At 38.2% G+C, this 72,089-nt stretch overlaps 1 protein-coding gene across 1 annotated transcript; it reads right to left on the reverse strand.

Moving 5' to 3' along the window:
• Positions 1–13,412: 13,412 nt before the first annotated feature.
• Positions 13,413–36,063, reverse strand: PANK3 (pantothenate kinase 3). Its single transcript, XM_036752949.1, has 7 exons — positions 35,621–36,063; positions 28,668–29,020; positions 25,209–25,462; positions 22,807–22,983; positions 22,152–22,275; positions 20,292–20,417; positions 13,413–19,810 (listed from the first exon to the last, which is right to left on the reverse strand). Exons 1-7 carry the CDS (start codon positions 35,646–35,648, stop codon positions 19,760–19,762), a joined length of 1,113 nt encoding a protein of 370 aa, XP_036608844.1. The 5' UTR covers positions 35,649–36,063; the 3' UTR covers positions 13,413–19,759.
• Positions 36,064–72,089: the final 36,026 nt, after the last annotated feature.

The following is a 72,089-nucleotide window of genomic DNA, read 5'->3' on the forward strand; positions in this document are numbered from 1 at the left end:
TCAAGTATCTGAGAATTTCGAATTTCTCATCACTAATGAAAAAATGCTATCAGCCTCTAGAGAGAGAGAACTGATGAACTCTGGGTGCAGATTGAAGCATGCGTTTTTTGACTTACTTGAATTTTCTTGCTTTTTTTTTTTGCAACATGGCTAATATGGAAATATGTTTTAGGTGACTTTGCATGTATAACTGATATATTGCTTGCCTTCTCAATGGGTGGGATAAGGGACTGGAGAGAGGGAGGGAATTTGGAACTCAAAATTTTAAAAAATGAAATAAAAGGGAATCTTTGTTCCCAATCTGCAAAGATGTATGGCATTGTAATTTAATTAGAGACTAGATTTGTAACGGAAATGTAAGCTCTCTACTGTAACTTTCCGAATTGTGGTTTGAATGTACCTACAAGTGCTGAGATATTTCAGTAAACTTTGGGGCACCACTCTGTAGAATTTGTTTTAAGGAAAAATAAAAATAAAACTCTGAAAGTTACATGGAAACAGTGTTTAGAGACCTTTTATCACTCTTTCCTTGAAGAGCGACAGATTATTTAATGATTTTAAAAACAATAATACAACAACAAAGAATTTCTCATCAGCAATTTAGAGGAGTTTCTGTGCATTTCAGCTCATGGAATTCTTCACTCCTTTACAGCATCTCTTGAATATGCCCCCTTCTCTCCTCTGACACTGACAGTACTCTGGTACAGGCCCTCCTCGTCTCAGGCCTGGACATTGCAATAGCCTGATGGTTGGTCCTTCTACCACAAGCCTCTCCCCACTCCAATCCATCCTCGAGTTAGCTATTAGGGTGAGCTTCCTAAAATGCAGATCTGATCATATCACCCCTACCAAATAACAAACTGCATTTTCAATGGTTTTCCCCCAGTACCTGGGAGGGAAAACCCTTTGCATTTATATAGCACCTACTAAGTTCCAGGTTCTGTGCCAAGAGTCTTATACATATTTCGTTTGATCCTCACACCAAGCCTGGAAGGTTATATATTATTATCCCCATTTTAGCACCTACCTCCCAGGGTTGGTATGAGGATCAATATTCATAAAACGCTTAGTACAGTGCCTGGCACATTAATAGGCACTTAATAAATGTTTGTTTCCTTTCTTCCTCTGAGATCACCTCCAATTTATCCAATGTATAAATCTAGTATTTATATAGTTGTTAGCAAGTTGTGGCCCCATTAGATTGTAAGTTCCTTGAGGGCAGGGTCTGTTTTTGCCTTTAACAGAACAGTTCCTGTTGCTGAATAAAATGCTTATGAATTTGCTTAAGGTGTTATATACTCTAGTACTTTTATAAAAATTAACTAGGGCTTCTGCTATGTTTCAGGCACTGTGCCAGGTGCTGGGAATACAAAGACAAAACATGAAATAATCCCTGTTCTCAAAGTTTAATTTGAATCTAAATTATTGAAACACACACACACACATACACTGAAGATAGCAGAAAGAAGTTCAGAAGGGCATACATACAAGATGTCAATATTACTATGCTAACTGGATGCAATTAAAAGAAAGCTGTACATGGCAGATTCCATGGTTTTATAAAGACAATCTTTTTTTTCTCTCCTCTGTATATGAAAGTGTTCATTTTTGTTGATTATCAAGTCTCTCTCTCACAAACACACACACGTAAGTGTATTATAGGTTTGATATGGGGAGAGATACAATAATTTTTACATTATTAGTTTAACTGTTTGAGGAATTATTTAAGGTACACTTTAATCAAGACTGTATAAAGAGAGGGAGGTATTACATTTAATAAAATAGCATTTGTGTCTCCATTTTGCCTATATCCACCATTTTGTGAAGCTAAACTTTAACTGTTTGTAAGCCACCGGATTTTGGAGAAGTCACAAGATTACTAGCCTTACTAAAGGTCACCTCACTTAGGGAACATCAGAACTATCCCTGTCCTTGCCTCAATGTCTCCCTATCCCCTCCACCAATCAGAAACCTGTGTCTCAATTCCTATTATCTTGTTTTTCCCTTGCTCCAAATTGTATATTAGCTGTATAGAAACCTAGGGCTGTTGGCTATGAGAACCTTGGTCCCAGTTTGTTTCTGCACCCCCATGCATTGCTTAATAAATCGTCTGGATGTGACTACAGTACTCAGTTTCTTTACCCCACCTAAACCGTTAGGGTGATCACAAAGGGACTGAGACTGTGAGTATCTCCCTGTGATGACTGACTTTCACCTAAGGAACACTCTAGGGTGCTATTTCTACCAATGGACTTCCTATCCAGATGGACCTCCTTAAAGGTGAGTGTTCTCTGATGAGGGTGCCATGGGGACTGGCTCCAGTAAGCCAATGGACAGCCTCTTAGGGAATTTCTTATTGACCTGGGAACAGGGAAAACTCCCCATTCAGAAGTGGATGACTAAAAATAGAACCCTCAAATTGTGGTGTGGTTTGGGGTTTTGTTTTTTTTTTTATTTTTTTTTCCGTTGATAGTATTTTTTTTTTCTAATTACACGTAAAGGTAGTTTTCAGTATTCATTTTTGTAAGATTTTGAGTTCCAAATTTTTCTTCCTTCTTCCCTTCCCTCCTCTCTCCCCAAGAAAGTAAACAAGCTGATATAGGTTATACATGTACAATCATGTTATACATATTTCCACATTGGTCATGTTGTGAAAGAAATATCAGAACAAAAGGGGAAAACCATGAGAAAGAAAAAGTGATAATAATATGCTTCAATCTGCTTTCAGAATCCATACTTCTTTCTTTGCATGTGGATAACATTTTCCATCAGGAGTCTTTTGGAATTGTCTTGGATTGTTGTATTGCTGAAAAAAACTAAGTCTATCATAGTTGATCATCATACAATATTTCTAGAACTCTAAAATTGTGTAAAGATTGGTCTAAAATATATAAAAATCCAGATGGGTCCCTGATCTAGTCTGAAGAAGGGACTTTCAATTACTGCAAATTAAAAGGCTTTAGGATTGCTTTTAGGAAATTGTACAGTGACTTTTTGATTAAGCTTTCAATGGGAGATAAGACGGAAAAACTTTGATGGCAAGCACATCTACACGTCTAGTCTATCTTATCATATTGTCTGTGTTTTGTGTCTTGGTAAATTAAACTAACTTCTTCCGGTGTTCTAATCAGACAAAGGAAAGAAATGTATTTTTCTGAGGAACTTTCAGAGTCTTCAGAAAGATAGTGTCTTTCTGTCTCTCTATCTCTCCACTTCTAATTCTGGCCAAGTCAAGGGGCAGACAGGAGACATAAGGAGAAAGGGAATCTTTGTTCTCAATCTGCAAAAATGTATGGCATTGTAATTTATTTAGAGACTAAATTTGTAACGGAAATGTAAGCTCTCTATTGTAAATTTCCAAATTGTGGTTTCAGTGTACCTAAAAGTGTACTGAAACATTTTAGTAAATTTGGGGTACCTCTCTGTAGAATTTGTTTGAAGGACAAATAACAGTAAAACTCTGAAAGTTACATGGCAACAGTGTTTAGAGACCTTTTATCACTCTTTCCCTGAAGAGCAACAGATTTATTGTTTTAGTCCAAGGTTGGAAGGTGATTTTATTGATTAGCGAAAAGAAAAAAATTGGATTTGCAGTTTAAATTTAACATCTGTCCATTAACTCTTTTTGATCATGAAAAGAGAGAAGCTTGTTTAAATCAAGGAGCAACTTAAAACTAAGTAAAATTTAATCTGAAGACTGTTTTGTGTCACCACTGTATTTCTTCTGTGAGTGACATAACAGAATTTGCTTAGGCAAACTAGAAGCAAAGTCACCAAAATGTATTAGAATAGGCCACATATTTGTAAGTTTTTAAGAACTTCAAAGGCAACAGTATTGTAATTAATTGGTTTTATATAATGAAAACATGCTAAATTGTAAAGAAAAAATTCAGAGGAGTGAACATTAGTTCTATAGATAGTCTGGAATATGATTGGGAAATGAAGACTAGAGGAATTAAGCAAGTAGAAGAAAGTAAGAGAAGTGTCAAACCAGAATATGGAAAGAAAAAAGAAAGATGCAGTTTTGAAAGGTTTTAATCAAAGTCCAGTGGAGGGATATTGAAGGAGAAGGAGAAGGAGAAGGAGAAGGAGAAGGAGAAGGAGAAGGAGAAGGAGAAGGAGAAGGAGGAGGAGGAGGAGGAGAAGGAGGAGAAGGAGAAGGAGGAGAAGAAGAAGGAAGAGAAAGAGGAGGAGAAAGTTTAAGCAAACAGAGACTAGAGAAGAATGAGTAGAAAGTTAAGAGAAAGTCGGAGTCTGTTTGCACTGACAGTGTGTATGGAGGGGTTGAAAATAAAGGTTTTTGGAATTTTGGAAAGAGATTTAAGAGAGGTTTTGATCCCACTGAGATAAGAAGGATTGGAGAAACTTTTAGAGAAATGCCTGTTAGAAAGTTCAGACAGACAGTATTCTATCAAGTTATAGTGTTTACCAAATGGAAACTCTTAGAATTAAAATTTTGCAGCATAAAATTATCCTTGAAAGGGCAAATCCCAACTCTTAGAGCCTCCCAGAAACCAAAGCTAGGGGATGAGAATATGAGGTTGAGGGTTGCTCCTGGATTAAAACTGCAGAGAATAATAGAAGCCTCAGGAAAAGATAAGATCTGCACTTTATCTACCCTCTTTAAGTATTGGGTAGGGCTAGATTAAGAAAACAAAAGGAATTAATTCAGTTCTTTGGGTGATTTTAAAGAAAGAAAAAAATACCGCCATGATTTTTTTTTAAACATGGAGCTACCTGAAAAACAGTGGACTCCGAAATCTGAAATGCCAACCAGTAGATGGCCTTTGGGAAAATCAAGGTTCTAAATATTACCATTTGAGATAAAACCAAACTTGATTTGCTTGAATTTTGTCCTGAAACTAAATTATGTGGTCTCATTTACACTGAGATATGTCCTCCTATTAAGGAAAGTATAGTAAACCATAACTTAATACAAAATACATTTGCTATTTAGTACTATGCTGAAAAAAATGCATGGGTCAACTATGCCTGAGGTAAAATTCAGTTGGTTTCCAAATGTTTCTAATGGTATATACAAGCCTTGGGCATGTTTCAGTAAATTCTCAAGATTAGATTAAGGATTTTACAAATAAAATTGCATTAATAGTTGTAAAGAAAGTGAAATTATTTTCCTATTTTTGAAGTCTCTGATAATTATAAGAGACAGAGGGGCTCATTTTCCAAATCAGGCCCTCATGGATTCTTTTTAAGATACTTCCTTCAGCCTGTTGATGGAATTATTCACATCAGATATAGAGCTTTGGCGAAGATAGAAAAAAACTAGTGGTACGTAAAAACTCAAATTTTCCGAAGTTTCAGATGAATTATGGATGCCTAATTTGATGTTCTTCATACAGTATTGTATTGGTAATTAGGGTGGGACTTTTTTTTTTAAACTGTTTTCTCTTTTAGAATGCTAAAGTAATCAAGTGCCTTCGATTCTGTTTTACTAGGTGCAAAGCCCCAGGCCCACACCCTTTTGCTGATTAGATGTGAAGGCTTTGGGCCGCAAGAAGGGTATATAAACTCAGAGGTTAGCATTTTGTTTGGGGTTCACTCATTGGAAGAGTGTTGGTGTGGAGACTCGGCGTAGCTGTTAAGGAGCTCCCCCCCACCTTTGGAAAAATCCCAGATGCTGGTGCTTCTCTGGTAACTATGTATATTGTGATTTGGTTAGACAGAAATGTTGATCTGTTTATATTGTCTCTGGTTGTAATTTGTAATTTCTGTTTGCTCTAAAGTTTAGGGTGCTGGCTTTTCCCCCTGAACTAAGTGAATGATATATGTATGTTTGATTAAAGTGAGATTATAAACCCCTCAAAGTTGCTTTCCTTAGAAAAGCAGATCAAAGAACCTGTGCTAGCAGCTCTTGTTGGGTCTTACACCTCTACAGTAGCAGCTGCTAGCAGCATTGTTGCTACAGCTATGTTGTGAATAGGATCAGAATCATAAGGCTCGAGTTGGTTTTCACCACATGAACTAGTTATTAGAAAACCAAATTTAGGAGGTTGTACTAAATTGTATTAAGTCTTACTACTGTCAGATTTTAGCAGAATTACCTAGGAATCTCTGCAAGTGACTCAAAAACAAAGAAATGGATCTTCTGGGACAGGGGTGGGGAACCTTTGACCTTAAGGCCACATGTGGCCTTCAAGGTCCTTTTACGACATGTGGCCTCAAGGCTGAAGTTTCCCCACTCCTGTTCTAGGAGAAGCCCCCATTCAGAGCTGCCCTGAGAATGAAATCCATTCCAGGATGTCCAAATGTTTCCAGGGACCAGACGACTACACAGGAAATTTGGACTGAAGATGAAATGCGCTGATTAAATGGACATTGGTAACCAGGAAACAAATAGACTTAATGTTGTTTACTATTGATGCTTGTTATTGTATGGCTCTGGTGTTTTTGCTTCATGACATTTTTGTTTGCTAATTTTTTTCTGACATGTAAATCTCTCCTCTCAAATTAGTCCATGGTGAGCCCTCTCAGTAGTTTGATCTGTGGCCTGGCTTAGTTTATATATAGAGTCTATTTAATAACGTTTGTCTCCTTAGGGGATACACAAAATTGTGACTGTACTTTTGGTACCTCTCACCCTACCCCTTTGATGCCCCTTAAGGGAGACAATCAATCCATCTAGAAATCCTTAATAGATAAAGTGTTTTAAATAAGTGATATGGGGGGTTGAGAACCCCAGGATTAAAGTAGAGAATGTTACATTAAAAATAGCATTAGTGACTCCATTTTGCCTACATCCACCATTTTGTGAAGCTAAGTTTTCGGCTGCTTGTTAAGTTACCTGACTTTGGAGAGATCACAAGATTACTTCTGCTCCCAAAGGTTACCTGACTTAAGAGAACTACCCCTCTCCCCCTTGCCTCAGTGCCTCCCTGTCCCCTCCACTAATCAGAAACCAGTGTCTCAATTCCTATTAATTCTGTTTTTTTCTCCTTCCAAATTGTGTATTAACCATAGAAAGTTGTTGGCTATGAGAGTCCCAGCTGGTTTCTGCACCTCTCCCCCACCCTCCATGTATTGCTAAATAAGTTGTTGTCTGGATGTAAATCCGTTTCTTTATTCCACTCTAACATTAATATAACAATTTAAGGTTTACATAATGCTTCTCCTCATAGTCCTATGAAGTAGGTTGTGAACTATAATGCTCATTTTATAGATAAGGAAAACTGAGTCTCAGAGAGGTTAAATAGCTTGCTAAGATTACAAAGTGTCGATGCCAGGATTCAAACCCAGATCTTTTGACTCCAAGACCAGAACTCCTTCTACCTCACCACTTGGATTCCCATAAAAAGGGAGTGGAGCGATCAACAGGCAATAAATGAGATCAAAGTTTTTAAGGAGCAGGGACTCAAAAGATACCATCATACATACCTAGAACCTTTGAATATGGGGAAAAGTTCATTTCCCAGCCTGTTACAGAACCTTTGAATATGGGGGAAAGTTCATTTCCAAACATGTTACAGTAATAATCTGTTTCTCATAAAAGTCATAGTTATATGGTGGTATCCTATAGTTACCATTCGTTAAGGTGTTTCTAAGAGTGGCTTTCCCTTTCCCTTAGCCCTCTTTCTAGGTAAAGTTGCTGCCACCAGAACCACCTGGAGAAGGAAGAGCAGGGAGTTTGGGGGGCAGTCACAGCTCCCCCCTCTTCAAACCTGAGCTGTCTTAAGTCTTTATTCCCTCTGGTCTACTCTAAACATTATTTCAAGTTATTGGTTTGTTTTTGGACTTGGGTCTTGATTTCATTGGTATTAGGAATTTCCAGCAAGGAAGCTCCTTCAGGTCTGCACTTACTCTGAATCTTAAGAGTGGGAGGGGGTGGGGAGAGGGGCTAGAGTAGTACAGGTAAAGTGATTTGCCCAAGTCCACACAGCTAGTATGTGTCAGAGGTTTAGGCTTGGACTTGGGTCTTCCTCATTCACAGGCCAGCTCCCTGACCTATGTACAGGCTGCTTCACTTCAAGTCTTTAGAATATCACTATTGTGTCAATCCTGTGTTCAAAACCTTACTTGGCTCATCACCATACATGGGATCAAGAGTTCCCTTCTAGAACTATAAAAAAAAGACCCAAAACAACTCTATGATTAGGCCCTTCCCTGCCCATGCAGCCTCACCTACTTCTCTGAGGACAAACCTTCTCTGGCAACTAGAGTAGTCTAGTTATTGCTCCCTGGAGCTACCATGCCCGTTCTTCCTTGCTTATCTTTGCTCACACTGTTCTAGCCTCTCCAGATTATCTGTCCCTGGGGGTTCTGGGGAACTGAGCCAACTGTGACAGAGCAGGCAGAAACACTAATTTGACCGCGGTCTGCATTAATTGAAGCATAATGTCCAGAAAAAGGGAGTTTCAGTCCCACAGTAATCTGCGCTGATTGGGCAACATTTTAAGTATTACGTTCAGTTGTAAAAGTCACTTTTTAGGGAAGAGCTTCAAGACGGTACAACACATACAGAGGTGGGTAAATCAGGATAGTGATTAGATTCAGAAACACGAGAAAAGAAAAAAAAAAGAACTGTACATGATAACTTTGTTATATATTTAAAAGGAATAGCAAGTAACATATAATAGATTTGCAGTTTCACATGCAATCATCTTTTTAATTATATTATGTCATAGAAATGCTTGTTTTATTCCATAAATTAAAAATAAAATTTAAAAAGAAATGGAGATGAATAGACTAGAGAAGAAAGAGCTTGAGGGGGAGACAAGTACATACAAAAGTACATAAAATAAATACGACATGAACGTAAGGTAGTTAGATATAAAATAAGGAGGGTGTCAGCACTTCAGGAAAGGATTTGTGTAGAAGCTGGTGCTTGAGCCTGTTTGAAGTGAGGGATTCAGAGGCATTGAAAGGCGTGTATCTCAAGCATGAAGGTCAGCCATTGTAGAAGCATGGGGATGGGAGATGGAATTTCCTAAATGAGGGTCAGGGAGGCTATTTTGGATGGACAGTAGAGTGCAAGAAGAGGAGTAATATATAATGAAGCTGGGAAGATAGGAGAGGAGTTGTGAACTTTAAAGGTGAGAGCTTATATCTGGTTCCAAAGCAGTTAAGACCCCTGGAGTTGTTAAGCATCTGCACTGGTGAAAAATCCCTTTGGCAGCTATGCGGTGGATGGATTGGAGTTGAGAGGCTTGAGGCAGGAAGATGAATTAGGGGAACATTACTAGAATGATGATGGTCTGGAACTAAAGTAGTAGCTGCGGGAGCAGAAAAGGGGCCGGATGTGAGATGTCCTGGGGGAAGAAATGGCAAGATTTGGCAAGTGATAGTGTGAAGGGTGCTGGTAAGAACTGCAGTGTGTATGTGTGTGTTTGGATCAGTGATTTCATCAGTGTAGGGAAGTCTACACTGATGCACCAGAAAGCAAACTCCCTCAATTGATGCTCATTGGTAACTTGTTTACAATCTTAGGAAGCTGCTTGGGTTGGAAAGCAGTGTTTGACATGCCCAAAGTTAAAGGTAGCGTGCGTCAAAGGAAGAACCCAAGTCTTCCTGATCTCAAGGCCAACTCTCACTCCACACAAGGCTGCCTGTCACATGATTTAAAACATTCACTTTTTTTGACAAGGCAATTGGGTTAAGTGACTTGCCCAGGGTCACACAGCTCATGTGTCAAATGTCTGAAGCCATATTTGGACTCAGGTCCTCCTGACACCAGGGCTGGTGCTCTATCTACATGCCACCTAGCCACCCCCAATTAATCACTCTTAGGAAACATGTTTATGGTATAATTTATAATCTATTTTGGCTGCCCCTGAGAGACAGTGATATAAAGTACTATCCCTTTGATATTTGAACAATTTGGTTGTTGAAAGGGAAAGAAAGCAAATTTGTTTACTAGGAAATGATAATCAACTTGTGAACAAACATATTCACTTGGACCTAAAATTAAGGAAACACAAAAGATTATCCTGAAGAGCAGATAGAGAACTGCTCCTCAGATGAATATAGGGAAAATATCTGCTTAAAGACAAAGCAATGACTAGATGGCTGCATGGCACTGCGGTTCATCAACTTTTTTTTTTTTAAGAAAGTGTTGCTCTTCCAAAAAAAGGCAGATGAATTTTATTTCAAAAGGGAAAGATGAGTCACTGACTGGGGACAGAAGACATAGGCTTCTTAGCTCAAATATTTAACACTTCCAGCTATATTGATGAAAACCTGATGATTGGAAGAGAGGTATTGCTTTGGCAACTGATGGGAAGAAATCTGGAGAAAAAGCCCAGAGACAGTTCTTTAGCTACTGTGTTGATTGGGAATGAGCTGAATCCTGCCACTGCATATAAAATTATTTCAGTTTATTGCTCTCTGGTGCTATTTAAAGTCTCAGAAACCTATGAGGAATTCAAGAGAAACAGAAAAGGAAATACAGACCTTTTATCTGCTTTGCTCTTAAATGTGTTCATTGGAAAAGAGGTTTGTTCTGCTGGGTGACTGGAGAAAGTAGAATCCCGTTGGATGGAAAGCTGGCTTGGGCTTGCCTGCTTTGCCCAAAGAACTATACAATTCTCTGGCTTAAGGGAACTATTTGTCACCGAATAAGTAAAGTGCTGCTGTTTCTGCTAAAAGTGTGTATTACTTTTAGAGCACTCTGTAATGGTGGCGGAGAGGTACAAAGAGCTCGTCACTGCTTCAGATGATTGGTTTTGTCCCGCAAGAGGGCAGCGAAAACCAGAAGGGTAGCAGCTGGCAAAGACACAGCATTCCATGGTGCAGATTGCACCTGAAGGGACCAAGAATCTCAAGGCCTGCAGACTGGAGTTGCCAACTGTCATAAGGGAGGTTTCTATTAAGCACATGCCCACTCTGCAGGCATAATGTGAATTGGTGAGTGTGACCTAAGTTTATGGGTAGAATATGATTTGATTATTCCTGATAACTCTGATGTTTATTCTTGCCTTCTAATGAGTAAATGTGATTATTCTTGGTGTCACAGATTTTCTGACATACTGCTGGAGGCTTAGGAACTAAGCTGAGTAGTAGGATTGTATCCCATCCCCTAAGGTTGTCCTCAGGAGCCTGAAAGCATGAAAAAACAAAGGTCTTTTCAGAACCATTAGGTCTCCCAAGGGTAGAGAGAAAGTTAAACAAGGAAAGCAAAGGTCCTCAAGGTAAGTAGTTTCTGCCTACCTGTGTGAGGAGGGCAAAGAGAAGGAAGGGTAAAAGGAATCCACATAGCATATAAAGGGAAGAGGTGGAACAGCCTGAGAATATTCAAACATGGAAGAAGGGGTAGAAGTAAGCAGCAGATGAATCTCACTTATCTGTAATGGACAAAGGAGGGTTGAACATAGAGTTTGATGTAAAAGTACATCAAATTCAACAGGGAGACTGGGATAATACTATGGGGAGAATAAACATAATAAGCAAAAAAAAAACCCCTTTGGATCATCAAAGGGGGATTAAAAGGAGGAAAGACAAACAAATGTGATGGCATATCACTGTGACAGAAGAAATGACTAAATTCTGGAAAGAATGAACTGAGTAGAAACAGAACAAAAAAGTAACATTGTGAAGAAAAAAATATTCTGCAAGATTTAGGAACCCCAATCAGAAGCAATACCCATCCATGTCTCCAGAGAATCTTTAATGAACCAAATTACCTACCTCCTGGAAGACATAAGATGCAGAAACATATAATTTTAGACATGGCCACATTCATTTTGTTTGACTATATTTATTTGTTACAATTTGTTACTGGGGGCAGATCTAGAGAGATGGCAGCATTTTTTACAACACAGCAAAGCTCAGAAATTAAGCAGACAGCAGGACAAAATGGAGTTTGTGACTTCTTACAGAATTTTCCTTTTCTGTTCTGCGGTATGCATGGAAGTGTGTGTGTGTATACAATTAAAAAAATGCTCTTAAGCTCATTTCTTCTACTACAAGTCTGGGGGTTACATGGATAGATTTCTGCCTCAAAAATCTGTTCACTTTATAGACAAACACCTGCAGTCCCTGTATTTTTTTTTTTTTTTTTACAAATAGAGTAAAAACTGTTGAGACAAACTAGGGAGTCACCTTTCTTCCCCATTCCCACCATTAAATTATAGGCAATAGCAAAAGCAATGGGACAGGTAAAAAGCCCTTCTAAGCATACAGAAAGGAACTGTTGTAACTTAACTTTTCAGTTGATTTTGGTTCCAGAAACATTTTAACGATGTGCCTGCTCAGTAAAGAAATGTCCTAAATTTAGGAAAAGAATCAATATAAATGGAAACTACACAGCTTGCTTCTAAAATTAAACAGCTGATGCCAAAGGATCCAATACAAACTCTGTCAAGTTAGAACACAAAGGTGTATATCTCTTTAAATATTCACTTTAGTATTTATGTTCATTCCTTCAAACATAACCTCAGTTCTAGTCAGACCACAATAAAACAAAAAGGTCAAATATCTAGTTTCATTACTAATATTAAAAATTATACTGCATGTACTTATACTACATATACAGTTCTAAGAAAGCTATTTTATGTATCTTAAAAAGTAAGGTAGGGATGGATGGACTATTGCATTAGGTGTTAACTACCCTTTTGAAGGCCATAGATTAATTACATACCCATGAAGTGAAAATCCAATTCCTAACTCATTTTCAAGTTCAGATTTTCTTCCACTGAAACCTATCTACCATTCAAGGAAAAAAAAAAAGATATAGCTGTGAATGGCAGGCTGTACTCCTTTATCCCCATCTCTGACACCAGCCACAAATGTATCAGTCTTTTGTCCCCAGGACATTAACAAGGCTTTCAAGTCATAGTGTGTGGTCATCTAAGCTTGTTCTCAAATTGTGATTCTTAAGGCTAAGTTTCATACATAGAGGGACTGTAATTTTATATATGCTTCTAGTTCACTCTCTCCCCTATCCCCTCATTTACAGGTGAGAAACTAAGGCTGAGAAGTTGCGACCTCACCCAAGTCACCAAGCAGTAAAGTGGCATTTAGCATCTGAATGAACCCCAATCCTCAGGCTCCAAATCCTACACTCTTTCCAGTATATCACTGTTCTGACTTTTTAATCTACATTAATAAGTTTTGTAATCTGTAGAAACTTATTTCAAGTATGTGAGAGCGGTAAAATGAGGTCTCATATTTAAAGAGAAAAATTATCACATGGTATCATATTTATCAGAAAGCTACAGAATTAGTCTCAAGTTTCACCCACTGGACAGAAGTTTTAGGATATTACTATTTTTAATTTCTCTTGGGGAAAATATAGTAAAGCTATTTCTATTTAAGTTATTAACTTAGCAACACAAAGCAAGGAATTATTTCTCTATAATTCATCAAGGTAAAGACACAATTGTGAACTTAGATATACACATCCATTGTCATCCTACGTAGGGTGCAAAAAATACATAAAATAAACAATTACGGAAAAGATACACAGTAAATATGGAAAGAATTTTATTAAGAAGATTAAAAGCATGGTTTCTAATGTTCATACAGAGCAGCAACAAAAACAGGAAAATCAATTATTTAAAAAGTATGTAGGGCAGGATGAGGCTGGCTGAACGGCAATACAATACCAGTAAGAAAACGAAACCCAGGCATCACTCATGCAAACTAGCAATTAAGGAAAATCCAGAATAGTATGGGAATGTTTTAGGATGGGAATGTTTACAGTAAAGGTCACCACGAGAATTAAAGAAACTGTACATGTTGATGAAAAACACACAAGATCAAAAATAATAAATTAGGCAATTTACAAGTAATGTTTTATCGTTTACATTGCTGTATAACTTAGTAAGTTTATTAGGAATAAAATTTATAGTCCATCATATATTTTTTACATCACAGATTCAGTGTCAGAACAGTAAACAAAATTCAGGTCTAAGTACAATGCAATAGAATAAGGCAATTTAAAACTTAAATGGCTTTTATGGATAAAGTGAATCTCCAAATAAAAAATCTGATGTTTATAAAACTAGCTATTCTCTCTAAGGGATACCATAATTCTATTTTTAGAATGATTTGGTCAGTAAAAGGGCAACAAGTTATTTGAGTTTAAGAAGTGGGTGTTTTAATGTTTTCATCTATAGCTTAATTTATACATCCAAGCACAGAATATATACAGATGATGAAATTATGCACACATCCCTAAAATATTAATTCCACCAAAATACTGGGAGGAAGAAGGGAGAGAACAGCACATACATTTCTGGTCTTTGGAATGATTTTCACTTTCTAAACATTAATTGGAAATACACAGAGCCTCTCAAAAGACAGAAGGCTACAATTTTCCTAAGGTGGAGACTTCAGATTAATATTTATCATTCCAGGTAAAATTCTTAAGTGAAAAGTATTAAATGACTGCAGTATGTGCATCACTTTTTATTCCCACAATTTTCTGTAAGACAACACAATTAGTAAAAGCCTAGATTGAACTATTGAGGATGCTAGTGATAATCACTTTTAAAAGATGAACCAGGACTTCAAGCAAGGCAAAATAAGAAAGATATAAAAATCAGTATCATAGCCAATATTCAATAATTGCATTCTAGTTGTATACAGCAAAAAAAAAACAAAAACAAAAAGAACTTTTTTTGCAAACTTCTTTATGAGCAAATGGAAAAATATTTTTTGTTGCTTAAAAACAAAAAAAACAAACCTAAAAATTAAAGTTCAAATGAATGGAAGACAGAAATAAAGAAAATTGATTACCAACGAAATAGACTAACTATAAATTCTTTTTAAGATTTTGCTCAACACCTCATTCTGCTTCTAACACATTCAGCACTGGCTGTGATTTTTGAAGTTACTAGTGGTATCTCACTGCTACATTTGTTTAATCCTATTATGAACTGAAGGGGAACATCTGCTATTTTTCCATTACGTTATTTTCAAATAACTGAAAATTAAAAAGCGGAAATTCTAAAATTAAAGATATGCAACTTATGATATTAATATATGTTAATATTTGCAAGTTAGCCATTTTGTCCTTTGTAAACTTTCTTACGGATCAAGTGTTTGATATGAGATGTACAAGTACCTGAGTCCCCCAATACCTGCCTTCTGTTACAGTGAAGATGCAAAGTGCTAAAAAGAAAAATCAGAAATGGGTTTCTGGCAATCACTGGAAGATCGTGTTTGTATTTATAATGATCTGTACTCAAGAATTTAAGCTGAAAATTTTCCTTTTGTATAATACAAATATGGCATTTCAGAATAATGCTCATATGATTTTCAGTTTATATTAAAAATCTAAAGGTAAATGCTTTTTTTCAAGCTTCAGCCATTTTAAATTCTACTAGAGTCAGATATAGCCAAAACATGGTTTTGTCACTAAGCCTGCCTTAAGAGTTCTAATTTAAAAAAATAAACTCTTGACTGGTAATATGTTACTGGAAACAACTTTTCAAGCATACTTTTACAGTATAGCTGCTAACTTAACCAAATACATATCAACTTAAGACTGTTACTTTATACAGTTTCTCCACTTAGTAAAAACATTAAACAGCTTTCAAAGTTGAGAATTTTAGTTATGATAAAGTTATCAGTTTGATATAGAAACAAAAATTTAGTACCTATTGACACTGGCAAATAGAATTATATGTGTGACATGAATTTGTAATTAGCTTCACAAATTCATTGCATATATATATAAATTTTGTTTATAATGTGGAGGAAAAAAGAAGAAATTATTTATTTTAAACATAACTTACTTCTGCTTTAGGATCCTGATGATGCACTTTCACAAATAAACATAGAATTAAGAGTTTGAAGAAACTTTAGAGACCTTCTAGTCTAACCTCCCCCTCATTTTTCATATGAGGAAAACTGAGGCCTGTTGAGGTGAAATAGTTAGGATAATGATGGTATTATTTACAGAACACCACAACACAGCTTCACTGAATGTAAACAATAAGATACTACACCAAATTAAGTTCACTTCAATGTTAAAAAATTTCATTTTTTTTAAGTTAAAATTACTCAATTTAGGCTAAATATTTCAAAGAGAAAGACATTCAGTAACTTTTAAGTCTCTACTAAATATATACTAGGTTCATTATAAACTACTATCATAGCAAACCATTTCCTCAAATGAAAAATAAACTACATAGAGTACACAGTCCCTAAGTTCATTTTGATGATAGGGTCTTAAGAAATAAAGCTACTTAAAAAACCAAAGTGACAACTTTTTTGATGTTGAAAAGGGCTTTTTAAGTAGACTTGATATGTAAATAGGAACATTTCATTGACACTTTGCTGGGCAGGCCATTTTACAAAATGGTCAAAAAAACATTTAGTAATACCAGAAAAGGCAAAGCCTTTTTACCATTTTCCTTCATGAACCAAATGGTGAGTAAAAGCACAAATACGACCAAAACAAACACTCATTTTTCAGTTCACTGTTCTTTATACATGGCTTTTAGTGGAGAAAGGGGTTTTATTACCAAAATACATTCACAAGTGCAATATCTAAAATGCATAAAGTGCTCAAAAGAAAAAAAAAATACAAAGTGTGTAGTCAATTCTTTGTAGCTAAAAAACAAAAACTTTCTCCCAAGAGAAGCTCAGTGGTTATAATGAGCATTTCAAAACTACTGCCTAGCTAGGTCTTCAAGCCCAGAATGCAAACACACAAAAAAGGGGACACAGCAAGGGACCATTCTTTTAATCCAACAATCCCATGGATAAAGAAATGAAAATCTTGTCATTTTCTTGGTCCATTATATTGCTTATAGAGATGGAATAAGCATTCCAACTATTGGTACTCCCAATACAAGCTATCAAACTTGCATTAGTGAAGGCAAAAAGTTCACGAAATCTTTATAGATTCTGATATTTGGCAAGTAATTTATGTCTGTTCAAGGATTTGTAGATGTTCTATTGATTAAGGGCAGTGAAGTTTTTATTGCCTAAGCTAAAAGTAAACAAGTCTCTAATGCTCTCTAAATCAGTAGGGTCAGCAGGTCTATTAATACTTTGCCACAAGTAAATTGATTAGTTCTGAAAAGAAACCTTGTTCCTTTATTCAGAAAAAAGGCTACCCCTTCCCCTCAACCCACCTTTTGAGTAATTCTGAGGTTGCTATGCTCCTTCAATTTCAGAGTATATCCCATTTATTTTCTTAGGAGTAAAAATTAAGTTATTAAGTAGAAGACAACAGTTGTTTGAACAAGGTAGTAGAGACAACAAATAAATCAAGGACTCAATAGGAAATTACTCCTTTGGTGCCTGAAGTTGGCTTCTGACAATACCATAAAGGTGAAAGAATTTAAGGCACTGAAACTGCCAAATCAACCTAGTGAAGGAATTACAATTTTTAGGAATTATTGAGAAAAATGTGCCCTGACAGGTATTTTGCCATTTAAAAAGCTAACTTTTATATGAGTTACTTCAATAATTCTAATAGTAACCGGGAAATGGATATTAAGAGTGATGTAGAATATTTATTAGGAACATCCAGAAGTACTAAAGGCCAAAAAGAGAGAATTTCAACATTTAATGAGAAGTAGGTTTGCATATATTCTTCCCTCTCAAGTGGGTTTTCCTTGAGAAAGCCCCTATTCAGGAAACTTCATGTTCACTTTAAGTTATTTCTCAAGCAGGCAGCTTCAAGGACTGCAATAACTGAGCTTAGAGTTAAGCTCATTTACCATGCTTACAGGGAATTTAAAGATTATCAAGTATAATCTTAATAGCTTTTGTGGCAATTGCATTTTCCTTATGCTCCTGGAGAAATAAGATAAATATTGGAAAAACAGAGTGATAGTAACCAGATTTTTTGATTACTACATCCTTCTTTGGTTGTAGATGATTTCACCATTAACAAAAGACCAAAATTCAGGATGTACCACAGTTCTAACACACATATTAGGACAGCATCCACACTATTTTTAAATGAAAATTTTCACTTGGAGTTTGAGAGAAAAATCAACATCTGTCACTTTTTTCATTTAGACACCTGCTCCCTGATAGCTACTAATACAAAAACCGCAGCACCTTTGACTACAGATTAAATGAAATTAAACCCAAACTGGAAGTCTTCAAAATAATGAAATCATGAAAATATGGCTGAAATATGAAATAGCTATAATAGGAAAAATGAAGTGGGATGTTATCATTTTGGGTTTTAAAACTGCTAAGATCTGAAGTTTGTTCAGTTTAAAATGAATTGGATTCTTTCTTTCAAATGACATTCCCACTACTCCCAACTTCCCTCACAATTCCAAGGTTCAGAAATTCATGCCTTTATAGAAAGAATATCTTATGATCAACAAACAGGGTCTGATAAACATTTGAGCATGGTATCTGAAGGATACATGATGGAGAAATGTTTATATAGCACATCATAGCCTACTGAAGAACATAATAGAAAGTCTTCTCTACTGAGTACATACTGAGTTATGCAGTGGTTTTATACAGACACATAATACTTCTCTTCATGTAATGAGTACCACCACGGTGTATATCAAGAGGTGGTTAATATTCTGAGCCTTCCAAATTCTAAAAATCTCATGAACACCTGTGCTATAGCACTGAGCTACTTTGATAATGTTACTTTGAAAGCAAAAACCTGAAAAACTCCACCAATTTAACAAAAACAATGACTCCAAAATAGCAGGTAAATTCCAAGGCCAACAAGTTTTACAAACAATGGAATTATAATGCTTTTATTGCCAGAATGTACAAAACACTGATCCTTTTATGACTCTGCAATACTGCCTCTGAATCCCATGAAGCTTCAAAATAACTAAATCTTCCAGTTTAACAAAACACTAAAGGTTAAGCAAGGTATTTTTTTTTCACATAATAGAATAAAAAGTTTTTTGCCTTGTAGGTTCAGACATTATAAAAATGGGTGACTGAGCTCTGGTCTGAAAGGAATAAAGCAGAGGGAATAGTGACGCACTTTGATCTTATACCATTTTATCTGTCTACTGTCCTTATTAAAAAGGTCACCAATCAAGACATCAAATCACAAAATTTTAGATATCATATCTTTAAATGTATTAAGCATAATGATCTTTGACTCCATGAACAGTGCTCTACTGCATCAACTAACTGAAACTAGAGTAGTTTTACAAAATATATTGTCAGAGCTTAAGGTGCTACGTACCTGCACTTTCAGAAATCACTATTTATTTTAATTACATTGTGGTATTTGAAAATACCTTGAATTCTACTGGGGATCTCTTGAAAACTATAGAAACATACTTTAAGAAAATGCATCAGAAAAGCTCCAATGGTTCTCAATGCCTGAAATTTTATATCATCATGAAAAAATGGAATCTCTCAATGACACTTCGGTTCATGTGAATTTTTAATATAGGGTGTGAAAAGTAGCCAAAAGATGGGTAAAAGAGACTCTTGTAACATACATTCGGAATGAATTATTTTCATAAACTAAATATCTGAGGACTTCAAGATTTTTATTTGAGCATACAGTATTGTAATGCTGACTACTTAAAAATAAATGAAAATATTTTTGAGAAGCTCAATCAGAGGTTGTATTGCATTAAAAGGATTTAATACTGTCTATATACAGAGAAGAGAAAGACCAAAATCCCTAAAGCATTTCAACTGGAAATGCTTTATGTTACCAAGATCTCACTTTAATATGGCAACATTCAGCAGCTTACCATTTTGACATTTAAAAATGAACAGCAACATTGCTGTTTTCCCCCTTGTCCTTTGGTTCCCATCAATTTAAATAATGCAATAATAATCCTTCTGATTTTCAGTTCCACTTGGATGGCATTACTGACATAGTGATTTCAATGCTTTAGCTGAAATTTGGCAGCCCCAGGAGAGCACCAACTGCTCCAAAGTATCCCTGTAGAAATAGCATTTTAAAAAATATTAGTGCCCATAACAGTAAACACTTTTCAAAACAGTGAGGGTATTATTTATCAAGGAAAAGTAAATGGGACAATTCCCAACATCACATCTAATTCTGGTTAAAAAATGATTTGACTTCCAATAGAAAGAAATAACCCATGTATAACAAATTGACAGTCTATTTGTAGCAGCAGAATAATCAAAGAAAGGCCTCTTAGTATGCTGCATGAATCCTTTGTGTAGGATTTACACAAAGACCTGAATGAGAATCACGCAGGGTGAGAAGGCATACGGGACTGGATTCCACTGATACATGGAAAAGCCACACTGATGAATTTCTAAATGAATAAAGAAGTATGTAAATTTTTTAAAAATTATGTTCTTACAACTTTCCTAAGAGGAAAAAAAGCTATCTTGTTGGAAATTTACAACAGGCTCTCAAATAAGGAAGGGAAGCTGACAATCTCACAACATACCTCATGTTCTAGAAACAATGCCTTCAACTGGCCTTTGGACCAATAATCCAATGCATATGCCAAAAGTTTCATTGATAGGGTATTGACACGTAGAAAGTTTCCAACAAAGACAACTCTATTTATTTTCTAAGGAAAAAAAAGACAAGAGGTTACTTGGAAAAAGCATTATAACATCTGTCATAGACAAAAACATGCTTCTATGATCCTTACGCAAAATGTATGTAGCTGAATAATCCATTTTAAGAACAGACACCAAATTATAGGTGAAATTCCCTTTAACAAATTTGCAAAGTGCTTTGGTGATATGGTACTTTTGAGATTAAGTTGTTTCCATGTACATAAATTTAGAGCTGAAATGGATCTTAAAGATAAAGTAATCAAATCCTCTCATTTTATAGATGAGAAACAATGAAGACTAATGTTTAAATGAACCATCTGAGGTCACACAAAGAAGTAAATGGCATACACAAGATTTGAACCCAGGTCCTGACTTAAAAATTTGGTGCTCTTTTCAACTGCACCCCCATTAGAAATGGCTAAATAAGGTCTGCTTTGCAAAATAACTATACATTTGGATGCTGCAATAAGTATGTTGGCACTTAGTGAAAAAGAAAGGGGGGGAGATGACAGCTACACTGAAATCTAGATAATTACTTAAAGAGTAAGAATTTGTTAGTGTGTAAAACTACATGCACTAACTACTACACTTAGGGGAGACTTTCTATCACATCAACAAGAATTCTGTCACCAAAAAGTGCATACCAGGTTCAACAAAAGTAACTGGTCTGCCATCATAACCAACCAACTTTCTAATTACTAATTCAGGTTTTCAGGTACTTTCAGCACTTTTCAGAACGATGACAGCAAGGAAAACACACTTTAATAACTGGAAAACCAGTTTGTTACTCTAAACAAATATAAAGGCAGACCTGGGCTGGTCACTGAGGTTCTTGACCTACAGGACTGAGAAACCATTAAGCACTTTTGTGTAAAGAATTGAGCTAGAATGTCACGCTAAAGACAGAAAACAAAAATATTTCCTGCACCTAAGACACTTATACTGATTCCATATTAATACATTGGTATTGGGGAAAATATTCAGAGACAAAATTTACATTGTGTGTTAAAGTCTACTTCATAAAAAGACACCTTTATATATGAAGTACTGAGGGGCACAGGGAAGCCAGACTCCTTTAGCACATTCAAACTACAATTTAATTTACCTAAACTATAAATTTACCCTGATCCTTCCCAGAAATAACCTGTGTGTTAAATGAAGTACATCTGTAACATTTGTTTATGGATCTGAAATAATGAAGGCCAACACTGCAAATCAAATACTACCCACCATTAAAAATTAAACCATTCAATTTTTATTCGAAGAGCAAATCTCAATGCCTTCATAGCCCTGTACAATGCTGCTTGATCCATATGCAACAAGGCAGCACTGTAAAGAAGCCGAAGACAATAAGAAATCTTCCAGATGCTCAGCCAATTTTAATACAAACAATAAAATGTCCCAAATCATTGAGACCATAAAAAGGAAAATGAATTAGTTATTAGAAAAAGGACACCATTCATTAGAGCTCAGCTTCTAACTAAACAGTAAGATTTAAGGCTTTCTGAAAAGGTTCTGTAATATGTTTCCAAATTAAAAAAGGAAAATATAAATACTTCTTTAAACTAAGGCCTTATTTGTCTGCCAACTAAGCTACGGTGACAAAAAGTAGGCAAAATATATTAATCTCTGGGTTTTAATGGAACTAAAATAATTTTTAAAAATTCCTCAAATATTTTTTAAAACTTTACAGTCATACAGTTTTCATTCAGCATTTTTCATCTAATTGAGAGCAAACTCACCTCATTAACAGCACACATCCTTGCTATAGAACCAATGTTATTGGTGATAGTAACTAAAGTAGCTCTTGCTAGATCTTCTTTACTAACGGATTCTCTCTTCTCCTTATAGATCATGTTCCCAAAGCTACAGGGAGGGAAGGAAGATGAAGAAGAGGATAGAAGAGGAGAGGTGAAGTCCATTGTAAATAAGGCAACCTGTTATTACATAAGAACTTCTCATAGACATGGAAACAGAGCTTTTTTCTCACAGATTTAAAAAATCATCTACGGTTGATCTTAACACAAATCATAAAACTACTGACACAGAATATTCCAAGTAAAAATTATACCTATAAGAGTCACTATACAAATTAGAATACTACTCATTCTTGGAAGGAATAGGTTATCAAACACTACTTACTTGTAGAACTTTTATAAAACATTAGAATCTTGGAAAATTTCCTGCTCTTGAAACATCCAAATAGGGAAATATTTTGATTCATTTTGCAAAATTACTGTTGTGCAATGTTAGGTAATTTTTAGCTGGCCCCTTAAACTCAAGTTAATGTACCAGTTTTATCTACATAAAATTCTATTCTTCTAATTGTTTGCTATATATTTAATTCATTTGCAAAAATAAAATAAACTTTGCGAATGATTCAAGAATGTAACTTACCTAGATGCTACAGCCCACCCTGGCAAGCCAAATCTTTCATAATCTCCTCCATAAATATCACGGACCAATTTATCAGCATGGGTGCTATCACCTTTGGAAGCCATTTCAAGAGCTTCTTCAAAACTTTCACAGCCAGTGAGTAAACTGCATAAGCCCAGAAATGTGCCACCTCCCAGGCTAAACAAAAGAGAGAAAAAAAACTTCATGAGAGTTCTATTATATCCTTTCTCCAGGGTCACAAATTCTCTTCTCAAAAGCTGAGATACTGAAAAATTCTTTTAAGAAAAACCTTTGTGGCCTCTCCCCCAGAGTTCTGGGTTTCTTCCAGAACCTCCATTTTAAAAAGGATATCCAGGTCACTCATTTCTTCATATTCCTCCCCTCTCCTGACTCCCCAGTTGCTCAACCATACTCCTCCCTTGACCAGGTACCTTACCTGGCCCCTTTCGGTTTCCTTTTGTGCTATCTTCCCCCTTTAGGATATAAGTGCCTTGAGGGTCGGGGTTATCTTTCTTTCTGCCTGTATTTGTATTCCCAGTGATTTTCACAGTACCAGGCATATAGCAAGCACTTAATAAATGTTTGTTGCCCTATTTTCTTGATGTGCTTAAAAACCCAAATCCTATGTGGTTTTCAAATGAATGGTCTGTGAAAGGGAGTCTGCTTAATACTTTTTAAATCCAGAAACCACCCAACTTGACCTGGGTTAGCAATGCCTTAGCAAAGGTATTATAAGTTTTCTTATATTAAGTTATGACACCTGGGAGGACCATCTTGGAAAATGGGTCTGGAGGAGGAACTGAAGTAACTGTTATCTTGCAGGAAAATATACGTAGGCTCATAAATTTAGAGCTCAGACTCGAGTCTAAAAAAATTCAGTTAACACTACTTGCACATGTAAATAAGGGGATAAAGAAAAGAACTTCTACATACTGGGGAAAATGTTATTGTAGCTGCAATTTCTAAATAAAGCTAAATGCATCCTAATCAATTTTGTACCAAATGGCTGCTGATTCCACATCTTTTTTGTCGTGAATATTAAAATAAGTTCACAGTGTTTGCTGCTTTGCTGACAGAAATTTCCTGGGTTCCACTATACCTTTTCAGGGTTATGTCTAAGGACAGTTCAAAGTTTAGAGAGGTCTAAAAAAAGGTGACACTGGCACATTTCTCATCACTGTCAATGCGGAGTTGGAAGAAGGACACACAAGACTGAGAACCAATGTGTAATTTTTTGTTTCATGGGTTGCTATAGCTAAGGCAGTTGGCTATCACCAACTGGAAGGCCTACTCGCATACAAAGCTTGTCCAGGATGGCAGAATCTGCCAGTCCTTGTACTACATTAGCATAGATTTCTAGAAACAACAAAACAAAGCACTGAAGATGGACTATTCCATACTCAAGTAGGCACAGGAAAAGTCATTAATCAGAGTCCCTAATTTGAAAGTCATTCCTAGAGAAAAACCCAGACTTTAGATTTTTCTAGTATAACTTATCACTGATTCGCTGTTATATTTTATTGACTTAACTTCCCTGTGTTTTAGTTTCCCCAGTGATAAATGGATGCAACATATACCTTGCCCTCTCAACAATAATGAGAATGTGGGGAGAGTTCCGATTGCTAGAGAAGTTAAGCAACAAGGAAATGAGTTTCTTGTTCTTAAATCAGAGGTAATACCCACAAATACTGTGGGGAGGTTCTACAAATTTATTCCCAATAAACACTTTTTTTGTGAAAATATAAAATAACTTATGGTATAATCAATACAGCATTAAAACTTCAATCCTGGGGCAGCTAGGTGTTGCAGTGAGTAGGGCACCGACCCTGGAGTCAGGTGGACCTGAGTTCAAATCCGGCCTCAGACACTTGACAAACTTAATAGCTGTGTGACCTTGGGCAAGTCATTTCACCCCAATTGCCCTGCCTTCCCCCTTCCAAAAAAACAAACAAAAAAAACAAACTTCAATCTTTAAGTATGACACTAAAATTGATGGAGCAGACCATAAGGAACCATCTTTAAGGGTTTGAGGCAAGTGAAAAGCTCATTCATACTTTAAAAAAAGTATGCATGTATGTACAAAAACTCATGAATGAAAATACCCTGCACAAAACCTTTTTATTTTCCGTTACATACCAATGTGGCTTTCATTGTTATAAAAATGTAAGTTGCCTTCCTGGCAGGGTATTACCTATTTATAAAGAAATTTGTTATTTCCACTGATGGAAATCTACAGAGGACAATATTGCTACACCTTCGCTTCTTTCCAGAGTAACTCTTCAACAGACTAGAAATAAGCAGTGAATAACAGAAAAAGGAAATAAGTTCCTTTAGAATATATACCTTGCATAATGTTGATTTAATAATTTATTTGTACATTCACAAGACTGAACGATTATTACCTGGTTCCAGTAACTCGCTTATAGTTGTCTTTGGAATGGACAGCTAAAATACTAACTCCAGAACCAATGTTCACGACCAGTAGTGGATATGGGTCATCTAAGTTAAAAGGCATCTTTTGGCATCTTTCAGGTTCTGAGGCATTGCTAAAATAATAGCATTCTGCCTGCCCATTAAAACTGACAGAATCTATATATAGCAAGCCCTTTACAAGGCAGTCAAGTTCATCCAGTTTGTGCAGCTGGAGGTTTCCAATCTGTTTTTTAAAAAAAGAACACATCACCAGCCATTTAAAAAACAAAATATAGCAACCGTTCGAGTAAGCTTAATACTATTTTTTTAGACTTTACATGATTCTGGTTGTCTGTTCAAAAAGCTTGTACAACACTAGCTGTTTTCAACACTTGGAACAAAACTGCCATTTATAAGCACTCTGCAGAACTTAAAGGGTATAGTGGAAAAGGTGATGGACTGCATGCGACTTTAAACAAGTCACTTAACCTTTCTAGGACTCAGTTTCACCCCCTATAAAATGAGATCTGGAGCAGATGACCTCTGAGGTTCTTTCTAGTTGCTAAATTTATGTTACTATGGTCTCTTACCAAAATTTCATTAGCTTTTATTAAGCCTTGTTTCAGAATTTCCAAGTCACCCCATTTAAAAACCTTAATAATGTGAATCTTATGTCCCATTCCACTTCACTTTCTGACCTTTATTTCCAATTTTGACTTCTAGCATCCTATCAGCATGCTACTCCTCTGGTAGGCTCTACTGCATTAGAAATGCTCTAGAAAATACCTTAAATGAAAGGCACTGTATCGGAGGGTTCCCCCCCCGAATATCATTCAACATGCTTACTCATCCACATCTCAAGATACACCGTAATTTAGGAAAGATGTGATGTTCACATAGTCATTTCAGGACATACATCAAACGGAGGGCGATCACTTACTGTCTGCTTGAACATCTCAGGCATTAGATTCCTAAAATATTTGGGTCCCCTCAACCTCTTTATGAGAAAATAAAACATTTAAACTGAAATACCAATTAGATCAAGAAATGTAACAGGTGTCATTTTATGGTCTTGACACTGGATATAAAATTGTCATGTAGTTATACAATAAAAGAAGTGTTCCTTCTCTAATAATTTTTAGCTGAAGAAAATGTCAATGATGAAGGATTCCATCACCTAAAAAATGTCAATTCTGTAATATTTTTTGAGTGTTTTGTAACCTAAAAGGCATCAGTGGATTCCAATGAGTAAGTGTTCAAGAACACCAGGCAAATGCAATAAAATGTCCCTACCTAAGTTGGCCAAACTCAAAATAAAATAAACTATACAACCAACTACTTGTCAAATTGCATGTTAGATCTCTAGGTTGACTCAAAATTACAAGTTGAATAGTTTTGGCATGCTAACATCATCTTCTTACTTTTAAAAACAGCAGTTATTTCCAAAAGCTAAGAAATTTAAATGTCATTAAGTCAACCAGCATTTGTACAGGTACTTACAATGTGCCAAGCATGGTGTTAAGCACTGGGATACAAAGAAAGGCAAAAACATAGTTCCTACTGTCTCAAGGGACTCACATTCTAACTGAGGGAAGCCAATATACAAATAATTTTGTGTGTGTGTGTGTGTGTGTGTGTGTGTGTGTGTGTGTGTGTGTATGGAAGACAGTATGAAGAGAAAAAGCAGTTGGGGCAGATAGGAAAGGCCTCCTATAGAACGTGGGATTTGAGTTGAGTGCTAAAGGAAGTCAGGAAAACCAGGAACTAGAAGTGAGAAGAGAGAACATGCCAATAATGGACAATAGCCAGTGTCAAAGGCAGAGTGACATGTGAGGAACAGTAAGTAGGCCAGTGTAGCTGATTCAAAGAGTGTGTAGAGGAAAGTAAATCATAAGATGACCAAAAAAGTGAGGAAGAGGCTAGTTTGTAAATGGCTTTAAATGCTACACAGAAAATTTTATATTTGATCTTGGAAGTAGCAAGAAGCCACTGGAGTTTATTGAGTAGGGGAGGTGGAATTATAACATGATCATATCCATCTTTTATAAAAATCAATTTGACAGCTGAATGGAAGATGCATTGGGGAGAGACTTAGAGTCAGGAAAACCAATTAGAAGGCTACTGCAATAGCCTAGGCGTAAGGTGATAAGGATGGTGGACATGTAAGTAGAAAGAAAGGGGTATATATATATGAGAAAGTATGAAGGTCAAAATCTGATTGACTGGACATGTAGGGTGAGTGCAAATGATAAGCTGTGGATGACACTAAAGTCTAGGTGACCAGGCAGATGGTGGTACCCTTGACAGTAGGAAGAAAATTGTGAAGAGGGAAAGAGTTTAGACAGAAAGATAATGATTTTGGTTTTACAGAGACTTTCCATTCACAATACATTAGTAAAGAAGTAAATTTCACATTTGGCAAACTATTAAAAATTTTCAGTGATGTTTTCCCCCCTTGGGAAAAAAAAAAGAAGTGAAGTTCACATTTATTCTGCATATAAATATACTAAAATATGTACATGCTATCTCCAACAGAATGCAAACCTCCTTAAGAGTAGAGATTAATTTTTTTGTCCTTAGAACAAAGGGCAGATAAGAGGCACTTAATAAATGCTTGTTGATTAGTGCATGTGATGACATGTAAATAAAATAGCATTTTATATAAAAATGTGTAAATATAATACATAAATAATAAACACAGTAAATATAAATGTGTAAATAAATTTTTTTAAGCTTTTTACAGAATCAGAAAATCGTAGACTTACAAAAAAAAACTTCAAAGGTCATCTAGTCCAACCTCCCATCAAATGGAACATCTGAGGAACCACAGTTACTATCAACTCTTCCAATATTTATTTTAACAGAGGGGACAATCTAGGATAATCAGTAACAGCATCCAACCTCCTGGGGGATAATAGTAAGGAAACAGACCTGGAACCTGCTGAATGGCAAAGAAATTCATCCAAGCTTTCAGGACAGGAGGCATGGGCCCAAGAGAAGTTTGACAGGGTGATGGCCTCCCACTCCTCAAGTTATCTGTACAGCACTAACTGGGAATGGATTACAAGAGAGAATTCAAGGACAATTTTAATGTAGCCTGATAGGTCTTTGAAGATTTCCCACCTTAAACAGGCCTTTAAAAACACATTAGAAGATCCTTTATGATGCAAGTGTTGGGGCAGAGGACTATAACAAATGTAATAAGCAGTTATATCAAGTTTCAAATGAGTTTGGAATCCTGTTCTTGGAAAAGTGATTTTAATCATGAACATTGATATCCAAATCTGTACAATAATATATTATACAGATGTTCTACTCTCTTAAATCCAGACATTCTCTCAGTACACACTAGCTTAATAATGGAGATCAGACATACACTATAGGTAAGGTAGCCTGATATTAAAGCAAGAATTAGTTAGACTTGTAATAATTTTTCAACAGTTACCTACCATGCGAAAATCTTTTTCAAACTTGTAAGCACCACCTCCAGTAGCACATAGCACCGTGTGTAATGTTGAGAAATTTTTATCTCTCCCCATTTGGATAAAAGTAGGCAGGTCATGGGTTGGAAATCTGATAAAGTGCAAGTTCCCCCTTCGCCCAAAGAGTGTCAAATCTTTCAGTTCAAGATGAACATCCCTAACTCCGGTCAACCCATAGGCTACATTAGAAGTCAGATATTTCCGGATACTTTTCAAACTTTCAACTTCTTCTTGCTCCTCCTCTGCTGTAATATCAATGGGTTCAAAATATGCAAGTTTCACAAGAGTGCCTCCTATGTCCATGCCAAACCATGGGAAAGCTGTGAATATAAAAAATGACAGAAATCAACATTGATTTTTGAGAAACCAAAAATCATATTAGCCAGCCACAACATCCACCTTGTTTTGGAGATTAGGTCCCCGTCTTGGTCTTATCCAGGACAGAAGTACAGCAGCCACTCACAGACTTGCCCCCAATGAAGCTCAAAACTCCTGATCTTGAGCAATCCACCAGGGTTAGCCTCCCTGGTCAATCTCTCAGGGATCGCAGGCCACCACACCTGTCAACCACCTATGTTGAAATACTATTTTCCCAGCAAACTAGTCTAACTTTTTTTTTTCCCCAAATTAAATGACTCTAGAGTTGGAAGGAATATTAGAAATCAACTAGAATCCAATTCCCTCACATTGCAGATGAGTAAAAGAGGCCCAAAGAAGCTAAAACTTTTACATAAGGTCTGAGAGTAGTCAGTGGAAGAGAAGAACCCAGTCTTACTGTCACTTTAGTGCTATTTCCCTAAACAATGCTGCTGAATAAATTATGTTTTTTGTTACATTTCTTTTCACCTAATGGAATCTGATTTAGCAAATTCAGTTTTCTATCACAAGGCTGTTCAAGTCCACTTAAGCACTGTGCTGGGAAGTCAAGAAGGACTCAGACCTTAAATAGGAAAGCTGATGCAGATCATCTTTAAGGGTCCTTCCAACTATAAAATTCAATTACACAATGCGAGTTGTCTAACTTTTATTTAATATGGACATGGGATATTATGTACCTTTCCTCCCAAGGTTTTTGAAAATTAGTATTATATATACCTAGCTATAAACTATAAATCTGATTGTTAGTTTGCAAATACAACAGAAATATGTTTTCCACAAATTCTTTAGTATTTTAGGATACCCTTTTCCTTATGTCTGATTAAAATACCTAACAATTTCTATGGAAAATTTATTAAGGAGAATTCTCCTTAATTATTATTCCACAACTCTACCTTTTTTTTTTTTTTAGCCTTTCCTAAGAATACCTTCACGTACGTTTCGCTTGCTTGAAACACACACTTTCGTTAATTTTGAGGAGGGAGATAGAGAACATATAATTCAATGAGGGATTCTAAACTTCTCCACTTTCAAAACCTGCACACTGACTAAAATTAGTAAATTATTTCAAAAAGGGGGGCAGGTGAGCTAAGGACTTCAAAAGCTGACATGCAAGGTTCTATTCACAAATGAAAATAAGATACACATATATTGTCCCTATTCGACTGTAAAGAAATCTTTATCATATGGTAACAAGTTTTACTACTATCCCAGACCAGTATAAACAGAAGAAGGGCATTAGGGGAAAGGAATAAATATTCAAATAACACCTGCTATGTGTCTGCACTGTGCTAAGCCTTTTAAAAATGTCTCATTTGATTCTTACAACAACTTTGTGAAGTAGGTGCTATTATTCCTGTTTTACAGTTGAAGAAACTAAGGCAGACAGAGGTTAAGTGACTCGCTCAGGATCAAACAACAAGTGTCAAAGGCTGTATCTGAATTTGGGTCCTTCTTGACTCAAGACACACAGCTCTCTCCACTTAAACAACAAAAAACATAAATTGCCTGTTTTGTTTAACTGACTACATACAGCTCAAAACTCAAATAAGTAGCAGAAGTAATTTACATATGAAAATCCCTTGGTTAAACGTTATACCAGGAGCACAGCTTTAAATAAAGCTGTAAGATCAAATAAAGATTTAAAAACAAAATTTTATTTTCCAACCAAAACAAACCTATTATTTATAAATTGTAGGCACTGATTGGTATTTAAAAATCCCAAATTACGGCTTCAAAATATTAATCCTATGGGGTTTTCCCCACTTCATTTAAAAAAATTTAGATAAATCAGAAGTACCACTCAGTAAAACTAATAATTACAAGGGGAAACTCCACACTAAATATGGTTCCTTGGATAAACATACTTCAGTGGGATAGCAAGGGAGGCAATTCTATTTATCCAACAAAGCAAGAAACACTTTGTAAGAATTTTTCCAATCTGTTGAGTAAATATGAAATTAGGGCAGTTTCCCTGGGTATTGAACAAAGAGGCCATTCTGGTACTGCATAACCACGATAGGTACTTCCATGGCTTCAAGTTCTTGAAGGGTTGTGAGAAAAACCCTCTCTATACAATCAGTGTTACTTGAAAGGGTGGTGAATTGGGGCTGGGGGGGTGTTATTAATCTGATAAAATATTATCTTTCTGAAACTCAACATTGAATGAATTGATAAAAAAAAATCTGATCTGAAATCTTTTAAACTCTAAGCCTCTGCGTTGATACAAAAATATATACCCCAAATCCTAAGTATCACTCTGCAGGCAACTTAGAAAGGTCTATGAGTTTGGAGTTCATGCCTCCTCTCTCCTGCCTGAAACCTTTGGACAAGATTTATAAATACCAAACCACCCTACACCAAAGTGAAAACCCCAATTAGCACCATATATATAGCTTTATTATTCTCAAAAGCTACATATAAGCATTTGTTAACACTTGAAAGAACCTCATGGCATAGGAAGTTATTTCTAGTTTGTAAATGAAGAAACACCTTTACTGTTTTTGAAAGCATGCAGGAAAACCCAAGATTAACTCAATTTTTGACCCCCAGGTCATAATACCACTTAATTCCAAAGTACACACTGATGATCCTGGTTGTAGGAATGATTAGTATACTGAATTCTGTAGGGGAAAAAAAAAAAGCTTGTTCATGATTTCACACTGTCATATGAATATTAATATTCCATGAAATTTTTTTCAGGCAAAGGCTGATGTGCTAGGAAAGCCCTAGGCATAAGTGGAGGGGAAATTGTGTTTACACTGAGAAAAATCTCAAAACCGAACTGTCCCTCTGCAAATTTAGGAGCATGACAACTAGGTTTGCAAAATCACTTAAATTTGTTCTAGCTACCTAAAAAAAGAACAGTACCCATAAATTAAACATATTCTGTAAAGAGCACTTTATAAAAAAGTGCATTCAATCCATCTACTCATTTTCATTCAATTTAGAACACCACCCAAATCAAACACCAAACTAAATTTGGAAGGTCTGTTGAATTGTCATACACTGAGCTTATACCTGAAAAGGAGGACACTGCCATTCTAAAACATAAAGCCTACGACTGATCTCAGAACAATTCTGAGAGGCCATATGAATGTCTCTGGGTCACACATAATTACAGATCTGAAAAGGTATGTACAAATCATTAAATCCAATCTGTAAGTTTTACAGATAAGGAAACTGAGAAATGAAGTTATCTCCCTAAAGTCAGAGAACTCTTGAGGTAAATCAAGTTCTAAGCTCCAGACTCCTGCCAGTCTATCACTCTTGTTACAGCAGTCTGTGTGGCTGGCTTATTTCTTAATCAAGGATTAACTTTTAAAATATGAAGTCTTTACTATACTACTCTAAATTTTTAAGTGACCAATTTAATATGAAAATCAGGGAAAATACACTGCTATGAGACTTCAAAATGTAACGAGGTCTACTCCTCTCTAATAGGAATCATGATGTACTGTACTCCCAGAAAAAGTGGTACCCACTTTTTGCCCAGAAATCCGTTAACATCAACACAAAAGGACTACTGGAATTCAAGCTAAAATTGTGGAACCCATTTACCAATGGATAGCGCTACCACTTAAGGAAGCATGGGAGAACAGCTGGACAGGGAGGAAAAAGACACAAATCTAGAATCAGACCTACTTCTGGGAGTCTGATTATAGACCACAAGTTATCAAATTCAAGATTCCCAATTCCCAAAATAGGAACATATCTATATTCACCTTACCTAGAGTGTAAGAAACAAATTGCAAATACTTGCAACATGGAACAATATAGCCTAAGAACTAAGCTACAACTACCCTCACCCCCCCTCCAAAACTTATAGTTCTTAGAAAATATTAAAGCACTCACAGGTGAAAAAGTCAAATGAACATGTCCAAAAGGTTAACACTACATTATAACCTGTAAACACAGATTCTGAGAACAAAATATTCAAGATGCAACAATCTAACACAACAGGGCAAAGTTTATAGTGTTTTAATCTTCTCTAGAATTTCTCTTGTTGACAACCTGTTTTGTGTTCCTCACCTGGTTCTATTCCAGTGGCCATTAGCCCTATTAGCAGCAATCCCTCCTCCCACCTTCCAATAATCAGAAGGACCTTTAAGGTACAGATTTGTTCTATGTAGGCAAAAGGAAAAACCTGGAAGTCCAATCATCTCTTTAATGATTAACAGAAGATACTGAATCACAAGGCAAGGCAGTTAATTTTAACATGGTAGGTTATACAAGTTTTACATACTGTTAAATGTTGCAAAAGGAAAAAAAAAAAGAACCCAGCACCAAAGAGCTATTTAAACACCACTGGCACTGAACAGGTTTGAGAATTTACTCTTTAGGTTAAAAGAAAAAAACAACAAAGACAAAATTATGGCGACATTTCATGAAACAGAATTAAACGACAAGATAAAAGATTTGCACCAAATTCCATACTGCAAAGTGCTTAGATAGAAAACTTTAAAAAGGAGAGTTGGGTTTATTCCTCCGAATTAAAATCAAGCTAGCTGAAAGTTCAATATATGCCAAAGGTAGGTAACAATGAGCAGTGGAAACACACTGGACTTGGAATTACGATATCTGGGTTCAAAAACCAGCTTTGATGCTTTAAGGTTATGTCATTCAATCTAAGTTTTCAGCACTATAAATCAGGTTAACAATACTTGCACAATCTACCTTATAGAGTTACAGTTTGGAAAACTGTCATTACAAACTTCAAAGTTCTCTACAAATGAGCTATTATACACACACTTCTGTGTATACATTACAAGCAAGAGAGTTGGAGTATATGTATCGGTTGAATTTATTTAAGTGAATGGCAGTCTTTTAAAAATTGAGATGAGCAGAGAAAATTTATCAGTGGATGAAAAAAATGGTTTTGGCCTGGATCTATGATTTCATTGGTATAGGAAACTTCCCCTTAAGAAATTTCCCAACAGTTGCCTGGGGCACCCAGAGGTTAAGTTACTCAACCCAGGATCAAGGAACTTAAACCCAGCTCTTCTTGACCCTGAGACCAGCTCTCTAACAACCAATTTTGTTGTCTCGAAAAAAAAAATTAATCGGTTGAAGTTTCAACCATTCAAATTAATCGCTTTTATGTAAACTCTTTGAAAAGTAGGAACTAGATATAGAGCCTATTTATCTTCATAGGATGCCAAAACCTAACATTATTATAATGAGCTAAGGTCTACAAAAGGCACGTAGCTATACATATACACATAATTAGAACAACCCTGTGACACGGAGTTTAAAAACATCATTTCCATTTACAAATAAAGAACGTGAAGCTCAAAGAAGTTAAATGACTTGCACACGGTCACATACATTAGGTGTTGGAGACTGGATTCAAATTGTGGTCTCAACTACCTAGCTTCCTCCAATATTACTGTTCCAAGTTTCCAACCTGCCCCAGACACATTTAAGTCTTCTACTTGTTATGTGGATCACAATTTATATTCTTTTTTAAAGTTACTATTAGGTTTATCAAATTGCTGTATATGTTAACTTAAATCTACTCAGCCTTTTCCAGTTTTCATTAACAATTATCTGTCCCACTTCTCCAGATCCATCAATACCCAAGGACACTTGGAACTCAATTTGTAAAATAAGAAGGGCGAGAGGGCACTCAAAATAAGGTAATCACAACAGATAAACAACAAACAAAATACAGCAGACAATACACCACGAATACGCAAGAAAAGCAAAGGGAAATCACATTTTCCTTCTTTATAATGAAGGTAAAATTGCAACTACAAGTTGTAATGGACAAGTTATGTGTATGCATTCAAAACCATATAATTAAATTGGTAAATAAAGACTAATTCCAGGAAGTCAACAAGTTATTAAGGGAAGAATGTCTCTGAAATCGTTAAAAACTGTTGTCAATCCCTGATTCTCTCCAGGTACTCCCCCCAGTCAGGCTCCAGACACATATTATTACGAATGCCAGCCACAACTTAACTCAACGTCAAAAAACATACAGATGTTATCACTACTCATGCAACTCAGGAAGGAAAGGAGTTGGCCAGTATCTTTTTCGTACTGACAGTGGACGGGGTCTCTGGGCACCTCTGCGGCCAGCTGTCATATTTGTTATTGGAGCCCGAAGACTTTCGTTCAAAGTTCTGGCTGTCCCTTAATTAAGCAAAGCAACTCTAGATTGCCCGAGACTCCTCATCTTAAAAGCGGGGGAAAAGGAATAGAGACGATAACACTGCTTGCACGGGGATAGTGAAGACGACCCTTTGTAAACTGTGAGCATCACGCTAACGTGACCGTGACCTATTTTTGTTACTGGCCGAGGGTCGCTGGTTCTCCCGGGTCCCTCGTTCAGACGCTCGGGATGAAGTTAGTTTTGGAGAGCTTTCTTACGTGGAGGGAGCTGGGGAGGGGGAGGGGAGCGGGGGGCGCTAGAAGCCCGAACTTTCCGCGGAGCCCGCGGGAGCGCAGGAAGTGGGGCAAGGAGCCCCTCCCCCCGCCCAGTGCCTTTCTTCCCCCCGCCCGCGGGGCCCCGGGAGGCGGTGGCCCGACCCGCAACTTACAGGGCTTTTTGGCATCTTTGATCTTCATGCTGCCCGCCGGGGGAGCTGGGGCAGCAGTGGCGGCGGAGGGGCCTGCTTCGGGGGGCGGCGGCGGCTCGCCCTGGGAGCTCCCTGGTCCCGAGGCGCCGGCGGCGGCGGCGCTGAAGCGCTGGCCGGGTGCTCCCCACAGCGCCGCGGGAGGCGGGCTCCGAGCGGGGCGGGGCTGCCGGCCGCCTGAGGCGATGCCCGGCCGAGTGGGCGGGTGGTTTGGGAGGGGGGAGGGTCCGCCTCTGGACCGAGACCCCTTGCAACTCCGGAGGCGCGGCTGACGCCGTGGGGTCGGAGGGCGCGATGGGGGACAGACGCCGGCGCTCGCCGCTCCGGGCCCCACCGCCGCCGCTCCAGACAAAGGGCCCCTCTCCCGGGAGCCGCCGCGCTCCGCCGCCGCCGCCGCCGCCGCGCTAAGCAGCGAGCCCGCCCAGACGGAAGGCCCACGTGACGCCCCCACTCTGTGCGCGCGAAGAGGGGCTGCTGGGGCTCGTAGTTCCCTGGACAGCGAGGCGCCGCTCCAGGACCGTGGCGCTGTATTCGGACTACAGAGCCCAAGATGCTTCACGATATATGCTCCCCGAGCTCCTTCCTACCCCCTCCCATCACCTCAGCGTCTTCCGTGAGGGCAGGGGGCGGGGCGTGAGTCACGCCAGCCAGCCGGGGGCCAATGGGGCCGAAGAGAGGGTGGGGCTGTGAGCGTGTACACAGTATATGTGTCTGTGGGGGAGGGAGGAAGAGAAGGTGTGTCCGGTGTGACTCCCCTCCCCTCGGCCCAGGGCGGGGCCTAGCACACCCCCTCCTCTGGGAGAGTAGGCTACCTCTTTTCCCCCACCCTTTGCCGGTTCTGGTGGGAGGCCCCGGATGTACTCATAGAAAGTGACAGGTGGAAGGCGTCTTTGGACAGAATCCAAACTTGTCACATTACCTATGGGGCCCAGAGAAGTTAAGCAACTTGCCCAAAGTCACACAGCCCAGCCCCGACCGAGACCGGCCTTAGAACTGAAGTCTCCAGGTTGATGTTAGCACGCTTTCCACCGGATCACGCTGGTTCGGAGGGATTGTCCGGAGCCTTCTCCAGTCGCTAAACCCTAAGACGTTTCTCACTCTCCTTCCTTTCCCCAAGTTTTGACCCGGGTCCCCTACTTCATTACCACCACCACATCTTAACCTGGTTTCTTCCTCCTGCAAGCCTTCTGCGGGTTTAGGCGCCTCCCTTCGCACCTCTCTTCCACCCGCGATATTTCTTTGAGTTTTTACTGTCGGTTACTATTTAGTGCAGGGAAATGCATTAAAAACAAAAACAGAAACATTTTAAGTTCTAAAGAATCCAGAATAGTAGAAAAAAGCACTTCGAGTTAGAATTTTAGAACGAGGATTCCAGTCTTTGCTCTGGCGGTTCCCCTTGTTTGGCAGATAAGGACCCCGAGTCCCAGGTCTTTCCTCCCAATAGTCTTCCTGGTACCAATCTTTTGGTTACTTTCTACATTTTTAGGTCTCTCAGCAATTTGTGAATAGAAAATAAAAGGGAAATGAAAGCTCATAATGAGTTATTGCCATTTTGGGGGGCAAGGGAATAACATTGGAAATTATAGGCTAACTTGCCATCTGTGACTTCTGCTTGGCAAATTTGTTCTCCACAACCACAGACAGTCCAGGCAATGTACATACCCCCATGAAGAGAGAAGGGTTCGTACCCGTATCTGCAAGCAGACCTCAGTTTATCGGGCTTTTTAAAAATAAATCATTTTCAGGGATTGCTCCAGTAAGACTGTCTGTTTGTGCTATACCCAAGACCTGGTAGAGAATTCTGCCCAAATGTTCATACACATTTTGGCTCCAATGTTGGAGACTGTTAGATTGAAAATATGGAGTGTGTCCTCAGAATCACTGTTTTGGAGTAGTTAATCCAACCGCTGGTGGGTCCCAAGACTCTTCCATTCATTGCTGTACAGTTAATTATGTTGTCCCTCTTCCTTACTTCGAACGTGTCTTTGACACAATTCTTTGAAAGCCATACATGAGTCAGTGCTGGAGGTGGAAAGAGCATCCCAAGATGCCAAGCATTTGTTTTGGCATTTATAAGCAGCCAATCGCTCTAAATCTGCCCTTGTTTTACAAGATGACAGAGGACTTAAAAACTGGTCTCCTAGGTCATTTCTTGGACCTGCTTTTGCTGCATTAGGATACACAGAGAGATTTTGGAGAGCTGTGCTAAGTGGTAGTTATGAGCTATTTTGGTCTGAGGCACTTATATACAAAGCCAAGACGCTAACTGAATCACTCAAGAGCATAGGTACTAGCAGTCATGCATTCTCTAAATATTTATTGAGTATTACATGCCAAGTTGTTGTTGTTTGTCATTTGTTTTCAAAGACGACCAGTGATATTATCATGGGTGATGTCTTGACTCTCAAGAAAATTGGATTTAATTGAGGCAGAGGTGCACAAATTCATCAGCCTCACTTTCCCTTCAGAGTCATTGAAGTCCGGAGGCAAGACAAAAGTGGAGATGACTCTCCATGGCCCAGGATGCAGTGGATAGCCTCAGGGTGTCTTCGATGTCTGACCAAGGTCAGCTGCCTTCTGATAGAAAATTGTTAATATAATGACAGAAAATTGTTAATACTAAATGTTACTTGCCACTCCCTTAAAGGATCCTTGTAATTTCAGTAATGTCCTACCCTTAAGGTATTTACTCTTGAATGGGTTGAACTGAACCATAATCTAAGTACCCCTCACCCAGAGATTTTCACCTTGTAAAGGAACTGTGTTGGTAAGAAAAATGGGCTCCTTAGCACTTAGTTCAACAAGTGCCCTTGAAGAGTTTGGCTTTTGTTTGCTTTGATTAATTCAGTGTATTTCATTGAGTCTTACTAAGTGCTAAGCCCCAGGGCCCAAACCCCTATGAGGTGTAAAACCTTAGTGGGTGTGGATTGGCAACTAAGGTGGGGCCCGAGGTGGGGCTAACTCCAGGGAGGGCCTAGTTTACACATCTGGGAGAGCAGAGGCTTTTAGACCACGTGGGTTTAAGTCCAATAAGTCTGCCTCTTTGTGAGGATTCTAGGTCACATGGGTGAGTCGCATGTGTGACTCACCCCTGACACTGAAAAAGATACAAAAACCAGGGGTTGGCTGTCTGTTCTTTGGAACTCATTCCCGCAGCAGTGGTGGCACTCGTGACTCTGGGCCAGCCCTTGTTCTGAGCTCCTGGGCTGAACCTAGATGTTCGTAACTATGAATCTGTATTGGGTCTGTCTGTTGATGTTTGTAATTTGTTTGTATTTTGCTCTGAAGTTCAGGGTGCTGGCTTTTTCCCCTGAACTAAGTGAATGCTGTCTGTATGCTGGATTAAAGTAAACTTGTCAACCCCTTCACCTTACTTTCCTTAGTTAAGCAGATCAAAAGAACCTGTGCTGTTGGCAGCTTTCTGGGTGCTGGCTGTGGGTGGATCTTACATCCCCACAGAAGCTGCTAGCCGGATTGTTGAAACAGGAACCTAGCTTAAGCTGCACCTCAGCTTCTGAGGTCTTTGCCTCCTTCTTGGTATGAAGGGCAAACGGCCAGAATGAAGTGAATTTCTTTGCCCAGATTGCCAAGGGTCACTGGGGTCTCATGACTAGGCCTTGCTACTTCGTACTACCTCTTCCCCCTCTCCTCCTGAAGGTATAAGAAGCTTTCGCATGAGTCTTGGAGTTGGGAAATCCATTGTGCTCTGCACTCATGGGACATGCCCCAGATTGGCGGGTTTGCTATCTGTTATCTCAATTAAAGATGCTTTATTCCTCAACTCATGGTTTAGATTTATTGACACTTCATGGCTATTGGGAAAAATTGTTCTCATCTGCCCATTACACTGGAGGAAGTCTTTACATGCTTCTGCCAGGTAAATACACTAAGAAGGCTCAGAGGCCTTCAGAGATAAAAAGAAATAGTACCTTACCATAAAGAGTTTACGTAACAGTAAATAAAAATAATTAATTAAATAAATGTTTACAAAAAGTAAATATAAGGTACTTTGCAAATGATAGGACACTAACAACTGGTAGTTGTTGTCCTTCGTGCTTGAAGAGGACCAAAATTATATCATTGTGTTGGGGTCAAGGTATAGTGTGTCCAACTGTGGCTGATCAGACCAGTACAAGCTTGGAAGGCTCTATCACATGTCAGGCACAAATAGTCCAGGTGAACATTTGAAGTGGAGATGTGTCTAAATTTGCACATCTCATGTTTCTTTTGAGCTACTGCAATTCTTCTTTGCTCATAGAGCACCTTCTTTGATTCGGGCAGGCCATGCTGGGCAGTCCTGTGCCAGTATCTCCCATATCTGACCATCAATCTCAAAGTTCTTCAGAGAGACCTTGGGGGTGTCCTTGTGTTGTTTCTCCTGACCTCCATGTGAGTACTTACCTTGTGTGAATTCTTCATAAAATAGACAAAGGTATACTTGGCATTTGAACACTGTGCCCAGCCCATCAGAGTTGTGGTCTCTGCAGTAGAGTTAGAGTGCTTGGCACTTTGGCTGGAGAAAGAACCTTAGGGTCTGGTACCTTATCCTGCCAGGTGATCTTCAGAATCTTCCTAAGACAATTCAAATGGAAGCGATTCGGTGGCCTGGCATGGCGCTGCTAGACTGTCCAGTTTCACAGGCATACAACAATGAGGTCAGCACCACAGCTCTGTAGACCTACAGTTTGGTAGGCAGCCTAATACCTCTTCCTTCCCACACTTTGCTTCAGAGCCTCCCATCACTGAGCTAGCTCTGACGATGCCTGTGTCAGTCTCATCATTTATGTCCGTATCCCTAGAAAGTATACAGCCAAGCTAAGTGAACTTATCCACAGTGTTCAAATTTTTTCATTTTGCTGTAAAACACTAACTAGGGGAATCATGAAAGACCTCATGTAGGTAGTAGAACTTGAGCAGACTCTTGAAGGGAACTGGGGAGTCTTGAAGGGAACTGGGAGGAACTTGAAGGGCTTGAGGAGGGAGAACATTTCAGGCAAAGGTGTGGAGAGAGGAGATGGAATGTTGTGTAGAGATAACTGAACAATCAACCACTTTGTTTAAAGCACCAACAGGACACCTGCAACAACAAAACCTACATAAATATTCACTGTGGGAGCATATCAGCCTCATATGGGACAACACTGGTAAGCAGGTTGGTGCTATGCCACAGTATTTCTAGGGCCTCCTCAGCCAGAAGAAAGAATATCTATTCATTCACCATCTGAGTCTTTTATGCACATTCCAAGTGCCATCTTAACGGAAATGGCTTTGGGGATGCCCCTTTGCTATGATGAATCATGAAAAAAATTAAGAGCAGTACTTACTACTTTGTAGCTCAGTAGAACCGCCTCACTGAGCTTGAGTGAACACCAGACTTGGATTCAGCTTTTGGAGGGTAGGAACCATATTTTGTATTTCTCTGCATCACTACAGACTGTCTAGTATATGTGCAACAAATGTTTGTAGAAATATGAAACAATTAGAGACCAATAAAAATAAACCAGTACCAAATTGAATACTACAAATCTCTCAACTTTTGTGTACAGTATGAACATTTGATGTCTTTAATGTCCCTCCATCTACCTTTCTAGTCCTTCTTTTCCCTTTATGTGTGCTCCTCCAAAAATTCTGAAGAATTTTTTCCATGTTTCTTCCCCAGATTCCCACTCCGCTAATTTATCAGACCTGAATCCTAGTCCTTCAGAGGCTGGCAAGCTGTTTAGGAGTTAATCTGATAAACAAAGAGCTGCTAAAATATAAAGGGTTGATAATGGTTGTGATTTTCAGTCTTTATATAGATATAGCCTTGAGAGAAATAATTATTAATAACCAATTACTAATATGGGGGGAATCTGGGTTTTTCCCCCCTATTTCCTCTTTTAGTTATTAGACCTCTGAAGGGCAGGGCTGATGATGAGATTGGGTTCAATCTTGGGTGGGATCTCACCCAACTGGGAAAGTATAGTTCTGATTAAAGGGTAAAGACCATCTTGTCTAGGTGGAATTCTTACCTAACCCCACCATTGTTCAACTCCAGTAAGATTGAGGGGAGAATAGATCCTTTTGTCTAGATTGCCCAGGTACGGTGGTCTGGGTAAAGATGAGTCTCTTTGGCCAAGAGTGACATAATGAAAGCCACAGTCCATAGCCCCTCATTAGAATAAGTCCACCTCTCATTATAATGTTTATTCTCTCATTAATTGTTAACCAATCAGAGTTGATTTATAACTGTCAGGAACACCCACTCTTCCAAGGATATCTAACCTCTCAACTAGCCCTCAAGGTTCATCTTTGACTTCCAAGAGTGCTTCTTTATTTTATTGACATAAAATTAAGAATTTATTATTCTTTTTTTATTTGATATTTTTTAGTTTTCAGCATTGATTTCCACAAGATTTTGAGTTACAAAATTTCTCCCCATTTCTACCCTCCCCCCACTCCAAGATGGCATATATTCTGATTGCCCCTTTCCCCTCCCCCCCCATCCCTTTCCCCCTTACTTTCTTGTAGGACAAGATAGATAAGAATTTATTATTCTTATAACCACAAAAGCAAATCTTAAAATACAATAACATAATGTCACATGCATGTATTTAATAGTTGGCATTTATGTAGCAATTTAAGGTTTGCAAAGCACTTTACATATACTATCTCATGAATCTTCACAACAACCATGGGAGGTAGGTGCTATCATTATCCCTATTTTTCAGATGGGAAGACTGAGTCAGATAGAGATTACGTTACTTGCCCAGGCTCACATAGCTAGTAGTGTCTCAGGAGGAATTTGAACTCAGAAATCTTCTTAATTCCAGTTCTATCCCTCTACCCACATCACCACTTAGCTTCCTCTTATTTGAAAAATTCATAATTTTTATGTTTATAGCCAAAACAAAAAGCATAGCAACAATATTATTAACATGATTGGTAGACTTTTTTGGTGAAAAGTTTCTCAAAATGTGGTATTGTTCATGATATAGCTACTTATAATTCTTTTCCCATCTACCCGTGGAGATTGATATCTTGCCTTGATAACAGTCATAGCAGAAAACTCCTTTTCACATAAAGAAAGTGTTATGAATAGCAGTAAAAATTGGATCACTTTCTGTGATACAATTAGAGATATGTAGCACATACATATGATAAATCTTTGAACTCTTTATTAACCCACTGTCAAAACATAATACAATTTTCAAGTTCCAATGTTTTAGTGTATTATCACAAAACAAATCTATTAACTATTCTTGTTCAGATAGAGCAAAACCAACTATCATATTTTTCCGTGGCAAAGTGGGTTTCATATCTGCTCATATTTAAGAATGTCTTGGCCTTTAAAATAAAGTAGGAATTACTTCTTCAAATTTGTCAAGTGATTAGTAAGCAGACCTTTAATTCTTTTATTTTATTTATGGGCCAGGCATTTTGTACATTAGGAAACATAAAAATTTTTGTGAATTTGTTTTTATAGCTCTTCTCCTTTTTATATTTAAAATTATTTTTTATAGATCACACCCTTTCTTTTTTTAATTAAGATTTTTTAATTTTAGTTAGCTCTCCTCTTGTAATAACTGTAGCCACTTATTTTTTTTTTTTGAAATCACGGTGTGAATTAGAGGACCTCACAATTGTAATACAAGGAAAATTAGGAACCCCTGAGAAACCCCTAGCTACTGACAAGCACCCCCAGAAAGAATGGACTCAGATATCTTTGGCATTTAGCAAACCCCCTGGGACTCCATGACTCCACCAAGGAATGTCAATAGATAGGACCATCCCACTGAAGGATAACCTGGCAGACCCTTTCTAGCAGATATCCCTGGAGCTCCGTGACTCCACCAAGGAATGTAAATGAGATTATCCCACTAGTACGATAACCTGACTGAATCTTTTGATCAGCCAGGACCTTTGTTCCTGTTCTCTCCCCCCCCCACTCTGTACCCCCACATATCCTATATAAGCCAATCCATAACCCCAACACATTGCCATTGATTTGTGGTGCAGTACCCCAATGGCCGCCGGCTAATAAATTCTCCACTTAAAACTTATACTCTGAGGTGTGTCTTGCTCGCTTCTGGTACAACACAATGATTTATTAAAAGAAATCATTTTTTCAATTCATCAAATATGCAAGTCTTAGGAGAAAATCTTTGTCACAAAATGAATTTGTTTCATCTTTATTATTATCACTAAGAAAAATGTTGCTGTTTGTCTTCTGTTCTTAAAGAGGACCAATGACATCATGAGGGTGATGACTTTCTCATGAATTGGATATTAATAGGGCAGAGCTGCTCAAAGTCATCAGCCTCACACTCTCCTCCAGAGTCATTGAAGTGCATTTGTAAGACAAAGGTCAAGATGGTGGCCCAGGATGCAATGCATCCATTGGCCTTTCTAAATTAAGAACTTTCCTAGGTCTCAGTTTACCTGAGGCTTCGACCATTCAATGCGCTGGCTAAGAGTTTACTGTCACAAAGATATCTTTCTGGAAGCGGAAGACCCTCAGAGTTTCTGGCAGGAACAGAAAACAATTGCTATTTACACTCATTCTAAACCATCATAACCTGAACAATGAGCCAGAGAGTCTTCGGTTGGGCTGTTATCGGTTGGTTGGTTGTTGTCCTTTCTTCTTGAAGAGTGCCAGAATGACATCACTATGCTAGAGTCAAGTTTCAGTGTGTCTGACTGCGACTGATCAGACCAATATGAGTTTGGAATGTTCTACCACAGGTCAGGCACAAATAGTCTGCGTGTACATTTGGGGTAGATTCTCTAAATTTGCCCATCTTGCATTTCTTCTAAGTTATTTCAATTCTGCTTTGCTCCTAGAGCGCAGCACCTTCTCTGATGTAGGTACTGACCTCACTGTTGTATTGTTGTACCAGAAGCGAGCGAGACACACCACAGAGTATAAGTTTTAAGTGGAGAATTTATTAGCCGGCGGCCATTGGGGTACTGCACCACAAATCAATGGCAATGTGTTGGGGTGATGACTTGGCTTATATAGGATATGTGGGGGTACAGAGTGGGGGGGGGGGAACAGGAACAAAGGTCCTGGCTGATCAAAAGATTCAGTCAGGTTATCGTACTAGTGGGATAATCTCATTTACATTCCTTGGTGGAGTGATGGAGTCCCAGGGGGTTTGCTAAATGCCATAGATATCTGAGTCCATTCTTTCTGGGGGTGCTTGTCAGTAGCTAGGGGTTTCTCAGGGATTCCTAATTTTCCTTGTATTACAGTATGCCTGTGAAACCTGGACAATCTACCAGCACCACACTAGAAAACTGAATCGCTTCCATTTGAATGGTCTTAGGAAGATTCTGAAGATCACCTGGCAGGATAAGGTACCAGACACTGAGGTCCTTTCTTGAACTAAACTGCCAAGCATTCAAACTCTGCTTCAGAGAGCACAACTCTGATGGGCTGGCTACTTTCTTTGAATACAAAACCTATACTTGCCAAAAAAGACTATTTTATGGAGAACTCACACAGGGCAAGCATTCACATGGTAGTCAGAGCCATACAAGGACACTCTGAAGGTCTCTTTTTCAGAACTTTGGAATTGATTGTGTGATAAGGCACACGCTGGCATTGGGCTATTATTAGCCATTCAATGAAAGCCAGAGTGATTTGGGTTTTAAGGTGGAGTCAAGCAGCTCCATTTAGAACACACTGTGCCTTTAAAAGCCTGTCTTTTCAGAGCTATATTTCAAGAAATAAAAAATGAAAACCGTACAAGACAAAAAGTAAATTGTCCTAGCTTTTTTTGGGGGGGAGGGGAAGGAAGCAATATAAATAAATAAATAAATGAAAGAGGAGGAGAAAGGGGAAGGGAAGAAGAGGAAAAGGGAGAATTAGAAAAAGAAGAGGAGGAAAAGGAAGAGGGGGAGGAAGAGGAAGAAGGAGAAGGAGAAGAAGAAGAGCATTGGCAACCAATGCCAGTTTGGGTCCCCAAAGGGCAGTGACTGCTACTCTCAGATAATATGGTAAACACAATTAATACAAAATGTTCTCCTAACCCTATTTCACTTCTTCCCACAAATATAGTATTCATGGAAAGAGTAAACTTAAACTTAGACCATAGTTGTAGTGAGGTTCATGTTTAATAAAGAAATATGTGTGACAAGGTTTAACTCACAGCACCTGCTCTGGAAGTCCATCTCTCTGTGTCGAGATTTCACGAAGAACCCTAGCAAAGAAGTGGAACAAACTGGATGCCATCACTTGGGAAATGGTTAAACAAATTGTGGTATGTGAGTTTAATGGCCTATTACTGTGTTGTAAAAACTGCCATATGTGATAAATACAGAGAAGCTTGGGAAGATCTATATGAACTGATGCAGTAAGTAAGCAAAGCCAGGAAGACAATATTTACAATGATTAGTATCACATAGAAAAAACAAACATATACACATGCACACATAAAATGAAAAGTTGGTATCACAAAATTATAAAGAATAAGCATAGCTCAAAAGATATGAGAAGATACTTCCACCCTACCTGTTTGTAGAAGTGAGAGGTCCACAAATGTTGCACAATCTACTCATTTTCAGACTTTTTCTATGAATCCACCGATTATGCTGATTTTTTCCACTTTTTCTTTTATTTTGAATTTTCAAAAAATATGTAATCACATGGGATTGTTCTTTGGGAGGAGGAGGGGGGAAGAATACTAAAGGAAACTATGGTGATGTAAAAAAAAAGGACCAATAAAAACTTAGGTAAAAATGAATAAAACTACAATGATAGGCAAATACCAAATTTTGTTTTATTGATGCCTTTTTTTTCATTTGTATCACAGTCCTTTTGATCCCTCCACCCTTCACTCCAAACCGTACTCCCTTGTGACCAAAAAAGAAAAAAACCAACCAAAAAACCCCTAAGAAACAACATAGGGAAAGGGGCAGGATCTAAGGATGTATTACAATGTTCTTAATAGTTAGTTGCCCACCTCCCCATGAGGAAGCAGGTAGTTTTCGTTAACCGTTATCTAGGACTTTTATCATTTTTTCCAGTACTCAGAGTTTTACTTCTTTTTTTGTGAGGTTTTCATTTACATTGTCAGTTACTATGTACATTGTTCTTTTGGTTCTACTCATTCTGCTCATACAAATATTTGTTCATACCAATCTTCTCATGTTTCCCCACATTTGTCAATTCTTACTGCACAATAATATTGTACTGTATTCCTATACCATAATTTTTAAATGAACACCCCCTTTGCTTTCAGATCCTTAGTTTTAAAACTTGACTATACCATGGGGCTTTTAACATCTGCTTTAGAAAACATACTCCAACTTCTTTTCATAAGTAGAAAGAGAAAAGAGAAAGAAAATGTGTCAAAGAGCAAGATGATAGGGAAGAGGCAAAGGTCCAGTCATAAATCTCAGAGAAGCTATCTTATTTACCGATACCTATCTCTATTTCATTCTTAATAAACTGAAAAAGAGATAGCATACACACCTGTGTAGCTAATCTAGATAATACTATAGCAATATTTTATATTTAATAAACACTTATGTAATGATACTTTGTGCTTATACAAGTAAACCAGATTTCACATAAAGAACTAGAAATAAGAAACAAATATAGCAGCTGATCAAGCTCATGAACAGAAATTCATTTGTTAGTAACTCACTCGACAAACATACTGTGTCTACTATGTACAATAGGTATGTAGTTTCCCCTGTATTAGGCTGATCTTTTTTAAAAGGTCATGACTTTTTGAGGGGCTCTTATAATATTCTGGTACTTGATGCATTTGGATATTGTCTTCCACAAACAATAGCATTTGGTGGACTTCACCGTCCATAACAGGGTTCTCAACCTGGGATCCATGGGCGCCTTTCAGGGGGTGTATGAACTTGGATAGAAAAAAAAATAACATCTTTATTTTTACTAATCTAACCTTCCCCCAAGTAATGTGTAGGATACCTTTCTATATAGCACTTGATATTGTATGGATATCATTTTTATGTAACTTTTGACATGACGTGACATGGATATCACTGGAGCACATAGGCCATACATCGGCTATCCCTAGTTCTCACTACATAATCAGCTCCTTCTCTGGTCATACATTTCTGATGATACATTTTATGCTACTTTTCCTGCACAAGTCTTAATTGATAATGTGCTCTAGCCATATTATAGCTAACATATGTTTCTCTATTGACCTTTGAGTGACCTTAAACTTTCATTCTTCAGAGTCAGTGATATTCTATTACTCATAGTCATGTAACATGAATATTGCAAAACTTCCTAAATTCAATTCAGTCCACTCAGTTCCTCACTCTGGGACTGGTTCATTGTCTATCTACACTGACTATTTAAAATGTATGTAGTTTTGGATCAGTTTTATGGGCTGTCCATCCAACTGCATATCATCATCAGGAGAATAGGTATTCTTCATCTATTTGTTTTTTTTTTCCTTTATGGGGGACAGTTAGGCAGAACCAACTCTCTAGATTAATTATGAACACCATTTAGAAGGCATTGAAATATCTAAAGTTTGATATAATTAGCACAATGTTATCTGATAGATACTAAGCCTCTGGAGGTCAAGGACTGTCATTTTTTTGATTTGTATTTCCAATGCAGAGCATATTTCCAGACACATAGTAAGTGTGGACTTTCAGTTAAGATGGCTTCATGAATAAAAGCAGGCAGCCCAGCTCTCCCATACCTACTCAGGCAAAAAACTAAAAAAAAAAATAACAGAGTGGGTAACAATGAAAAGTCTAACAAGAAATTACAGTAAGTACCTTCATCCAGCCCAGAACTTCACAAAAAAGCAATTAAAAAGCCCATGGGTAATAGCAAAGGGCACTGATCAGAAAAGGAAGTGCCAGGGAAGACTAATAAGATAGAAGTCTGTGAGCCTGAACTAGAGATAGTCCAGGGACATCTGAAGACTGTAAGCGGTGGTGTGCTAATAAATATTTGACAATCTGCTCTCTAGGGGAAAAATGTATACATGTCATGCTTACGTTTAATCTGCATTATTAACATTTTTTCCATTACTTTCTTAAGTCTACACAATAAAAAAAAATAAACCAAGCTATTAGCAAATAGCACTCACTAATTTCCAAGGTGTAAATGCTCATTCTGAAAACTTAACAAATAGCTCTTGCAAGCTGGTTTGAGCTGACTCCAACACACTCTGATCTGTTTCTAGAGGCAAGAGGAGTGAAGGGGTCTATGGGTATGTTCAGGGGTGATAAGAAACCCAAAGCACTTGGACTTTGGAAATAGTGGGTAGCCAGCAGCATTCATTCCAGAGCAACAGTGTATGGGCTAGAAAACCTCAGAGGCTCCTGAAGTCTGAACCACTCTGGTGTCTGCCATAGGTAGGGGAACCTAAAGATTTAGCACTCTGTAACAGCAACCACACGGGCACACCCAGGATGGTTGCTAGCACAGGTTCTTAGATCTGCTTTACTAGGAAAGATAGCTGTTTCAGGGGTCAACAATCTTCTTTAATTAAATAAAATACAAACAAAGGAAATACAGAGAAGAGAAATAAAGACCAACAGACAGGACTCTACTGCCTGAATCAAAACAATACTGCTATATATACTTTACATTCACCCCTGGATCGAGAGAAACTTTACCTCTGAGCAGTTGGGGGGTCTATACATAGGGCTACTCAGAGTCCCAACCAAGGAATCCCAAGGTCCTTCTTATAAGAGAGCCCTCAAATAAAAAGCTCACCTCTCAGAATACTCTTTCAACTAATAGGTTCAGAGCCAGAACCCTCCTGACTCAGTGCCTAATTAGAAATTAGCAAAAGATGTGTAAGCCTTCCTACAAGCAAGCAAGTGTCCCTTAATGGTCCACATGAGGCCTATTGATGGGAGGGGAAGCTCTTATTCTCCATTAACCTTACATGCTCTAAACCCCAAAGATCCAGGGAGCATGAAATCTACCACTACTCTAAATCCCAAAACACTGTGGGAATTGGAGTTCAGGACAGAGACCCAGGTAACCCAAGTTGAGACCAAGTAGGGCTAAAACTACTGTACCCAACAGTATAGCTGAGAGCAGAGCTTGACTGGCACGAAGTCACAACCTAGGAACTAAGGTTGGCAATATGAGTAAACAGAAGTCAACAATCACTATAAAGAATTGCTATTGAACCAGAGACACTTGATAACTCCAGAACAACTGCAAATAGAGACTGAGAGAAAAGAATAGACTACGAGGATACTGGGATAAAATGAAACGAGATAAGAAATGAAAAAAAAAAAAGAGTTCTAGAGGAAAGAATTGAAAGGTGAATAACCATCTTAGAACAGAAAATAATAATGCTATAGAAAAGTAATTTATTCTTTTAGCTCAACTGTCTTTCAAAGTATTTTAGCCTAAAAAAGTCAGCATGTTTCACAGTAATATAAAAGAACCTTAGGTACCATCCCACCCCACATATTGTCAGTTTTGCAAAGAGAGATTTCCTTTTAATGTACTGTTGTTTATAATTATTATTCTTTTAATACCTTAAAAACTATGTATCACTTCACTTATATTTCTTGAAGAACGTGATTATAAAGTATTCGATATGTCTAAATTGCACAAGGGGCAACATTTGAAACTAGTATTTTTAATCCGCATTTTGTCCTGATGTCAATTTAGTTCCATCAGTGTAAAATCCTCCTACATTGCATATGAATTTAATTTTAAAAATCCATTAATCATACTGAAAATTTCTCTTAATATGGCATTGTAATCAATATATTTTCAAAGCAACAAATCTTTGCTAACTTCAGTTTCAAGGTCATATTATACATAGTTAATCAAATGAGCATCTTTAACTATATCTGTTGCTTCGTCTTCTTGCAATGCAAAATAGGAAGATTTTAGTTTCTCAACTGATCCTGCAAGGTCTTCAGACATATGGGCAATTTTCCTCAACAAATAAATGAACAAGTATTTATTCAACACTTATTATGGATCAGGCACTACACTAGACACCTGGATATGTTATTTATTACCAACGTATTACCTGCAAGTGGAACCGTTTGAAACCTTTCTGCATATGATTCTCCAAACATCTTTTGACAGTATCAATAGCTACAGTAGCATCAATGGTTCTCCTCTCAAACGAGGCTTTTCATACTTAGCAATTCTCTAAGCAATCTCATAAAATGCGAGTAATTCTTTTGATATCATAGGTAAGGTTTTTATAAAAGTGTGTTCTTACTTATTGAAATTATCTAATTTTCTCAGGAATAATTCTTACATTATCAACTTATCATCCATGTATACTCTTAAGATGTATCAGTTGGTTAGATTTCAGGCTAACTGCATGTGCTTGAGATAGTACGTGGTCTATTTAAGTGCTTGATAAGTGCCTGTTTATTGGTTTATTGACTAATTTGCAGCTAAAGCATTCATACAAAGCAAATTCAGCAGCCTTTCCTATACATAAATAACAATATTCATGAATCCCAATAATGAATGTAATATATTTTATTTTCTGGATTTGGGTTTTTTATTTTGTGTTTTTTATATTTCCCTTACTTAAACTGTCTCTATTTTGCTTATACTAATTTTAGCTACTCAGGTATATTTTCTCTACAAACTTGTTATACATTTATCCATCATGAAAATATCTTACTAAAAATAAGAGAACAGAAATTAAGAAAATCATATTTAAATTTCATTGTTTAAAATGTTAAGTGATTTCCTATAACTTATTGAGTTACATTTTTAAAAGATGCATTAAAAAAAACTAGCCTATCATATTGTACTTATCGATCAGTAAATATTTAGTAAGCACTTACTATGTGCCAGGCAGCCAAGGGGCTTAGAAGCAGATAGGCGGCTCAGTGAAGAGAGTGCTGGACCTGGAGTCAGGAAGACCTGAGTTCAAATCTGGCCTCAGACACTTACTAGCTGTGTGACCCTGGACAAGTTGCTTAACCTCTGTTTGCCTTAATTCACTGGAGAAGAAAATGGCAAATTATTCCAGTACCTTTGCTAAGAAAACCCTGTATGGGGTCACACAGAGCTGGATGTGACTGAACAACAGATGTGTCAGGCTCTGTGCTAAATGCAAAGAAAGAAGTAAAAACATTCCCTTCTTTCAAGTAGTTTATATGCTAATGGGGGGAGACAATATGTACATAAATAGGTATATAGCAGATGCACGGAGAGGTGACCTTGGAGGACAAAGCACTAGCGTCTGAGACGACTGGGGAAGGCCTCCTATATAAGGTGGTACCTGAGCTGTCCTGGGTAGGAAGCCAGGGATTCTGCTGCAAGAGGGGCACAGGGGGAGAACGTTCCAGGCAGGAGGCAAAGGAGAACAGAGATGGGATGTCTTGTGTGAGTTATGTTAGATGTGTATGGCTGGACTCTAGAGTGCGTGGAGGGCAGTAAGGTGAAAGAAGACTGGAAATACAGGGAGGGGCTAGGTTGCAAACAGCTTTAAATGCCAAAGGAGTTTCTGTTTGATCTTAAAGGTAATTTCAAGTTTACACACTTCACATTCAAATGCAACAAACATTTAGGGTTCTTCAAGATGTGTCTGATTCTTTGTGACTCTGTGAACAATATTACACCAATATTGTTCATGGGGTTTTCCTGGCAAAGATGTTGAAGTGATTTGCCATTTCTCTCTCCACAGGATTAAGGCAAACAGGGTATAAGTGAGCTGCCCAGGGTCACATAGTTAGGAAGTATCTGAGGCCAGATTTGAACTCAGGTCTTCCTGACTTCAGGCCCAGTTCTCTATCCACTGAGCCACCTAACTGTCTCTAGCAGCAAACAATACAATGACACAACTCATCTGTGCCATGAGCCTACACAGAACAACTTGCATTTTACCTCATTTGTGCCTGCTATATTAACAATCATAGACTGAATTCATGATTAGTTGCATCATATTTGCTCTTAATCTCATTTTCTTGCCTTTGATTTGATTTTTGTTTTCATTGAAAAAGATGAATGTATTTATAAGAAAGTTCCACTAAAAAGGATTATTTTGATGATTGCTTTACCCATTCTCTGTTTTTACGGCCTTCCACCCCCTCACCCCGAGGCCGTAAGGTGTTACTTCCCCCAGATATTAAACTATAATTTTAGTTGGAGACTTCAGTGCCTTAACCCAAAAGGAATGAATGACAAGGAAAATGAGATACAATGACAGGAAATGAGATACAACGACGTTGTATTTGCGGGGGACAAAGAAGCATTTTGGATTGAGGCACTCTTGATGCAGCTTGGAGTTGGATTTTGGTGAAGTTCGTTCACTCCACCCACAGAAACCTCCAAACCAGTAATTAATAGCAACAAATATATTTAGTACCTTTGGCACTGGTGAATCACCCAGCAGAACCTAGCCCGGAAGCCATGCGCTCAGTAACCCCTAAGATTAACCAGGGGCTCCACCAATCAGAACAAGACCTCTTCCAATTAAAATAGCTTTGCCTTGGCTCTGGCTAGAGATGTAAAAACAATACACGCCGGTTGGAAATTCAGTCTGGCTGAGGAGGAAAAGATTGAAGGCCCAAGCTGATCGGAAGCAGTGGCTCAGGAGATGGGGCAATGAGTCACTAGTTTACAAGCTTTGAGCCACCCAGAAAAGTGGTTATACTCTACATGGAGTCATCTAGCCTTTGAGATGGAGGGGACTAACTGGGCTATGGGATTTTCAGCATTTTCATTGCCTCGTGCCTTTGAGCAGCCTGGTTGGTGCATCAGGAATAATTTTGTGCTGTTAGGTCTCAGGAAGCAAACCCCTCACTGATAGCTCTGCCAGAAGCCTCTCGGGAATATAATTACAGCTTTGCACTTAACTGTAGGAAGCAGTCTCATGAATATTTAGAAATAGAGGAGAATCCCAAAATATGTTCACTTTGGCTTTGAACTGCATTTTAAGGTCTCCCCTCTCCTTTCCTCTCTTCTCCTCTCCATTCCTTCCTTCCTCTCCTCTCCTCTCCTTCTCCCCATCTCCTTTCCCCTTCTTCTCCCCCCTCCCCTCCCTTCCCTTCCCCTCCCTCCCCTCCCCTCCCTTTCCCTCCCTCCCCTCCCCTCCCTTCCCTCCCTCCCCTCCCCTCCCCTCCTTTCCTCTCCTCTCCTGTCCTCTCCTCTCCTCTCCTCTCCTCTCCTCTCCTCTCCTCTCCTCTCCTCTCCTCTCCTCTCCTCTCCTCTCCTCTCCTCTCCCCTTCTCCTTTCCACTTCTTCCCCTTCCCCTTCCCTCCTGTCTCCTCCTCTCCTCTGCTCTCCTCTCCGTCTGTGTCTCTCTCTCATCTCCTCTCCTTTCATTGTCCTCCCTCCTCCTAAATTTTGTTCTAAGTTTCTCTTTACACTATGCTTCCTGAACAAATAACCCCTAATGGCAGGAGGCAGTGGTTAGGATTCAAAATCTGCCATAAGTAATCATTCATGAAAATAAGTAATCCTTTCCAGGATAATGGAGAATGAAGCATATTCCAGAATCCCAGGTGACTAATTGGAGTCAGTGGAAATTACTGTCTCCTTTGGACTTTTTCTCAGAACCATCCTGCAACCTATTATCCCTCCTTTCCTCAGCTGTCCCTAGACCAGGCCTTGCTACTTCACCAAAATGGTACAGAACGTGTAGTCATTTCTAACGATCTTAGCTGTATCTTAATGTACAATATTTTCAGTCCCTAGTATCTGATGCTCTGCACATGTTCTTGAGTCATTTAATGTATCCTATATATGCTTTGTTTCAGAACATTATCAATCAGGGGGGCGGAGTCAAGATGGCGGAGTGAATCCAGTGACTTACGGGAGCTCTCTTGCAAATTCTGTCAGATACCTCTAAAAAAATGAATCTGAGCAGATTTGAAAGAGGTAGAAACAACTAGGAAACAGTGTGGCAGATTTTCAGCCAAGGAGAGTCTGCAGGGTTGATGGGATGGATCCGTGGGCTGGGCGAGTTCTGGGTTTGAGGAACTGTACCCAACCACACCAGAGCAGAAGCAGCAGCTGAACCCAGCTAGGGACTGGGCTGGGAGAGCACTGGACATGTAGAACTAAACTGCCTGGAGCGGGAGCAGGAGTAGGCCCAGGGTTGAATTGCCAGCTGCAGTGGACATCCTGAGGCCTCTCAGCAGGGGATGGGAGTCTGTTGGAGCTAGCTGAGAAAGAAGCGCAGAGCCTGCAGAAGGAGCAGCGGCTACTCCTGTAGCTATCAGCCCACAGTATAAAGATTTGAAACTCACCTTCTTGAACTTCCGGGAGCCATGATGACTCAGTAAACTCTAAGAGCTCTAGTCCCTCCCTTGAATAAACCCAGAGAATACTGCCCTAGGAGAAACCCTGGAATAGAGGAGCCAGAAGTGGGGGTTCAACAGTCTTCTAGCTCAAGAAACTCCTTTTGCAGTAACGGAAGGAGACCAGTTCAGGAAGGGAGGCATCACAGCAAGCCCCACCTTAGCAGAACAGGGGAGTTCCTGAGCCCCAGGGGGGTGGAGCCGACAAGTGCCATCACCAGGACCCCAGGTGTGCCTTTGCACAGCCAGGGGAATAGGCAGACACCAGTGCAGACCTATGGCTGAGACCACCTGTGCTATATAGCGCAGTCCTAGGGGAAGAGGAGACTTCCAGCAGCCAGACTACCCCTCCCCCACACCTCACACTGTGACCTCCTAGGGAAACTCAGAAAGACTTCACTGGGCCTCAATCCTTGGCACACACCAACCAACTTCAGCTCAGCATCAGGTGAGTTGTAGTAGTATATAGCTTCTAGCTGACAAAAACCAGAGGCCACAGTACACAAAGCCAGTAACCAGGCCCCTAGCTCCCAATACAAGAATTTTGGGACAGAGCCCCCTGGGCCCTAGAAGCAGAGATCCACTTAAAAAGCCAGGAAAAAGGCAACCACCATAAAGAAGCAATCCAGAAAAACAAGGACCATTGATTCTTATTATGGAGACAGGGAAGATCAAAATATCAATTCAGAAGAGGACAGCATTGACATTATGCCCACATCTGAAACCTCAGAAGGGAATATGAACCAGTCTCAAGCCCAAAAAGCATTCCTGGAAGAGCTCAAGGAGGATTTTAAAAGCCAAATTAGAGAGGTAGAAGAAAAAAATGGAAAAAAAAATCATTGAAGAGAACAAATCTTTAAAAAGTAAAATTGGTGAAATGGTTAAGGAGGTACAGAACCTAATTGGAGAAAATGACTCCTTGAAAAATAAAATTGACCAAATGGAAAAGGAGGTACAGAAGCTAAATGAAGGAAACAATTTGTTAAAAATAAGAATTGGGCAAGTAGAAGCTAATGACTCTATGAGGCACCAAGAATCAGTCAAACAAAATCTAAAAATGAAAAAAATAGAAGAAAATGTAAAATATCTCGTTGGAAAAACAACTGACCTGGAAAACAGATCCAGGAGAGAGAATCTAATTTCAGTCTACCAGAAAGCCATGATGAAAGAAGAGCCTGGACTGTATCTTCCAAGAAATCACAAGGAAAACTGTCCCAAGGTCCTAGAAGCAGAGGGTAAAATCGTCGTTAAAAGAATCCACCCTTCACCCCTTGAGAGAGATCCCAAATTGAAAACTCCAAGGAATATTGTAGCCAAATTCCAGAATTATCAGGTCAAGGAGAAAATACTGCAAGCAGCCAGAAAGAAACAATTCAAATATTGTGGAACAAGAGTCAGTATCATATAGGACCTTGCAGCTTCTACATTAAAAAATCAGAGGGATTTGAAAATTATAGTTCAAAAGGCAAAGGAGCTTGGACTACAACCAAAGATCAACTACCTAGCAAAACTGAGAATAATTTTTCAGGCAAAGAGATAGACATTCAATGAAATAAGGGAATTCCAGACTTTCCTGATGAAAAGGCCAGAGCTTAATGGAAAATTTGATCTTCAAATACAAAACTCAAGAGAGACATAAAAAGATAAATAGGGGGAAAAAACCCTGTCATTCAATAAGGGCAAATTATTTACATGCTTATATAGGATTATATTGGTTTATATATGTTAATCTTGAGAATGGCATAGTTATTATGATAATTAAAAGGATATACATAGAGGGTGTGAGTATAAATTAACTGATGTGATGATAAAAAATAATTAAGGGGTGCAAAGGGATTGTTCTGGGAAAAGAGGTAAGGAGGAGGTAGAAAAGGATAAATTACATCACATGAAGAGGCACAAAAACATATTGTAGTAGAGGGAAAGAAGGGAGGGAGAAGAGCAGTGTTTGAGCTTTACTCTCATCGGATTTGGTTCAAGGAGAGAAAAACATACTCCTATAAGTATAGAAATCAAACTTATCCTACAGGCAGTAGGAGGGGAAAGGGGAAAGAAATGGGGGTGGTGGTTAGAAGGGAGGAAAGAAGTAGTAAGGAAAAAGGGTAAGATAAGGGAGGGGGGTTGATAGGGAGGGAAAATTGAGAGAGGCAGTGGTCAAAAGCAAATCTCTTTTGAGGAAGGAAAGGGAGAAGGGCGAAATAAAAGCATAAACAGAGGGGGAAATAGGATGGAGAAAAAGACACAGATAGTAATCATAACTGTGAATGTGAATGGGATGAACTCTCCCATAAAATGGAGGCAGATGGCAGAATGGATTAAAAACCATAAAACTACAATATGTTGTTTACAAGAAATACATTTGAAACAGAGGGCTACACAAAGGGTAGAGGCAAAAGGATTAAGTAGAATACATTGTGCTTTAGCTAAAGTAAAAAAAGCAGGGGTAGCAATCCTAATCTCAGACAAAGCAAAAGCAAAGGTAGATCTAATTAAAAAAGATAAGGAAGGAAACGATATCTTGCTAAAAGGCACCATAGAAAATGAATTAATATCATTACTTAACATCTATGCACCAAGTGGTACAGCATCCAAATTCTTAGAGGAGAAATTAAGTACAAGAAGAAATAGACAGCAAAACTATACTAGTGGGGGACCTCGACCTTCCCCTCTCTGAACTTGATAACTCTAACCTCAAAATAAACAAGAAAGAGGTTAAGAGGGTGAATAGAATTTTAGAAAAGGTAAATATGGTAGACCTCTGGAGAAAACTGAATGGGGATAGAAGGGAATATACCTTTTTCTCAGCAGTATATGGCACATACACAAAAATTGACCATGTACTAGGGCATAAAAACCTCACAATCTTGTGCAGAAAGGCAGAAATAGTCAATGCATCTTTTTCAGATCATGGTGCAATAAAAAGTATTTGTAATAAAGGGCAATGAAAAGATAGCCAAAAACCTAATTGGAAACTAAATAATCTAATCCTAAAGAATGAGTGGGTAAAACAACAAATCATAGAAACAATCAGTAACTTCATTCAAGAGAATGACAATAATGAGACAATATACCAAAACTTATGGGATGCAGCGAAAGCAGTTCTTAGGGGAAGTTTTATATCTCTGAATGCTTACATGAATAAAATAAAGGAGATCAATGAATTGGGCATGCCACTGAAAAAGCTAGAAAAAGAACAAATTGAAAATCCCCAATTAAATACCAAATTAGAAATACTGAAAACCAAAGGAGAGATTAATAAAATTGAAATCCAGAAAACTACTGAGTTGATAAATAAAACTAAGAGCTAGTTTTAAGAAAAAAAACAACAATAAAATTGATAAACCTTTGGTCAATTTGATTAAAAAAAAGAAATAAAACCAAATTACCAGTATCAAAAATGAAAAGGGTAAATCACTTCCAATGAAGAAGAAATTAAAACAATAATTAGGAATTATTTTGCCCAATTGTGTGCCCATAAATTTGATAATCTTAGGGAAATGGATGAATAGTTACAAAAATATAAATTGCCCAGATTAACAGAAGAGGAAGTAAAATACTTAAATAACCCCATTTCAGAAAAAGAAATTGAACAAGCCATAAATGAACTCCCTAGGAAAAAATCTCCAGGGCCAGATGAATTTACAAGTGATGTCTATCAAACATTTAAAGAACAATTAATTTCAATACCTTATAGACTATTTGGGAAAATAGGTGAAGATTCTTTTTATGACACAAATATAGTACTAATTCCTAAACCAGAAAGAGCCAAAACAGAGAAAGAAAATTATAGTCAATTTCCCTAATGAATATAAATGAAAAAAATTAAAATAAAATGTTAGCAAAAAGATTACAACAACTTATCACAAGAATAACACACTATGACCAGGTAGGATTTATTCCAGGAATGCAAGGCTGGTTCAATATTAGGAAAACTATCAGTATAATTGATCCTATCAACAACAAAACCAGCAGAAACCATATGATTATCTCAATAGATGCAGAAAAAGCTTTTGATAAAATACAATACCCATTCCTATTAAAAACACTAGAAAGCATAGGAATAAACAGAGTCTTCCTTAAAATGATAAGTAGCATCTACCTAAAACCATCAGGAAGCATTATATGTAATGGGAATAAACTAGATGCATTTCCAATAAGATTGGTGGCGAAACAGGGATGTCCATTATCACCCCTATTATTCAATTTGATATTAGAAATGTTAGCTTTAGCAATAAGAAAAGAAAAAGAAATTGAAGGAACTAGAATAGGCAAAGAAGAAACTAAGTTATCATTGTTTGCAGATGAAATGATAATAGAAAATCCTAGAGAATCAAACGAAAAACTACTTGAAATGATAAATAACTTTAGCAAAGTTGCAGGATATAAAATAAACCCACATAAATCCTCGGCATTCCTATATATTAGTAACAAAGCCCAACAGCAAGAGATAGAAAGATAAATTCCATTTAAAGTTACTGTAGACACTATTAAATATTTGGGAGTCTACCTGCCAAGACAAACCCAGGAACTATATGAACACAATTACAAAACACTGCTACAAATATTTTTGTACATATGGGTCCTTTCCCCCCTTGTATGATCTCTTTGGGATACAGCCCTAGAAGTGGTATTGCTGGAAGGATGGCAGTACCTTTGACAAAAATAGGAGTTTGATAGAGGGCAGCGTTTGGGGGTGGGGTGGGAGAAAGATAATGAACTTAGTTTTTGGCATGTTGAGTTTGAGAAGTCTCTGAGCTTTCCAGTTTGAAATGTCATCTAGGCAATTGGTGATGCAGGAATGAAGACTGTGGGAGATACTGGGGCTGGATATATAGATCTGTGAGTCATCTGTATAGGAGCTAGTGAGATCATGAAGAAAAGGAGAGAAAGAGAGCCTAGGACAGAACTTTGGAGAACACTTGAAGGGTTTTAGGGGTTATAGTGGAAAATGTCTTCTTAAATTGGGAGTCAGGGCACCTGCATCCTAGTCCTGACTTTGCCAATGACTTGCTCTGTACCCTTTAGGCAATTCATTTGAATTTGTCTACAAAATAATGAACTCAGAGTTGGAAGAGCCCTCTGAGGACATGTAGTCCATCCCACACCTTAATAAGAATCCTTTGCTATACAACATATCACACAAGTAATCATCCATCCTTTGCTTAAAGACTTCCACATGAAGAAGAACTCATTATCTTAAGGTAGATAATTTCACTTGGGGACAAGTCTAAGTATTTGGAAGTTTTTCCTTATGTCAAGCTTAAATTTGCCTCTGCATCTCCTACCCTTGCTTCTAATCTTCTCCAGTGCCAGGGAGGACAAAGCCACAGGCAGCTAGATGGTACAGTGGATAGAGTGTTGAGCCTGGAGTCAGGAAGACTCATCTCCCTGAGTTCAAATCTGGCCTCAGACACTTACTAGATGTGTAAGTCACTTAACCCTGTTTGATTCATTTGTAAAATGAACTGGAGAAAGAAATGGCAAACCAGTCCAGTATCTTTGCCAAGAAAACTCCAAATGAGGTCACAAAGACTTGGAATGGTTAAAAAAAGACTGAACAACAAAGTTACACTCCTCCATATACTTGAAGACGGTCACTATGGCCCTCCTATATCATCACTTCTTAAAGTTAAAACTCTCTGACTTCTCCAACTAATTCTTAGATGACATGAACTCAAGGCCCTTCTCTATCCTGGCTGCCTTTTCTCTAGGTTTTCCATATCCTTCTGAATCTGTAAGACTTTGGGTATGATCAGCCAGAGTTCAATGAGGCCACCACTTCCCTAGTCTTGGACAGATGTTTCTTTTAATGTGGTCTAGGATTATATTTAATTAGCTGCCTTATTTTACTATAGACTCGTATGCAGCTACATGGCCCATGATATCTAGCTGGCCCCAGCCATGCCTCACTTCAAAACCTGGTCATCATTTCACCTGCTACTCTGCCTGCCTTTCTGGACCAGAGTACCGGCCTGGAAGCCTATACTATTCTGACTGATGAATGTGTCAAAATTGTATCTTATTTTGGTACCCTGACCACCAACCCTGCCCCTCTCCACTTCTAGTCAGTATAGTGATTTTATAAGGAGCCAGTATAAAGCTGCAATGGTGGAAGTAAGATTGCAAAAGGGAACTTAGAAGTCATGTACAGACCATCCCAAAGATCAAAGGGGCATAATTTACAAACCATATCATGTATTAACTAAAAATCACATCTTGAAAATATATGCTATGTCAAGGGAAGCCATCCAGGCCTTGCTGTCAGGGCCTTTAGGTCCCATGATGTATAAATCTTAGATAGGTTTCAGACACCCTCAGTAAGACCAGCAGATCATCAGATGGTGCTGATAACTTTGTGATGACATGTTAACTTTAAAGTTTTACTGACAACTTTGAGATGATTTGGGTATATTAATGAACTAATCCCAAGGTGACACAGATAAGAGTTAGTCTGTTTCCCAAAAAACCCTATAAAAATGAAACCTCAAACTCCTGCCTCCCAGCACTCTCCAGGTCCATATTCCCAATTCTAATCCATGGTTACATGGGTGATACTCTCTGCCTCTTCCCTTCCCCATCCTCTTTCCTGCACTGCCTGTCTTCCTTCACCAACTCAGCCCCTGTCCCCATGCATCTGCCTTGGTACCCCTTTCTGCCACTTGTCTCTGTACTTTCTGTGTCTGTTTGCACCAATTGTGCCTTATTGAAGTGTAATTGCAGCCTCAATTCCTGCTGCCATTGTGGTCTCTCCCAGCAAGTATTCAAAGAACTGGGCCTGCCTGTCCCATTTCATAATTTTATAAATTAATGAGTAATTCAGTGAGTCCCTCGCATAGCCTCGTATTTTTAACTGGCCCCCATTGTTTTTCACTTTGTACACTGGCTAGCTATCATCTTTCCTTTTCCTATACATGCTTCCTGCACCACGACCCCCTTCCAGATCTGGAATCATACTCAAGTCAATATTGCCATTACAGCATAAAAGGGTACATCCATGTATTCTCCTGTGGCTCCCCTCATCATTCCTTAGAATTTTCAAATCACAACTACCTCCTTTGGGCACCACTCACTTAAATATATTGTTTGCCTCTATTAAAATGTAAGAGCATTGACGGCAAAGACTTTCTTTGGTGTTTGTCACCCCAGTACTTAGCACATAAAAGGATTTTCATTCAGACCTATGCACTAATGTGTCTTTTTTAAAGGAGCTGTTTTGTGTTCATCTTGTGATGCTTCCCTCATCCTGTCCTCAAGAAGTTGATTTTTGGAATTCAAATGTAAGACTTCAATTTTATCCCTTTTAAATTTTATGTTACTATATTTGGTCCAATGTTTGAGAGTGTTGAGATCTTCTCAAATCTTGACTGTCACTCTGTATGTTACCTAGCCTTTTGAACTCTGTGTCATCTGCAGATCTGACAGGTGTGAGAGATTTTATCAAATGTGTTCCTAAAATCTAGGCAAACTACAGAGATAGCATTTCCTGATTTTACCTTTATGACCTTGTGTAAGTCACTTAAATTCCTTGAATTCCTCATCTGTGAAATGAGGCACCTGGATTAGTTGTCCTCTCTTGGTTCCCTTCCGGATTCAAATCTACGATCTTGGTTTCATCGCCCTGAAGAAGAGGAAACAAGGTTATGTATAAGGGCATTATCAGTTCTTGATGAGGCCATGCTGGTCTTTGTAACCACCAACTTCTTTTTTTATATAATACACGGCAGAATTTTTCCAGGAATTGAAGTCGAGCTCTTTGGTCTGTAGTTCATAGACCAAATTCTTCAGCCCTGGTTTCTTTCACCTATAAAATGGAGTGATATCTATTCTACTGATCTTATAGAGATATTCTGAGAGTCAAATGAAATAATGTATATAAAGCACTTTTAAAACACCACGTTTTAAATAAATGTCAGTTATTATTGTCAATAACCTGACTGTAAACTTCCTCAGGGCATGTGCCATTTCTTCCTTCTCCTTTGGCTTCTAGTATAGGACTGTGTCAACAATAGATACTGAATGATTGTTTGTTGATTGCTTAATTAGCTTTAGGCCAGATTCCCCACCCACTTTGTAGACAGAATCCTCACCTACAAACTGATATGGTACAGAATTTCTTTCACCTCTCTGCCTGCACACTCACCATCTCAGGGTTAAAGGGCTAATCTTATGAGTCAACATCACCGTTTCAGTGGCATCAGGATGTTTTCAAAATGGAGTTGATTAGAAAGTTCAGCTTCATATGCAATTTCTACTTTCAGTCTCCTCTTGCCACAATGCACATCATCCATGAACAGTGACATAAAGTTGACATTTGGCCAGACTGCTATGAAGAACTTCCAACATTCTTTACCCTTGAAAAGCCTATTAAGTACATACCCAGAGGCATGGGGATGGTGCAATATTGTAATATTGCTCCTTGTGAATTCTTTAGTGTTCTGTGTCTCGAGTTAGTTACTTCAAAGGTGCGGTGTGACTCTGATGAGATTCTGTACAATGTAGTTTGTGTGGTAATAAGTTTCTATTATGTTGAGGGGCTACTCATCTCTTATGTTATTGATAGTAATGATAATAAAAAAGTCACCCATTTCCGAGGTGATAAAGGAGGGTTTCTGCTAAAGGCTGGCCATAGCCAGCAATGTAACTCACCTCCCAGATAACTCAACATGGCTTCCACTATAAAATCTAAGTGCTCCTCAGCTTCAACTGGTTACTTTGGAACACAGTGAGAGTTTCATATCAGCCAGCTACTTCATATTCTTATATAAAAGATTTTGGGTCTAACTTGAAGTACACAAGATAGAAGTTCCTGAGTGGACTTCAGGTGGGCTCCTGACAGTCTGTGACATTCCAATCTATCCTTATAAGGCTTATCACTGTTTTTTCTTGGTATAAGACTACAACATCCTGATTGCTTTTTGTGGTTATTAAAGATGTACTTCTCACCAGTGCCATCAATTATTATTCAAAAATTTAAATTTCATAAACAAAACCTTTAATTTGGTGAGAGTATTGCCGCCTCTGCTGCCGAGATGCATCATCTGTCTCAACTCTACAATTGTGAAAATTTTCTAGATGATATACTGTGGGATTGCTTTATGTGTGAGGTTTAGGATGAAACAGGATCTCATCGCTGAATTAAATTTGACATTCATAATGACCTAAGACTGATACCTAGCCACTGGGCCGACGATGCCCCTAAAATTAAAGAGTTATCTTCTGAATGATCATGATGCAGTATATTAGGGAGAATAGGGTACTATGGGGTACAGATGATGATGCAAGTACATCATTAATACACTGGCACCTTTGCCAGTATATTTAAGGGAGCCAGATAACAAGATGGGGGCTGGCATATATGTGATTAAATCAGCCTTTACCAAGTAATGTGAGATCATATGGTAAGATTCAGGGGAGTATTTGATGCTGGCAGGTAGGGGCCCGCTGCAGTTCCTGTGGTGGTTAGTCCTGATTCTCTCCCACTTGTGTGATTTTTGTTCTACACGAGGGTGTTTATGAATGTCAGTCTCTGATTGTGGCTCATAGTATTCTAGAGATTCCTATCTCCACTCCCACTACTAGAGCCATAACTAGGAATTCCATCTGGGATAAATTTGGTTGAATTTGGAGAGAGATGTGTGGTGTGGGAATGATACACCAAGATGTTCTAAAAGTATGACCATTCCTGTATGTGGTTGAGGGAGGTCAGAGATAGAGGTCTTAGGAGCTGAGTAGGTTAAGGTCAGGGTAGTCAAAGGGGTAGGGTTAGAGAAGAGTATGAACTTATTAGGGAGTATAGAGAGTGACCAGGAAGGCCATAGATGACAACAACAAGGATCTGGACATCTGGGAACAAACTTTAAGGAAGGAAAGTTGGTTGTTGAATGGTGGTGGCAGAAGGAGGATCTGAAAGTGGCAGTTTCTCAACTCTTCCTCCTTGCCCTGTGTATCAGAGGGTATGAGAAGCAGCTAGCCTTAGAGAGGTTGCTAAGAAATGTGTTTTTAAGAAAAAAAAAAGGTTTCTGTGAGCACCAGAAGATGAAAGAAATCAGAAAGTAAGAGATTTAGGCTCACAGAATGGTAGCTTTATTGCTTAAAGGATTAGTCTCACCCCCTCATTTTACACTAAAGTACACTATTTGGAAAGGCAGGTTGGTGAACAAAAATTGTACTTAAAATATGGTATTTGTATAAGCTGCCAGGTGGTGCTCTAAAATCTAGCTCCCAGGTCCCCTTCAATTCCTTTTGCACATGCATGGGTGTGGGCTACCTGCCTAGCCCTCTGTGCAAGCAGGAACAAACTGCCCAGGTTCTTTTCACCTTCCAACTTCCTGGAGTCTTGGAAATCAGACCAATCTCACTTAATCTAAGGTAAAAAGTTTGAAGATTATCAACAGTAATTCACAAGTTTATAAAAATGACTCAGCCCCCATCCCATAAAGGTACACACATCCACATTATAGATTACATTTACTGAACAGACTAAAAAAAAGTTATCTTTAAAAAATAGATGCAATTGGAATCAGAGGTAAACAATTCATTTGGAAAATTATTTCACAGAAAATTTCTCTGATAAAAGTCTAATATTCAAGATGTATAAGGCACTCATCCAAATACATAAGAACAAAAGCTATCTGACCACAAATGGTCAAAAGATATGAACAGGCAGTTTTCAAAAGAAGAAATGTCAGTTATCAACAACCTTATGAAAAAATGTTCCAAAACACTACTAATAAGAAAAAATGTAAATTAAAACAACTCTAAAATTCCACCTCAAACCTACCAGATTACAAAGATGACAAAAAGAAAAATGATAATTGTTGGAGGGACTTTGGGAAGGCAGGCACTCTGATGGTGGAACTGCATATTGATTCAGCCATTTTGGAAGAGAACTTGGAACTATATCCCCAAAAGTCACTAAATCTCTGATCCAACAGTACTTCTATTAGAACATATCCCAAAGGGTCATGCGAAGAGGAAAAGGACTCAAATGTACAAGAACTATCATAGCAGTACTTTTTGTTGTTGCAAGGAATTGGTAACAAAATAGGGAATCATCAGTTGGAGAACGGCTGAGCAAACTGAGGTGTATGAACGCTATGGAATTTTTCTGGTCCATAAGAAATGAAGAATCTGATAGATTCAGAGAAATATTCAAAGACTTATTTGAAAAGATCCAGAGTAAAAGGACAGCTTGTACGATGACCACAGAAATGGGAGAGAAAACAGCTCTGAGAGACTTCAGCACTTTAACTAAAGCAGAGGACCGGTCATGAGTTCTGATTACTAATGATGAAGCCTATATTGCACTTCTGGATAGACAGGTGATGGAGGAATTCAAGGGGGTCTCAACTTGGGGGCCAAGAACTTGTTTGTTTGTTTTTAAATATTCAATTTTATTTTACTTTCAGTTCTGTATTCTCTTCTCTCCTCCCTTTATCCCATGTACTGAGAAGACAAAAACAAAATGAAAACAAAAAAACTCCTCCCCAAAAAACTTGTTACAAATATGTAATCATGTTTTTACATTAGCAATGTCCAAAGAAAGGAGGAAGAGAAGAAAATGTGTTTCAGTCTGCACTAGTCTTATCAGCTTTCTGTCTGGAGGGGAATGGCATGTTTCATCATGAATGTTTTGGAATTGTGATTGGCCATTGTGTTGATTAGATGAACCTAGTTTAAAAATATTTTTATAGTAGCATTTCAATGTAATTGGCTTCTTTGTAAAGCATTTTATTTTATGCATTTAAAAACATTATTTTGAGAAGGGGATCCAAAACAAAAAAGAGTCAGACTGGAGGCACCACACCAGATAAGCATTATCAGAACTGGCCAATATCTTGATTTTCTTTTTTGCTTAACTCTAGAGGAGGGCTTTTACTTAAGGGTAACAGATAGGAAGTTTTTTGGACAGTGACAGGTATGAAAAAAGCAGCATAAAAAAACATTTAAAAAAAACAATCACAATATAGCAGTTTTGAAAAAAGGCATATTTTCTATGTTTTACATGAGTGCACATATATAACCTATATCAAATTGCTTACTGTCTTAGGAAGGGAGCAGCTGAGGAAAGGAGAAAATTTAGAACTCAAAAATTTTAAAAAATGAATGTTAAAACAATTAATTGGAAAAAAAATAAACATTATTTTAAAACCATTTGTTTGTTACCTCCTCCATTAGATTGTGAGCTCCTTGAGAAGGATTGTCTTTTATCTCTTTTCTTATCTTTGGCACTTGGCATAATCTAAATGTACAAGTAATAGGTACACAAAAGCATATAGTAGGTACTTAATAAGTGTTGATTGATTAAATAAAAAGAAAAGAATAAAGCATATAGTAGGTGCTTAATAAGTGTTTGTTGATTGATTAAATAAAAAAGAAAAGAAAAATGGATATTTTCCAAAAGAAAACATTATTCTGTTTTTACAAACAATATCTAATAATAGCACCTTAGAAATCATCTTGAATATATATGAAATTATTTTATTTAACCATAAATAATTGCAAATGATGCTTAATTTGTTGGATTGTTGTATGATATTACATTGATAATAAATTGTTTAAAATGTAAAACAAAATAAAATTCTCACCAAATCTCTGTGACCTGGTCCTTTATAATAGCTTAGTTTTTCCACCTTCTACTTTTGTTTTTTCTGGTATTTAATGAAAATTGAACCTTTCAACAACTCATTATTGTACACAGGTGAGGAAAGTGAGGGCTGGAAAGGCCTTTGGGAAAGTGACTTGCCCAAAGCAGTAATCAGCAGGCTGGATTCAAACTCAGTTCCTCTGTTTTAAAATTCAGTCATCTTTCTACCAAGGGGAAGATTCTCAGAGGGTTTAATAGCAATAAAGTCCAGAGGAAGATAATGATCTAAGGAGAATAGGGCTGGGCCTGAGCAGCAGGGAGTGCAGCCAGCAGAGCTAGTAGAAAGCCACATTTGTTGCTGATTTCCCAGCTGATCCCATGATAATCCTTGGTTATGGCTCCTGCCTGGGGTTCCCAGGCTGAGCAACTATCTGGTGGGGGAAGAGCTGGGAGCACAGTCTGTCCTGTCTTCTTTGGAAGACAAGGCCCCTTATAGCCATAGAATTATGTGGAGGGTGGGGTGGCAGTGCAGGTCAGGTGAAAGAAGACCAAGCAGACCAGAAGCTGATTTTCCCAGTGGGGGAAAAAGTGTGTGCCCTGGCATCTTGGGCTAACTCTGGCTCTGTGCAGCAGGCACCTGAATTGGGGAAGTCAGAGACACTGGAAACTGTGATCAGATCCAACGTATTGCCACCTTCCTGTATTGTACTCACTGTGTTTAGCTCCAGTCTTGTATCCCTAGAGGAGCATGCTCAGGAGCGTGCTTCATTCATATGTGACACATGATAATGGCGAACACTTTTGCTTTTTGTACGTTATCCCTTTCGATCTTTGCAACAACACGGTGAGAAAGGTACCATGGGCATTATTGTTTCATTTAACAACTGAGGAAACTGAGGCCCAGAGAGACTAAGTGATGTGTTCATGGTCACACTAGTAGTACTAAACCAGGACTTTCTGATTTTAGGTCCGGTGCTCTCTCCACTACTCTACCCTGCCTTTTGGCAGCTTGTCATTTATCAGGTAGTCTAGTTTATATATAATAGTAAAACCCCAGAGTAGTATTACTATTGTTCCCAAGGAACAGTGTGTCACTGCTAGTTCTTGTAGCCCATGCCCATTTCCAAGGCCCTACTACCTGAGATCCTTCCCCTGTGACCATAGACGGTGCTGTAGAGCAGTAGTCACAACATCCCTCTTCAACCTTCAGACTGCCTGAGACATCTGACTGCAGTGGGATTGTTTTCACCCCAGAACACACATGGCATCAGGGGAAGTGGTTACGAAAGCACTCGCAGTCCTAGTGTTGCAAAGAAGTACATGGAACAGCCCTCTCTCCCCTTGACAAGCTCAGCCTAGCCCTTCATAATTACTTCCAATTATTTTAGCACTGATCAGGTCTTACAGGAATATGAGCTGCCTTGGCAAGGAAAAACAAGGAAGCCTTCCAAATCTGATAGTGAGCAGTAATAGAACCACTTCCCTGGTACCTTTTAGACAGTCAGATCCGGTCTTGGCTCTCCTGAGATGAGTGAGAAGCTTGCCATTGCTAGAGGGGATTGGGGAGGGTGTCTCGGGGTTGCACTTCACTGGGTATAGGGAAGGCCTGAGGCACCATTAGGTAGCTCAGCTCCTGATATTTTTTCCTGTTAACTAGAGACAGTATCCAATCTCTGAGAACACCTGTGGGCACATACCTCTGGGTCTTCTGGGGATACAAATACAGAAGTGAGATAGTCCATACCCTAAAGGGGCTTGCATTCTAATGTAGATGGCAACACATATAAGGGATTGGTAGATGGGGAAAGCAAGGAAGTCACAAAAATAGTGAGGATAAAAATAGGGTAAGCCATTGACACTACCTTTCCAGATGTCTTTAATATTTTATTAATTGTTCTGTTTCTGTTCACTTTACTCTCTCTGCATCAGTTTATATAAATCTTTCCAGGTTTCTCTGAAATCATCCTTTTCATAATTTTTTATAGCATAATAGTTTTCTATCATATTTATATACCATAACTTGTTCACCCATTCCCCAGTATATGGACATCCCTTCAGATTCCCATTCTTTGCCATCTCAAAGAGGAGCTATAAATATTTTTGTACATATTTAGTTAGCTTTTTTTTTTGCTTAGAATTAACCCCTTCCCTAATCTACCTTTCCTCTGTTTTTCCCTTCTACCTTTCCTTCTTTTCCTCCTCTTTATCTGTTGAAAGAAATGTATTTCTGAACCCAATTGTGTGTGTGTGTTATTCCCTCCTTCCACCAGTTCAAATGAGAGTGAGATTCACTTGTCAGTCACTTTCCCCTACTCCACTCCTCTTTGTGTGTATAGATGTCTCCTTTAGAACCCTGATTGCGTGAGATTTTCTCTAATCTTCCCTTTCTCTTCCCTCTAGTGTATTCCTCTTCCCCTTTCTTTCCATTCTTCTCTCAATATTATTAAGACACAGAAGAACCACTCCTAGGCCTTGTTTAGTGATATTCTCTCTACAACTGCAGAGGATAATCAAGTTCAGAGGGGACACATATATTATCTTTCTATGTTAGAATGTAAACAGTTTATGTTCATTTAGTCCTTTCATTGTACCATCATGTCTACCTTCTTATGTTTCGCAGCTCCTGGGTTTGAACTTCAGAGTTTTTATACAGTTCTGGTCTTTTCATCAGGAATGTTTGCAAGTTCTCTATTTCATTAAAGATTCACTTTTTCCACTACAAGATTATACTCAGTTTTGCTGGGTAAGTTATTCTTGGCCGTAAACATATATTCTTTGCCTTCTGGAATACCACATTCCAAGTTCTCTGTGCCTATGTTGTGATGGCTGCTAAATTGTATGTGATCCTGACTGTGGATCCTTGGTATCTGAATTAATTTTTTCTTGCTGCCTGCAGTATTTTTTCCTCAAACCTGGGAGTTGTGGATTTTGGCTACAATGTCCTTAGGAGTCTTAATTTGGGGGTTTCTTTCAGGAAATGACCAGTGGATTCTTTCTATTTCCACTTTGCTCTCTGGTTCTAAGAGATGTGGATAGTTTTCTTTTAAGATTTCTTGAAATGGGATGTCTAGACTTTCTTTTGAGCTATGGCATTCAGGTAGTTGAATGATCCTTAAATATTTTCTCCTCAATCTGTATTCCAGTTTGGTGGTTTTTGCTATGAGATACTTCACATTTTCTTCAATTTTTAGTCTTTCGATTAAAAATATCTTATTGTTGTTGTCTGATGGCTTGTTTCTATTTGGTCTATTCTAATTTTTAGGGAATTTGTGTCCTAGGCAAGGTTTTGTACCTTTTTTTTTCCAACCTTCTAATTCCCTTTCCAATTCTTTCTTTAATAACTCATTTCTTTTGCAATTTTTTCCTCTAGTGCTCTCATTTCATCGTTAAACATTTTAAAAACTCTTTTAAAGTTTTGCTTCATCTCTTCTAAGAACTCTAATTGAATTTGTGCCCAGGTTGTGTTGTACTTTGAGGTTTTGCTTGTATATGTTTTGGAGTCATTCCCTTCTTCTGGGTTTATATCTCACATATCCTTGTAGCCATAATAGCTTTTTTTAAAAAAAAATTATTTATTTATTTATATTTGTTTTATAACATTCAGTTCCACAAGCTTTTGAGTTCCAAATTTTCTCTCCCTCCCTCCCCTCTTCCCTCCCCAAGACTGCATGCAATCTGACATAGGTTCTACATATACATTCACATTAAACATATTTTCAGTCATGTTGCAAAGAAGAATTATAACCAATGAGATGAACCACAAGAAAGAAGAAACAAAACAAAGGAAAACAAAAAAGAGAGAGAGCAAAGAGTGTGCTTCAATCTGCTTTCAGACTCGATAATTCTTTCTCTGGATGTAGATAGCGTTTTCCATCGTGAGCCTTTTGAAGTTGTCTTAGAACCTTGCATTGCTGAGAAGATTCAAGTCTATCAAAGTTAGTCATCGCACAATGTGGCTGTAACTGTGTACAATGTTCTCCTGTTTCTGCTCCCCTCACTCAGCATCAGTTCATATAGGTCTTTCCAGTTTTTCTGAAGTCCGTCTGCTCTTCATTTCTTATAGCACAATAGTATTCCATTACATTCATATACCACAACTTGTTCAGCCATTCCCCAATTGGTGGGAATCCCCTCCATTTCCAGTTCTTGGCTACCACAAAAAGAGCTGCTATAAATATTTTTGTACACATGGGATCTTTTCCCATTTGTATGGTCTCTTTGGGATACGTCTCTAGAAAGGGTATTGCAGGGTCAAAGGGTATGCACATTTTTATAGCCCTTTGGGCATAGTTCCAAATTGCTCTCCAAAATGGTTGGATCAGTTCACAATTCCACCAACAATGCATTGGTGTTCCAATTTTCCCCACATCTTCTCCAGCATTTATCATTTTTCTGTCTCATCATGTTAGCCAATCTGACAGGTATGATGCGGCATCTCAGAGTTGTTTTGATTTGCATTTTTCTAATCAATAGTGATTTAGAGTATTTTTTCATATGACAATAGATATCTTTAATTTCTTCCTCTGAAAACTTCCTGTCACATCCTTTGGCCATTTATCAATTGGGGAATGACTTGTATTTTTGTAAATTTCACTCTGTTCTCTATGT

Source organism: Trichosurus vulpecula, chromosome 3 (assembly GCF_011100635.1).
Source record: "Trichosurus vulpecula isolate mTriVul1 chromosome 3, mTriVul1.pri, whole genome shotgun sequence".
NCBI lineage: Eukaryota > Metazoa > Chordata > Mammalia > Diprotodontia > Phalangeridae > Trichosurus > Trichosurus vulpecula.

Excerpts from the sequence above, each read along its gene's own strand:
- PANK3 (XM_036752949.1), bottom strand. The coding sequence starts at position 35,648 with ATGAAGATCAAAGATGCCAAAAAGCCCT. Across the intron at positions 22,984-25,208 it reads AAGCGAGTTACTGGAACCAG|CCTGGGAGGTGGCACATTTC; the intron begins GTAATAATCGTT and ends TCTTTTGTTTAG. Across the intron at positions 20,418-22,151 it reads GGATGTGTGCTGTTAATGAG|AAAATAAATAGAGTTGTCTT; the intron begins GTGAGTTTGCTC and ends TTTTTTCCTTAG.